The sequence below is a fragment of the Setaria viridis genome, chromosome 9, assembly GCF_005286985.2.
Source record: "Setaria viridis chromosome 9, Setaria_viridis_v4.0, whole genome shotgun sequence".
NCBI classification, from domain to species: Eukaryota; Viridiplantae; Streptophyta; class Magnoliopsida; order Poales; family Poaceae; genus Setaria; species Setaria viridis.
This window is the reverse complement of record NC_048271.2, coordinates 51579857-51640804: the sequence shown is the minus strand read 5'-3', so window position 1 is coordinate 51640804 and position 60948 is coordinate 51579857. Positions and strand designations below refer to the sequence as shown.

Below are 60948 nucleotides of genomic sequence, written 5' to 3'. Positions count from 1 at the left end.
TGATTTTTGTCATTAATTTTCAGTAAATCTTTTCTCAGTTTGTGGAAGCAGAAGTAGTATAATCTGGCCTCTGAACTTGGATGCTCTTATATACATCAAATAAGGGGCATAAGGGAATGATATGTGAGAGCATCATGTACGTAGCATTGCACTTTGCAGATAAACGGATATTTTCAAGAAAATGAAAAATCACTAACCACAACCAAAGTATTAATAAAGATAATAATTACTACCTCTGATCTTAGTTATATATATATATATATATAAATATTTTATTTTTTAAACTAGCTTGCTTGTCCTAAACGACACCTCTTAGATTATATATGTCCGTGCTGCACTGCTGCTGCGATTTAGGGTTTTGGGTTTTGACGGGTCATCCATGGATGCCGAGCTTCGAGGACCTTGGGAGGCAGGTTGGCCGATGAATGATGTGAGCGGCCGGCAAAGTGGCGAGGTTAAAGTCAGCAACTGAAGATTAGCATCTCCCTAATCACGTACAGCTGGTTAGTGATAGTCTGCACATGAAGCTCACTCGACATGCATTCGTGGTCAACCAACAAATAGTGGTTGGTCAGCTCACGCATTCATACACACATCAAGTACTCTCCATATGCATACACATTATTAATTAGAACTTGAATAATTGCAGTATTGTTTGATTAGCATCGGCAGATGTCACATATTGTTTTTCTATACAATATCACATACACAAATTTTAATTCATATACGTATCAAATCATTCAACTCCACCAAAAGAAAAATATCACATATACTCTAGCAGAAACGCACAGCCAGGTTTTGACGTTTCAGATGCAATGAACATACAAAAGAAAAGACAAGGGACTTGTGCATGTGTCACGGCAGTTGAAAGGAAAGAAAATGCAATGAACCTTTTACCTTGGTTAACAACAGCGTTGTTCCCTCGTTGGATTGAACGTCCAGTACTTTTAGAGTCACGGCAGAGTCACGGCAGTGATGTGATCCCGTCGTTACTTCGTTTTCACTGTGTGCACGTTTTCTGCTCCATGCAGAGCTTTTCTTGCTGGGAACTCTCCACAGGTCGTCCATCAATTTTGTCAGCATCAAATATGTCCTTGACCGTCTGTCTATGCGTGAGCATTTCGTTCGCTCCTCCAGCTTAATGAGAAGAAAATTCAGGACGACGCTGCTTAGTTTATAATCAAATTGTTAGATTTCAGGAACGCGTAAGAGAAATGGGTGCCATTGTGCTAACAGCATGTGGGAGTTAAGATATATACCGAAACGCGGCAAATGCGCAGGAGTCAACACTTGTTTTCTGAAGTTGGTTGTGCTAGGTAATGGTTGACTAATTTGCACCGGCGATCACTTTCATGCTTACATTTGTAATCACCATTTCCTAGAAATGAAATGTTCATTAGCACTGTTTTAAAAGAAGGATAAGATAGTCGTTACTGATAGATGTCATATACAATGCGTCCATTAATTTTCTTTAAAATACATGTTTTGTCCTTTTTTCTGTGGTAAACAAGAGCATTACATTTCTACTCCCTCCTTTCAAAATGTAAGGTAGTGTTTGTTTGACCTCTTAAGAGTAAAGTTCGACGGTCAATATCTCATGTATTTATATTGTTCAAGACCATGAAACCGATGTAATTTGAAGGTACATTCAAATACGAATCCAATATTACTAAATTTGCTTGTATGCAGTATAATCTATAGCTTTTTAGGCTAATTTTTAGAAAATAGAAAAAAAAATCCGACCACTGCAACCGCACACAGCTAAAATCTATACATTAGGCTTGAAAATGAGCAAATTCTTTTTTTTCCTTTCTGAAAACCAGATTCTCGAGGTGAAAGAAAGGAGGAAAGAACCAGACGAAGTGCAGTCTGATGTGGCCACATGGATCTAGATTTTCGATAGACACATGCCACCGCTGGCCTTTGGTACTAGTTGTACAAACTGATATTGCTACTTCGGTACTAAAGGCCAACTAAAGGGGAACCTTTAGTACCTGGTCAAATAATCGGTACTAAAAGGGTATTAAAAAATAAAAAAAAGAAATCCGTCGATCGGAGCCTCAGCCGCACCCCGCCACCGTCCACCCGAGCCCCGGAGCCCCGGCCGCACCCCGCCATCCTGAGCCTCGCACCAGAGAGGGGGGGAGGGATGCGGCATACTTACGTTGCTCAATCATCACCGTCGGTTGCCGCCGCCGCCGGATTTGAGGGAGAGGTGGCCGCTACTCCAAGATCCACGCTCTCCTTGCTTTGCCACGCCTACCGACGCTTCGCTGCCGCGCCATCCTGCCGGAGCTCCGCCACGCCTTGCCGACGCTCCGCCGCCTCGCCGCGCCCTCCCTTCTTGCCTCCTTCGCTTCTTGCCCCGCCGCCACTCCTCGCCACATGTAAGAAGTGAGGGGCGAGTGGAGGAGGGAGGAGAGGGGCGGTGAGGAGAAGAAGAGAGAGAGGGGCACGGGTGAGAGGCCGGATGAGGGGGACGAGCGGATAAGTACGTGTGGGGAGGGGAGTGAGCGTGGAGTGAGAGAGAAGGGACTGACGCGTGAGGGGAGGTACCCCTTTAGTACCGGGTGGAGACTTCACCCGGTACTAAAGGTCACCTATTAGTAACACGGGGGCTCCTCGAGGACTAGTCGTTAGACCCGGTACACATCAGTACCAGATCAAAATGCAACCGATACTAAGCCTCGGAATGAATGCTGACTTTTACAGTACATCTTGCTTGCTAGCTACGTATGCATGTTCTTGGAAATGTGTATGAATGTTCGGGCTCCGTACACACGAGCTTCCTGGCAATGAGCTGCAAGCCTGCAGCTGCACACGCGTGGCAAATGGCGGTGGAGCTGTGGTCCAAGACGAAGCATGATTCAGACTGTGCTGCGTAGCTAGCGCTGTCGAACGATCTATCCATGAGGTCAAATGACGATACGAATATAGGCGGCCGGCGATGCTGTGGTAAGGAAGGTGCAGGTGTGTTTTCTGATGGAATATAGTAGTAGTTTTTTCCTCCTTGCACGGGGACCTGCCGTTAGCGGCTTTTGCTGCTACCAGGCCGGCCAGCTCGCGATAGATAGATGTTCAGTAGTCGTGCTCAGCCGGAATCAAAGGAGATGCATTGCATGTGTTGTCAGAATTTTCCACGGGTAGTCCTCGTGAACAAGATAAGATGGTTACACAGGCCAGATAAGATGCCAGTGTTCGTGGGAGCAAGAGAGTGGCTGGCTCCTCGCTGAGGTTGTCAGCGATGGATTCAGTAACTGCCGCGCGCGTCCCACTGTGCACCAGGCCTCGTTGGCTATATGATTATGCCTGTTCCCTATATGATTGTGGGAGCTCATTGTGGGATCTGCAGCAGACTGCCAGCTCCGTATATGGTTATGTCTGTTTGCGCAATGCAATTATATGCAATTCGGGTAGTAGGCCGATCAGTTGAATCTCTTCTGTAATTGGACAAAAGTTAAACAAAACCGTTAGATTTCCCATTTTAGTAGTCTTTTACGATTTTTACCAATTACCATGACAGCAACCCGGGTAATTGTTACCAAGACTAAAGTTGGAAAAGGTAGACCAGGCAGCTAGCTAGGTACAGGGAACACATGCATCGTCCAAGATTCCTGAGATCTTCCAAAGTCTGTGCTACAGAGAACAGCGATAAGCTCTCGAGTGAAGACGATCGAGATGTGTATACGCAGCGACCGCTGCTGCGTACATGTGCAACAAGAAGTAAAAAAGAAGAAGAAGCGGATAACGAGAGATCCCTTTTTTTCCAGGTGCCCGTTCGGCGAGAGGGCTTCGCGGCTTCTGCTGCACGCGTCGATCCGCTGTTATTAGGGGGCGTTTTCTTCATGTGATTTATTTTTAGCACGTGTCACATCGAATGTTTAGATACTAATTAGGAGTATTAAACGTAGACTATTTACAAAACTCATTACATAAGTGGAGGCTAAACGGCGAGACGAATCTATTAAGCCTAATTAAGCCTAATTAATCCATCATTAGCAAATGTTTACTGTAACAACACATTGTCAAATCATGGACTAATTAGGCTTAATAGATTCGTCTCGCCGTTTAGTCTCGACTTATGTAATGGGTTTTGTTAATAGTCTACATTTAATACTCCTAATTAGTATCTAAACATTCGATGTGACGGGTGCTAAAAATAAGTCAGTGGAAGAAAACGGAACTTTATTCGGCTCCATCTGCTTGCCCGATCGTACCAGCGGACGGCGACGCCACTGCTAGCTGCTAGCTGGTGTCCGAGCTGGCTGGATATGCGGTGGGCTAACGTAGCGAGCCACCGTGAAAGTTTCCATGCGAGATACTAGATGCCTCCTCATCGTCGATCGTTACGTTGTTGCCGACGGTGTGGTATGTATGAAAGGGAGGTTTCCTCCCAATTTCCTGCAAGTCCTCATCCCTTTCCCGATCTCCTCTCCTCCCGTGCATTGCATGCGGCCGTGCCCACGCCCCCCGGATCGGACGTGCAGGTACGCATCGATCGGGACGAGCTCGATCGGCGGTGCCGCGTGCCCCGCTCCGGACCAGAGGAAGAAATAAAGCAGAGGGAACGGGCGAGGAGACCGGACACCGGAGCCCCGCCCGAGTCGCGCGCATGCCTCACCGCAATTGGAACGGGCGGCGGCGCCCGACCTGACCAGAAATGCGTCGACCACCACGTGCGAGAGGTGACGCGAAAGCCCCCACGCAAGCCAAGCTTCGGTGGTGCTCGCATTGACTCGCGGGTCGTGGCGGAGCAGTCCACAAGACTAGAAGCAGTAGGACGGGCGTGTCCCGGCCGTTTTCTTCACTGGGAAAATGGGACGGGACCAGCACGTACGAGTGCGCGGGGAGCGTTTGCACGTGCCGAAATCACCGTTTCAAGTTTCTCGCGTGGACGACGGACTTGAATTTTGAACGTGCTGTCGGATTGCTGGAATTTTACGGTCTTCAAGGTGTAACCCCTTTAGGGGAGTTTGCTGAATTTTGACCGGGTCCCCTTTTTTTTAAAACTTAATTTTGCCATGGGTTCAGAGGTTGGTTGGACCAGGCGGCACGTTACTGTGCGTTTAGCTCCCCGTCCAGTCAACTGTCATGTTCCCCAAGGCGATGACGGTATCAAAAAAAATCAAATTTATATGAGCAAGCATTTAGGTTCTGTCGTCGCATTGTCCGGTCGGCAGGCCCATCTACAGAAAATTGCCGAGCGAGAGGACGCCAGGGCCTGTGTAATCACTCCGTGGGCCGTCGATGGGCGTGAAGCCGCCCCCCGGCATGTGGGCCACAACCCATGCTAGGCAGTTCGCTCAAGCACCACAATTTGTTTGGCTACAGGCCTTCAGGCAGGCTAGCAGCAAACACAAGCTTTTATTGGCACCAAATTCCAATCATGCAAAATACAATCACAAGCAGCACTCGCATGCTGACCGGGTACCCCTACACACATCACACCACAGTTCACACAGTATTCTTTATTCTATGCAGACGCCACGCTTCTGCGTGCTCAAGAGCTCCTCTGACCGAAGCGTGTCGCACAACCCGTGGAACACTTCAAGAGCTGCATCAGCTTGCACGATAGCGAAATCCACTGCCGTGGGCACAGTAGATAGAAATACTGATTACCACACCCATATGTTTATTTTGCAAAGCGCCGCAGCAAATTCAGCATTCCAGGTCGCCGCCCTTCTTATTGGCCAGGCACGCTTCCACAGCTTCGCCAACCGTGAGGAAGATCCAGGCTTCTCCAGTTCCGTCGATGAGCTGTGCTAGTTTCATCTTGTGGATCACCTGCCATCCAGGGCTAGCTATAGCCATCTGCACATTGTTGTTCTCAGCAAGTGAAGGAGGATGGAGTGGTTGTATTGCATCATTTTTCTGCAAAAGTCAAAGTGTGAGAGTATCAGAGCGTGCACCTGTATGCCACGAGACACCAGCTCCTTGTGCAGTTCTTCCAGCGCTGCAAGACCTGCGGTGTCAATGTTCACCACATCTGCACGCCAGGGGTCACATAATATAAGCTTGTGATAGATTGTGGTACTAACAGATTAACAACCAACTTGTGGAAATTCATTTACTTGACATGTCAAGAACGACGGAGCGGATTTCCTCAAGCTTTTCGGTTACCCATCCTGTAATCCTGAATACAAGAAACACGTGTTAATATTTAGAAGTGCACTGCAACCTAACAATGCCCTGTGTTGATTCCACTTGCTTAATTACAAGTTAGAATTCATATCTATACCTTTCTCTGATGAAATTGGCGTTTATGAAGCAGAGGAATGAGGTGTCAATGCGTGTGGTCAGAACAGCTGGTGTTTGACAAACCATTGGATACTGCTTGATGTTGCAGAATATGTTTGTTCCCCGAAGCCTACCGAGGATCTGGACCTGAGGCCGAACTGAGTGTACAATAACCTTTGCAAAGGAGACACCAACCTGCAAAATGTACTCCATTGGTGGAATGAACTTTTGAGAATCAAAATCAAAACAGTAAAGGTGAGCTTGAACGAGTAACCATACTGCAACTGAAAGCCCAATCTCCACTGATCCAAATAGGACACCAAGAAATGAACCCATGCATGTGAGGAAGTCCATCTTGTCGACTTTCCACAGGATGCAGATTTCGTGCACATTGATCAGCCCTGGAAGTGCTGACAGAATGATCGATGCAAGTATGGACACTGGTGTATAGAACAGGAGCTTCATGAGCAGCTCCAAGGCAACCATCACAGTGGCAGCCATGACAACATTTGACACGGCTGTCTTACAGCCAGCTGTGAAGTTTACAGCTGTCCGGGAGAAAGACCCTGCAGATAATGGCCACCGTAATGTAGCTGTAAAACAAGTTAACAGCAGTACATGATAGTGCTTAACTTTTATACACCTGTTGCCACATAGCAAGATGATAAGGATCCTGCTACATTCATGAAGCCCATCGCTACCATTTCCTTATTGCCATCCAATTTATATCCGTTTATGACTGAAAAGGAGCGACCAACAGCAATTGCTTCCTATAACAAAGTAAGAAACAGCAGATAAGAATTAATATAAGAGTAGTTCACTCCTTTTAAAAGAAACCTGCATTGTATCTACTAGTTTTTTCAATTACAATTGGACTCATGTAAGAGTAGTTCATTTCTTTTACAAGAAACCTGCATAGTTTCAGAGCAAATGCAGAGTAATTGGCGAGCCAATTTTAATCTAAGTAGTGGATGTTGGGACTTGAGGATTTTGCAATTGTGTACTTATTTGTTCATATAAGAGCATTGAATCATTAATCAACTCCACTGCTATATTAGGAGACGTTTTTTACGTTGACCTATGGTGCAGTTTAATATATTCGTACAGTAAACTCATACCGTTAGAGCAATAACAGCACAAATAAGAGCTATCTTTGCACATTCTGTAACATAGGGTCCATTGAGATTTATCTGCTTGACTGAACTCGAATTGATGCCTGCATCCACTTTTTGTATGATTTTCACACCACGGTTATCAGCTCTAGTCATATAAACCATGAGAGTAGATAATGCAACTGAGAGCACAGGTGCAATCGCTGAGACCCAGAAGAGCTTCTTATTTTTCCGACCCTAAAATTATTGATGTCCCAACCTTTAAATCATGTATTGCAAGAAAAGAAGCAAGTGAACATATAAGCAAATGAGAGTGAGAACAGCTAGATAATCTTACTATGAATCTCATGCCAAGAATGAACAGGAAAAAGGAACATCCAATGAAGAAGTTCTCGGGGTGCCACTGCCACCACATGCCAGATGAACGTTGCATTAAAAAGGAGGTATCCAAAAATAACAAACATTATGACAAAAAATGCGAAAATTAACAAGGATTTATCAGAAAAACATTAAGAAATGAAAACGAACAAAAACTACACTAGTCACTCAAAGACACATTTCCTTACAGACTTGTGGTTGTCCAATCAAGAGTAATTGGTAAAGAGAGTTTACAGTTGCTATAGCAAGATTGACTATGCATATGATAAGCCAACATCCATGATCATCGATTCTTTCATTGGAACTTTTCTTTTCAAGATATCGTTCTGTGTCCATTGACAGTGAACAGAAGGGCAAAATGCTTACTGGTTCATGAACAGAAACCCAAACTGCTCTGGTGACAGATACAATATCTGTGTTACTTGTGAAATGACTAAGCCCAAGTAGCCCCTTCAACTGCTGCAGTCCAATAACAATGGCAGCTCCTCCCATGAATCCAGTGATTGCAGCATGTGAGAGAAAATCCACAAGGAAACCCAACCTAAGCATCGATGCAAAAGGCCAATTAGTGAAAGTAAGGAAAGTAAGCTCATTGTGATCACAAGACTGCTAAGGCTCTACCTCAACAGACCAAATGCAAATTGGAAGACACCAGTAAGGAATGTCACAGTGAAAATCATTTTCCGATAGGAAGCCAGATCGATGGCTGGGTCAGCTATCTTCTGAACCATTGATGAAAGCAAGAGTGACACAACTGCAACTGGTCCGATGGCTATCTCCCTAGAGGTCCCCATAACAGCATATACAAGAGGTGGCACGGCACTTGTATCTTCCCCACAAAAAAAAGAACCACTTAATCAGAAGAACATCAAAAGAGAAACAACAACAACAAATCCTTTTAGTCCCAGAAAGTTGGGGTAGGTCAACGAAACATCAAAAGAGAGAAAAGCGAAAAGCAATTTTACTTACAAAGACCATACTGAGGATCCAGTTTTGCCAGATTTGCATATCCAATGCTCTAGAAAATACCAATCCAATGAAGCAAGTCAAATACATGTAAAATATATGTATGAGTACTAACAATATTACTTATCATCCAAAAAATGTCACCTGTGGAATGCTAAGGCTTGCGAGAGTAAGACCAGCCATGACGTCGCTTCGAAAAGACTTCAAGCTGTAGCTTTTCGACCATTCAAGTATTGGAAACAGACTATGCAGAATTGACATTGCGCACACAGAGAGTGTGAAATGCTTATCTGCACTTCGGTAGCGAACTGCCTTTCTAAGCATGCCAATAAGTTCATACCACAGGCTTGGAGGCTCTGGCCCTTGCAGCACCAGGTCTGCAAAACCTTCCCTTTTGGGTACAGATGCCTCGCTTGCCATAGGCTCGATGGCTAGTTTTGAAGTGTTTGGGTGAACTCCCTGAGAGAACTGCCAAGATTCCATCACATCATATTGGTCCCTAAAAGATTTCAGGCAAGCAGCACAGATCCGCGTGAATCTTGGATGATTCAGGTGTATTTCACTGCTCTAAGTTGATCTTACAATGTGCTATATATAGTGCTCTTGGTTTATGCTGAGTACTATTCAAGAAAGGAATGGATGCACTATAAAGGGCCTGTGCCTATAGTTCTTGGTTAAAGCAAGATACCTTTTAGAGACAAGAGACAGTGCATTATACACGGTTGGGCCTCCTATTTTTGCAGACGCATCTTGGTATGCAAAGGAGGCACATTAATACACCAAATGAATTCAACTGTACCCCAGATTTCTAATCATGACTGTTCCACTAGGCTTTGTTTTGATGGAAATACAGGTTGTCTATCTGACTATTATCTGTGGCATTCCAATTGGTACTCTTTGGCTCTTTGCATGCCTAAGTAGCTGACTCTTCAGAATTGCAAGTTCACAACCAAGAAAACAGCAAAGGAAAACATGCAGCACGCAAGCAGATATTGTGGCGAGTGACTGCTGCCAGGAAACACCATGTCCAAGGTATATAGTAAGTATGGACATCAACAGTGACAATAGGGAGGTGAGGGGCAAGACCTCGAAACACTGCACAACTGGTGGTTTTAATGGTCGTAGAAGCATCAAGCAAAGAGAAAAACATGTTTGTTTGCTTGATGTTGACTTGTTGAGGAAGAAGAGGAGAAATATGACTGTATGGAATGCAATCATCAACGTGTACCGAGTAAAATGATGTGTTGCTAATTCATGCTGATGCTAAAATGTTTCATCTGGTGCAACAATCTACTAGTGAGAAACTTGTACAAGCAAGGGGGGGCCATGGCCCACACATAGCTCCGCCTAAATGTGAATGAGAACTACCATAGCAGGCTTCAGCAAAGGAGCAGCAAGCAGCACTAAAGAAAAGGTTCCAATTGTTGCAAAAAAGTTTTCTAGAACCAACAGATAGCAGTTACCGCTTCCTGTTCAGAGAATAAGAAGAAAATCACTTTTTATGTCCCCTCCAATCACTTGCTCTTTGCCAACGAAATTAAAGGGAATATATGGAGACACAGGGATAACTGCAAATAAAATTGCTGACCTGCAGTAATATTGTTGAAGGAAAAAGTGGTGAATGATAGAACTTAATGCGACTTTTCCATAAATAATTGCACAGCTGACCCTCATTTGACTTTGAAGTTCTTCAATCACCATAATCTTCAAGCAGAATAAAAATAGAAATGTTTTACTGAACCATAGGATGAATGATGACAGAAGTTGTGCTATAGTACTCAACCCAGGAGGCTTATATTTTTTCGAAAGACAAGGAGGCTTATCTTGGAGCAGGCCTCTATTTTGAGCTCTGCGTATCATGCATACGATAAGTGCTGAATTTGCGGTTGTCACACATTGATTACGCCAACGCAGATGTACCCAGCCACATACCCACATGGCTTTGCTTTAAGCAAGATTCGAATATCAATATTCTACGCAATCAAGTGTTCTGATAGAATCAAACTAATTAGTCTAACATGTGATTTGATATAAGTTGGCCTTACCAAACAAATGTGTGGCAGTAACAAATATGGCTAGCCAAGAATGGTGAGTGGTGAATGGTGGCCACATATTTTGGACCCATGGCAAGCAAGTATAGACTTTGATCATAATACACAAAATAGCTCATTGGATGTGTTGAGGGAAGTGGTTTGTCCACTTACTCATTGCCAATCAAGGTATGTTCCTTTCAAAATTTCGAATAATTGGCTAGAGTCAACTATAATACTGTGCAAAGAAAATCACGCACGGACGGGATGTTTAGGCCTAGACAGAACAAAGTTTTTTTTTCCTTTTTTTTAAGTGGATGCAGACGATCTGATTGCTTTCATTACTCCCTTTAGTAAAAAGTAACTACCGTCCTTTAACACGTGTAATCAAACTATATTGCTTTTCTTAGCATAGTTCTCAACAACAATCTAGTACTGCAGAGTCTACATCCAGTTTCTATGGAAGTGAAACCAAGATGTATAAGTGAAGGCTTCTTTCAAATGTAAAGAGAGAAGCAAAGGTGTTTCATGCTCTTTTTTTAGGGATTTTTATTTCGAGGGAACTAACGATGAGTGCCTGGTACTTTTTTAGAGGCGAGTACTTCTGACTTCCTGTAAAAAGCCGGCAAGAAAACAATGGCGTACATCGGGTGAAGTCCATTCATGGAAAATGAAAAAACAATAGCGTAAGGTCGCTGTTGTAAGAAATCGCATCTCCCAGGAATCGAGGGCAACCTGAAGACAAGGCCGAGGTGGGCTCTCTCGCCCGGTCGCGCCTTATCCTCCCCCATTCTTGGGCGTTTCGCCCCATTGCTGCCTGATTCACCATCCATCCATCTCCCTCTCCTCCTCCTCCCTCTCGTCCGTTGCATCAGTGCATCGCTCGCTCCCTACGGACCTACTAGCCGCCATCTCCGCACTCTTCGGCATCGCAGCAGTGCCCGCACGGGAGGGCGGCGCGTGCACACGCGGCAGCGAGACCGGCGGCTCGACGCCGGGAAGACGACGAAAGGGCACGCGGTACTCGTCGACCTGGGGCCGGGCAAGTGGGCCCGAGTGAGTGGAGCGGTTGAGCGGCCTGGCACAACTGATAAGCCCAGCAGGCCGGCCTAGTATATTCGTTGGGCCGTCGTGGCCCGCTAATAACCAAAAAGAAACAGCACGGACCGCGCACAGCCCAGAGCAAACGACCCGATGGGCTTGGCTCTCAATTTGCACGTCTGAGCGGCGGCGGGCGGGGGCACGACGCCGTCGTCATCGCAGAGACGAAGGGCTTCCCCTTCCTTCCCGAAGCTCCGAACCCTACGCCGAGTCCGACCTGACGGACGGACACAGCGGCGACACCGCCTTGCCTGTACGCTCTGCTCCTCCTCGCTCTTCTTCTCTCCCCCTTAGGTTTTTTTATACAGACTTATAGAGGCGCAGCTGTATGCTTGTGGTTGCTTCTTGTTCTTAATTTCCGGTAGCTCTTTTTAGGAGGTGCGGAACTATTTTTTAGGGATCAGAGACACACTTGGTTAAGTAGCATGAGTTCATGACTAGAACGCCCAACATGGCAACATGAACCTTTGTAGCACGGCAGGATTTTGTTCCCCACAGCCACTCCTCACTACAGCCAATCAGTTATAGGTAGTTGCCTGCTCATCATGCGCAAACATTGCAGTAACACCTTCATAGGATGCAAAGCTGCATCACTTATGGGATTATTTCTACTGATTACCACGCGCTCAACATTCGAGAGCCGTGCCCTTTTGTTCAGTTAGACAGGCCTCCACTGCTTCACCTACTGTCAGGAAGATCCAATCTTCTCCTATTCTGTCCACGACCCGCGACACTTTCATCTTCTGTACTGCATTCCATCCTGGACTGGATATAGCCATCTGCAGATAGTTTGTTTCAGAAATATCATGAGAACATTTTACCTGGCAAGTTGGCACTATAAGTCTTATTTTGCCCCCAAACTTAAAAGTATGCTAAGCAGTTAAGTACTTCACCTGTATGCCAAGAGAAACCAACTCCTTGTGTATTTCTTCTAGTGCTGTGAGTCCTGAAGTGTCGATGTTTACCACACCTGCAAAAAAAAAAACATGGTTATATCAGTTTGCCATAGTACAGTTGCGGAGTTTGCCTAAGAATTGATAGGAGGCCGATGCTTAGATAAGACAGCTACATTAGTTCACAGCTAGCAATTAACTAATAAAACAAAGCATTTCCTTCTATAAATATTGCACAAGGCTTTAAGCACTTACTTGACATATCAAGGACAACTGCTTGTATCCTCTCTCTTGCCTTCCCATCTGATGCCTCCACTTCTTCCCGTACCCACTCTATGATCCTGAATGAACAACATTTATTTCAAATCTATACTGAATTTTCATAAATCCAGATTATATTTTTTTTATGAAACAGAAGGGGGGGGGGGGGGGGGGGGGATCCCCTACTGAATATATCAGATTTATATTTTGAGATTGCTAGTACCTTTCTTTGATGAAAGTGGCATTGATGAAACACATGAAGGATGTGTCGATGCGTATCGTCAGTACAGTCGGAGTTCGGCAAGCTACAGGGTATTGCCTGATACTGCAGAAGATATTTGTCCCTTGTAGCCTGCCAAGAACCTCTACTTGAGGTCGGAGCGACTGTATGATGATCTTTGCGAAGGAAATAGCAATCTGCAGCAATATAATCAGTCCCCCGCAAGTCAGAAAAGCTGAAACATAATGCTAAAATGTGATTCAAATGGAGGTATCTCAAGCATCTTACTGCAACAGCAAGGCCAATCTCCACCGAGCCAAATAGAACACCAACGAATGCACCAAGGCATGTGACGAAATCCATCTTATCAACTTTCCATATGTTGCAAGCTTCTTTGATGTCAATCAGTCCGGGAAGAGCTGATAGAATGATGGAGGCGAGCACCGCCATGGGCGTGTAGTATAGGAACTTCATAAACAACTCTAAGGTAATAAACACGGTGATGGACATGATGATGTTTGACATTGTTGACCTGGCGCCTGCGCTGAAGTTCACAGCTGTTCGGGAGAATGAACCTGCAGAACATTTGTCAGACGTAATGACCAACATATTTTGCTTCTTTTAAAAAGATTGCAGCAGGCACCAAAAATAATGATCACCTGTTGCAACATAGCATGAGGACAGAGATCCAGCAACGTTTGAAAATCCCATGGCGAGCATTTCCTTGTTTCCATCAAGTTTGTACCCCCTTACCGAAGCGAATGACCGTCCAACAGCAATAGCTTCCTGAGAAAGGCAATGCATACTTCTGTTTTCAGGCATACTGCATACGTATTTCACCATTGAACACAAGATGAACTGCTTACTATATATGTCAATTACCGTAAGTGCGATGACTGCACAGATGATGGCAATCTTGGCACATTCAGAAGTATGTGGCCCATTCAGATGTATCTGCTTGGCTGAGCTTGGGTTGATGCCTGCATGCACCTTCTGAATGATCTTCACGCCATGCTTGTCAGCTCTTGTTGCATAGACCGCAGCAGTGGACAGAATGACTGAGATCAAAGGCGAGATCGCAGACAGCCAGAATAACTTCTTGTACTTCCTCCCCTGTGGTTCCATTGCACAATTCATGTTGTTGTGTTGGTTAGTAAGTTACCGTCCAATTTATCGGCCAGTCAAAAAGATCAATGGTTGAAGAGTCATCTTACGATGAACCGTGTGGTGAGGATGAATATAAGGAACGAGCATCCGATTAAGAAGTTGCCTGGGTGCCACTGCATTTGGATAACACAGACAAAAGGAGCCACATGAGAAGCGGACATTGAGTAAAGCCAAGCACCAGGTGGAGGCTTTGACTTGAAGGCCCGTGCTATCGTTGTCGGAGCAGTGGGCTCCAACACTAAACAGTGGAGCATGTGCAGGCAAGTGGAATATTATTCACAATGTTATGCTCTTTATCCAAAACAGTTTGTGAAGTGGAATATCATTCCAAGTAATGACCGTGACTAATCGGTGTGTCTGTTGTGGCCTTGTGGGGTGGGGAGAGGAAGAGCACATGCTCCTGCACAATAAAGCCAGTGCTTTCCTTGGCGACAGGGACAGGGAGAGAGACAACTCACGGGGTCATGTAGCGCCGAGCACACAGCCTTGATCACCGAGACGATGTCGGTGCTGTTGGTGAAATGGCTGAGTCCAAGCAGGCCCTTCAGCTGCTGCAGCCCAATCACGATGGCCGCACCCGCCATGAACCCGACGATGGCAGCGTGCGAGAGGAAATCGACGAGAAATCCCAGCCTGGGGACGTGAGGAGCCGACATGGGTAATTAAAGACCACATGTATAGGGCACTCCCCAACATGGGAGAAGGCAGCAGAGTATATTTGCACGTGAACTGCATAAAAGACGTTTTGGTAATATGAGCAGACCTGAACAGACCGAAGGAGACCTGGAAGACCCCGGCGAGGAAAGTCACGGTGAAGACGAGCGACCGGTAGGTCGCCGGGTCGGCGGCCGGGTCGACGACGTTCTGGATCATTGACGACAGCAGCAGCGAGACCACGGCGACGGGCCCGATGGCGATCTCCCTCGACGTCCCCATGACAGCGTAGATCAGAGGTGGCACAACGCTCGTGTCTTTCAGGAAAACACACACAAAAGGATGAGAGATAGAAACATGGCGTGTGCTTTTGCGCTAGCTAAATTGTTGTGCACAGTCATGGAGAGGGTTTCTGATACTTACAAAGGCCGTACTGAGGGTCCAGTTTGGCAAGATTGGCGTATCCAATGCTCTACAATATCATATCCGAACGAATCACATGTCAGATAAGGACGAGAAAACAACTCTACACATCTGAAAATTTCAAGGCAAAATCTATGATCTTTGGAGCATATGGTGGCTGCTGCCTTGTTTTTGATGAAAGCTGCTGCCATATGAAGTGTGTAACTACTAGTGTTTTATCTTCGTGATTGTGTGACATATGGTAGCTTGTGAATTGTTTTTCGAAAAAGAGTAGCTTGTGAATTGAGCAAGCGTGAATTGTACAAAAGCTATGATCCTTGGAGCATATATATGGTTGTTGCTGCCATGTAACTACTGATGTTTATCTCGTGATTCTGTCCGAGGTTTAGTGCAAGAAACACCAGCCAGTTGTCACCGCAAATAAAGATGTAGTGCATCCAAGCATACTCGTGTGCAGACAACAAAGAGCATTATGAAGAGGCAGCTGAAACTGAAGCCTGAACTGACGAGCAAGCGTGTGTAACATGAGCAGCCACCGGAACCTACCTGCGGGATGCCAAGGCTGGCGAGAGTGAGGCCGGCCATGACGTCACTCCTGAAGTCCTTGAGGGTGTAGCTCCTTCCCCACTGCAGCACCGGGAACACGCACTGCAGCGCCGTGAGGGCCCACGCGCACGGCGGCGCCCGGCCGCCAGCACCGCCGGAGGCCCGTGGCCGGAACGCCTTGCCGACCACGCCGACGAGCTCCTCGCGCAGGCTCGGCGGGCTTGGGCTGTTCAGCACGAGCTTGCCCGTGTCCGGACGCTTGGATACCTCGAATGCGGCCACGGCGGCCGACGATTCGACGGCTGCCGAGGTCTCCATGGCTGAAGAGGGCAGCTGTTGAAGTGTTTGGGGAAACTCGGGAGCCGAAGCTCCCTGGCTTAAAAAGGGGGTCTCGGTTCTGGTTCTGGCGCTTGGACGGAGAATAATATTGCGTTTAGGTGACAACGATCACGGGCGGATTAGAATTCCTCTCGTGTAAACATCACCGTGGGAGACGGATCATATAAGGACGGTGGACGGCGATATGATTCGCTGGGAGGGAGGGTATTAGAGGAAGAAGACACCCATCCGGTGCATGGGTGAGGGTGAGCCTGCCCCCAAGGGAGGAAATGCTCGGCTGGAGTTGGAGAGAATGGATGCCGGAGCCAAATTGACGAGTTGCTATATATGGGCTGGGTGCGGTAGACTGGTAGTGGAGTGGCAGCATGGATCAAGCACACAAAGAGGGCCACATGCACCATCGGTGACCGGTGACCGGCTGGCGGCGTTCAGAGAACTTTTTCGTTGCTTTGCGAATGTGCTGCTGCTGCCACCCGCGTGACCAATACTCTACTAGTAGAGTCCATGTATGAACCAGAGTTCAGTACAACACCATGTTCCGGTGGGGAAAATAGATGCTGCTGAACTAATTGAGATAAAAAAAATAGAGAAGATAAGACCAAATTAATAGAAAATACAAGAGTAACGTCCTCAAAAATTGGGAATAATTATGCTGTTCGTGAGGTATTTATTTTCCAAACCATCATTTCCTCTAAAACTAGGAAAGCAACCAATGCTAGGTCGATTCAAGTATTTGAAGCCTTTACTTCAATTATTTATACAGCAAACTCTTTCATAGTGTTGCACAGAATGATCTTAATAGAATCATCATGAAAAGTGCCCCTGCATCATTGTAGTTTTTACAAATTTATCAATACACTATTCCAAAAAAATTACTGAATAAATTAGGTATGAGAGACCACGATACAATGTCCTCAATGATAAGTAAGTTAACACTTCAGGTTGTATTATAGTAGCAAGACAAAAATTCTCAGAAATCCTATGGACTTTGTGCGAACTGTATCTTTAGAAATCCACTTGATTACCCAAAAGGCCACTATAAAAAAAGGCGGGTGTTACACTCAATTATAAGTTGCCTTTCAATATTTCAATTTCATTTGGTATTTATAATGTCTCTGGTAAAAAAATTTTACTCCAATCTGCTATATCCTCACAAGGAACGTAATGTATAATTTATGTTACATGCTTATGTTAATCCAGCATGCCGCTCCAAGTATCTTTAGCCATCATAGCATGTTATTAATTGCTCTTCTAGGAGATATTATTCCATTTTCTTGTTTCTCGAACCTACCAAAAGGCAGCCAGTTCAACATTATTATAACATTTTTATTTAAATTTTACGATATGAATGCATTCTCAAAACTTCACAAAAGACCATCTATTAACTGCATTCTAAAAACATATGAGGCCCATCCGCCCAGCTGATTTTATTTCACTACACAAAACGCAAGATCTAGCCATACTGTTAGTCTGCACCTAACCACCTGAACGGTTTATGTAATTGTGTCGATGGTATATATTTGTCTATTGAACCTGGTGCTGTAGAAATTTTCCCATACATTTAAATAAAAAAATGTCAAGAATTGGACATGGGTCATTTGCCGACTAGTAAAGTTAGGCAATTTGAATTCTCACATCAAACAATTTTTTGATTGTATGGAGCACAGAAGCTTGATGTGTTTTCAGAGAACCCTGTTTGCTTACTGCTTGAGTAATATTTTTCAGTAGTAAGTGACGTGCTCATTTGTACGGATCACTTTATCAATCCTAAAATTTCTCAACTCATAAGTGCCATTTCAGTGGTAGGTGTGCGTATGTACATTCATATAGGTATGTGTATATACAAGTGCCCGTATCCGTATTGTGTTTTAAAAAAAGAAAAAGAACGAAACTGCGCCCACTTGACAGTTTGGTCACTTAATTTCCCAATTTCGATTCATTCGACTGAGTGTTCCAATAATGTTGGACAACTCTTCTGCCACACACGTGGCCATGCATGTGCCCACATTCTGTTACCAGTAGGGAAGTATATTGAAATGCATTATTACGAAAAAAAGTACTAACATCAGTTATGGTAAAAAAAAATGAACATAGGACCCATGCACTGATGCATCTTCCGAATATTAATTAGCAAATGAAGAAGAGAATAAGTCGCAAACAGGAAGTTGCTGAAGAAATTTCGTTTGGTATCATCTGTCGCCTCAGGAATGTCAACTTGGCTCCTGTGCGAGCACTCAATGTTGCTACTTGCTACGGATACATGATGCCTCAGATAAACATTGGATCAAGCATGATAAGGCTATAGTGGCGCTCGTACAGCTTGACTCCGTGGTATCTATGATTATTCAGCAAACCTCTCATCCAGAGAATAATTATTTATCCGTATTATTAGTTAGTATAATTATGTGCGTGGTACGCCGGTGATGACCATGCATAATATTTTTTGTTCAACCTGGCACTGAATTTGTGTCACTGATGACGGCAGAATTTGCAGACGTCGAGACGTATGGCCATTGTTCTAACCACATAAAGAAAGCTACCAGCAAGCCGGCGACTCTGCAGGCAGTGTGGCGGTTAGCAGGTGCAAGGGCAACACGATTCTATGGACCAATGATTAGGCAAGTGAAACACCCGGACTTGAGCCTTGGAACGCGTGACTGCAATTGGCTGTGAGTGAAAGTGCCTTCGTATCCCACTGTGGTGGTCAGACGACCGTGGAAAGTGCCAGTAAAACTTTTCCTCGCTTCCGGGTCCGTGGAGATGCACCACATGCGGCAGGACAGTCACAGACAGGACGCAGATGCTTGTTGGTAATGCATGCTGCCGTGGTTGCATACGTCGTACGCGCTTCAGCTTTTCCATGAGAATCTCTGGATCTTTTAGTTTCCATATATGCATTACCGATCCTGTCCGGCACTTGGTGGTTTACTGGAACGTCATTCAAGTGGGCTCCTTGCCTTGCTCTGCAGTTGCGTCGTCGGGGACAAAAAAGAAAAAAAAAATCAAATCACCATTTTGGCTTCATGACAGGTCTTAACTCGATCGACCACCACATGAGGTATACTCACTCCGTTCTAAAAAGATGCAGCTATCATTTCCCAAGACATGTGATATATTTTCATACTAAATTTATTTGGAGACGTGAATATTAGTACTAAATCTATTTGGAGACGTGAATGTTAGTATTTTTTTTTTATAAATTTGATCAAATTTGAAACTGTTTGACTTCTCGACAAACAAGAGTTGCATTCTTCTTGGGACAAAAGGATTATGTGGTTACAAATCAAACCACACAGGCGCACAGGTTATGGTTATGCTAAGACCATACTCAGGTCACTGGTTCAAATCTTAACAACTCTGCGCGTACATTAAAACATATCCTGTCTTTTAATATTTGTTTCGAGTGGCATATCATATTTGGGTCGGTCACATATGTAGGTCCAGTTCTGATTCCACGTGGTTTTCTTTCATCGATTCTGCTTGTCCCTTGGAGAGAAGTTGGGCCTGCTAGCTAGCTCATTGATTATTAAGGCTCAATTTGATCCCCTTCTTCATTTGCTCTACTTCTGAGGATAATGGAGGAAGCAAGGCACTGCATTATCAGCGGATTGGCCGCCAGCAAAAGCTACCACTCCTCAGATGTTAGGCACGCATAGCCAAAAGCAGAGGTTACTGCTGGGACACCTCAACGGGGAATGTTCGAAACTTCAAAGCAGCCATTGTTTCTAAGTTTACTGAAAGGATGGTAGCTGATGGCCACAGCGAGTAACTATTAGCTAGAACCAAAACTTTATTGGTGTCGGTATTTAAACCCGGCAACCTACTGAGAGGATATTTGAGGTAGTATTTTGGTTAGTGGGGCTCGTCGAGATAAGGAACTCGAAGGTAAATGTAGACATACGATTTAGATAAGTTCGAGCCGCTAAATTGCATAATACCCTACGTTCTGGTTGGATTGAATTACTTTAGAGGGGTCCCTACCTCACCTTATATTACTGGGGGCAGGTTACAGGTCGTTTGGTTAAAAAAAACTAGCCGGATACGACTAGAGGAGTTCTACTCTTATTACTACTACTACGAGTACTGTTCTAATTCTCGACTAGTTCCTGTCTTTCCATGTAGACTACACCATCCTACGCTATAGTCTCCATGTCAGATGCGTCTCGGTATCCAGCCCCATATTTATGACTGTCCAAACTTTCTGGTGGATTCATAGATGTATGTACGACAAGCTCCCGAGTACTTTTTAGTCAAATGCAACAGTTCCGAGTACTTTTGCAGACTTCACCGACTAGTTTTGGTGCTCTTCGAATACTTCATCTGGTTGAATCTTCAAAGGTACCCAAAAAACTGCCATGCGGCTAGAATATACTTAAGCCTCCCGAGGGTTAGCCCCACGGTGGCCACGCCTCCCAAGGGTCCTGCCCGACTACCTTCAGCTCCAGCTTGGCTTGGCTGGTGTCTCCAAGTTGACTTGGTCTGGACGGAGGGCCTCTATGGCTGCTGCCATATTGACTTCATTGGGATTGGGAGCATTGGACTGACTGTATCAGATTCTGCTAATCGAGTTGTGCGTACGCATGTTCCGCCAGTTGAGCCAACTGCCTTATGTACTTGTTTTGAGGCATCACGCGGGTGATGAGATCAATAGACGCGATGGTAGCCAGGGGAGTACGATGATGACGCGTTTGAACTGCTGCAAAGGCGTTATCCAGGTTCTGCTTTTGTAGCATTTCTTGCTCGTCGACGAGTTCTTTGAGCTTCGGTCTCTTTCCTAACAACGTTGGCAGTGAGTTCATCCTACGAGACGTTATCCGGGTGATGCTCATTTTGTGGTTTTCTGTCTTGTTGCTCTTCTTCTTCGTTCACTTGTCCAGTAATGACGGTGAAGAGTTGTCGCTCCAGAGAGTGGCTTCCCGAGCTTGAGGTACCGACCTCCGTGGTGCCGCCTTCCTTGTAGATGGGCGACAGAAGAGCTCCCTCCTGGTATGGGAGAGTGTCGAGGTAGGCGATGAGGCGCGAATCGTCATCTTTGCCAAGAGCGAGTGGCTTCATGTTGGGCCAGTAGACGAATCTGTCCTGGGAAGTTGATGTGATTACCAAGCCCTGCTGCAGACCTGATAAAGGAGTCTCCTCATCCGGATCTGAGTAGTAGTCGAGGTCCTTCATCGTATCCATATCGGATTGTGATGCAGCTTGATAAATAGTAGTAGTCCGAACAGGGATCGACTTGGGTGGTAGTCCGACTCACACGATGGTGTGGCGGATCGCCTCAAATTAACCTAGCTAAAGTGTACTTAAGTCGCCTAACACGGGAACATACACTTTAATCAAGCTTACTCGGCAGTCCGTCGGGTTTCACCTAATAAACCACTTAACTCAGATCGATCACAAAGCAGGCTCACACGAAGGTGAGTGTTATCCCTAGAAATTTGAACAATCCATCTAGATTAACATAGTATGATAATTTATTACATAAGAGTTCGAAATTCAACCAAGTTTGCAAAGTTTTCAATAGCAGAAGATAAAAAAATGCAAGTGGAAGCTAAATGTCCAACATATCACGGTGAAGCCAACCACGATATCAATAACCCCTGTCCTCACCGTTCGAGGAGGGATTCCACTCGACCGACGAGCCCGGAGGGAGCTGAGTAGGCCAAGTAAGACTAGCAGCCACTTCATTGAAAACAGTAACACTTGAAAAGTGAGCCGCAAGCAAGGCTGAGCAACTAATACTCAACAAGGCTGACCCGATAGGTGATTACTACTTCACCAACTTCTAGACATGCAAGACTTTTTGGCTGAGGGGACTGTTTGGCCATAAGAAGCTAAAGTAGGTCCTTACTTTCAAGTTTTAGCAGCAAGTTCCAGTTGATTATCCATTCTAGGTAAGCACATGTTGTAAGCAAGCATGTTGAACAAACAAAATTAAACAAGCAAGCAGTATTAATCATCATCCTTTGTTTCACTTCTTACTCAGTGCAGCGCAGTGATCAAGTAGTCTCAAACTGTGATAGCTAGACGATTCGAATCGAGTTTTTAAACCTTGCAAGGTAAACCTAATCCCATGACATTGCGTACCACGACAGGTCCACACATGTCAGCCATTCCCATCAATTCCCAAGCACGTGGCCAGGGCCCACTTCCCTTGGATACAAGGCTCCATGGTCCCAGAACGTTGCCATACCGTGACTGCACTTGTACCCACATGGTGCACCAGAGGAAACTCCATTCCAGAGAGAGCGGGGAGTATGTCCACATCCCGGTTCAATCAGGTACTAGGCTTCCCTATCCCATATTAGGTATGAGATTAGTACTTTCAAACACTTGACCGCGAACGGCGATACATTTCGACCTTAGCAGTTTTCTTTTAGACAGACGGGGCAATCCACCAAACAGAACATATAGCCTAGCTCCGCCCGTCAATCCTTATGATTTCAACATAAGTAAATAGACAACTCCCATAGCTCGCGAGTGATAAGAAATCACTCGACTTTTACAGAGTCCCTATTTAGCATTGCAACTACTCGTCTTAACATACTAGTATTCAGCACATAGGTACCTAGGATTATGCAACTAGGTTTCAAGCAACTCCTATGAACTTAAATGCACAAATATAAGCAACATAAGAAGTGCATAAATTTAGAAAATTTGGTTATGCTTTGGGGCTTGCCTTCTAGCTCAGTGGGGTCAATGGGTCTTCTGGTGCTGGTTCCTGAACTAGGTCAGCCTCCACGTGGTGCAGATCAACCTGGGGTTCCTCCTCTTGAGTAGGATGCAGCTCGTACGTACTGTTGGCAAGGTTGACCTTTACACTTGATGCATATGCGGTGTTCAAGTTTCATGAGTTTGCGAGCAAGATGCATTTCAAGTTAAACAGACGCATTAAGTGCAACGGCCACTACACTTAGATAAACATTAACTTTATATACTAGACGAGTAAACTCGTGTTTTAAAACCTCGGGTGCATTTAATGGTGATTGTCTTCATACATATGTGACAAGCTTATTAGACTCTAGATTGGAAAATTTTCTTATTTCTGAATTTTTTTGTACCTCTTCCAAAAATTACCATTTTACCTTATCAATTCTTAATTTGTCTTATCTATTTATTCTTTGCTTTAACTTCCATAATTCATTTCAGTGGCATATGATTAGCTATGGGTGTGAAACTTTTACAAAGATTTCTCACTACCCTTCCTAAGTTACTATAGAAATTTGGAGTCCATTAGATTATTACAAAAATCAACAAAATTATTTCATTACACTATTTTTATCTTGCCTAACATAGAGAGTTTGTTGTTTAAAATTTTAACAGTGAGTTACATAGGTGCAATAGAGTCTTTGGTGAATTTTTCAGGATTTTTGGTGATGGACATCTATCTTCCATATTTATCTATTATTTACTCTTGCATAAAAAGAAAGGCACGTTCCAACATGTTTCTTATAGTGACCATTATTTTTTTCCTAGCAAGTATGTTGCATAAGTGATCTAACCCAGGTGGTTTCATATTTTTCTCTAACAGATTCCATTACTTATGCAAAAAGAAAGATTTTTCACTAGATTTCGAGGATAAAACTAAAATAGTGTACAAAATATCTAAACTAGGGTCACAACTATTTTTCTTCGCACAGGCTCAAGGTTACAAGGCTAACAGAGGTAGTTTTGCTATTTTACCATTTTTCTGTGATTTACTATGCATTTAAAGGCTTTACACAAGAAATAAAGTCTAGAGAAATATTTGTAATAGTAACATGGCCAACACCATTTTTCTGTGAAACTACTCATCTCAAGAATTTTAACAAAGTTGGTTTGGCACTTTTACCAAGTTTCTACAATTACTTATGCATTTTCAAAGTTCAGCTCATTTTACTGCATTTAAACCAGATATAACCGTGGCAGTTTTGCAGACAAACCCTTAGAGGTTTCAAACATTCATAGAAAAGCCCTCAGTTTCTTACATCTTGGTCCCTGTGAAAAATAAAAGACCACAAAAAGGCCCCTATGGAGGCCGACGGCGAGGTGGGTGGTGTTCCAGCGATCTAGGGCTTAAACGAGGGGACAAGGGGTGGGGGACGTGCGGGTGCTCACCGTGAGGGAGTCCGGTGAAGGTTGGGGCACGGCGGTGGTTTGTCGGTGGTGAACGGGTGTGGGGACGAAACTGCGGTGTGGTGGCGGAGCTTCACGTGTTCCGGTGCCGGCGGTGTAGCTGGCGAGCAAAGGGCGGCAAGGAAAGCTGCGCGTAGGCGCTGGGCTGCTACTGCGAGCGGCAGCGCTGCGCGGAGTGGGGCTCTCCACGGGGAGCTAGCGCGCGGCGGGCGAAGCAGAGGAGCGGGCAGGGGGCGAGCGAGCGGGGGATGTAGCTCTGGTGGGCATTCACTCCTTTTATAGGGTCGGGGAGATGCGGGGGAGCGAGGCGGAGCCTGCGGGCGTGCAGGACATGGTCGGAGGGAAGCGGGGGAGAGAAAACGGGTGGCGCCATTGGCCGATGGCCATGGTTGGTTGGTCGGAGGTGTGCGGATCCGCGGGGATTTCCCAGCCATTGGCCAGGGAAGATTGCGAGCGTGCAAGAGCGGTTTTGCCGGGTGCGGGCGTTGGTCAGCTACAGCACGAGTGTTCTCATCGATCTAGAGATTGGGCGGAGGCGCGGAGCCGATCGGTGGCGAAGTCGTGGCGCGGTCCGGTAGGCAGAGGCGTCCGCGGGATAGGGCGGAGGGGATTGCGTGTTAGGGGCAGAGATTAGCGCGGCGCGGGACTGGGCAAGAGAGGCGCCGTTGGGTCTTGTCGTGGCCACGGTTGGTCAATAGCGAACTCGCTGGTGGAGCGAGGCCACGCGGCGGCGGCGCTCTGGTGCACGCGGCGCGCATGCTCTTGGCGAAGGGGTGGAATGTGCGAGCGTGCAAGGAGCCAACGGTTTAGCGAGTTTTTCTTGAAAAATTTCAAATGAAATTGAAATTTTCTCAAACTATGAAATGTAGTCCTAGTGTCATACTTCAAAAGTTAGAAAAGGAGTTGGTTGAAAATAGTTATAGATTTAGAGATACAAGGCCTCAAAGTTTGGTGGAACGTGGTTTCGTCAGACTTAGCTGATTTTCGAGTTTAGGCTGATTTCAGTGTTTTAGCTGACTTTGGGTTGAAATTTAAAATGGTTCTGTTTAGTTTTGGGCCTAGGTCAAATAAGTGGAGTTGTAGTACACACCTAGGAATCCAACTTTTATAAAGGGTTTAGCTCGAGTTTAGTTTAAATTTTGTGAGTAATGTTCACGCCAAGTTGATGTCTTTCACTGGTTCAGACTTAGAGCTGTCTTTGCTGTTTTTGAAATTAAGGCTGAGTTTAGCCTAGAATTTGAGCAGTTTCTAGGGTGATTTAGTCCCGGTTCCTATAGCCAAACTTGTTGTTCAAAGTTTACTCTAAAACCTTTGTAAAATCTCCAACTCAAGTCCAGGTCTAGAATTTGAAATAACAACAACTAAAGTACCCTACTCAGCATTGTTTTCAACACTTAGCATTTTTGAAATGGGGTTGATTTGCCATGGAGTTTGAAGCTAGTTTTTGAATCACTTCCTCTCTTAAACATTCAAAGTGCCAATAAGAAAAGTTGTTGGGTTTGTAAAGTTCTACAACTCTTATATTGATAAAAATTGAAGTTGTTATATGAAATTTCAATTTTAAGAACTGCCCCCGAAATTTAAGCTTTTAAGGGTCATTTTGGTCCCTTTGAGTGCTAGTGTAACTTCTAAACACTCTACTTAAACTTTGAAAAAATTCATTAATACTAGGTTTGTTAAAGATGGCTTATGTTCGAGCTCGTGAAAGTCAATACGACTAGCAGGAAAAGTCGAGTTGAACTCGGACTCGTCCCGGTAGCCTCTGGCTAGGTCAGAAATAAAAAATTTGCCGAAATTCTCAATGAGATCCTCCAAAGCTTGGCATTGGAGCTTCATGGTTTGCTGCTTCTTCTCCGATGTCGATGCAATGGGGTGGTGGAAATTTCCAGCACCGTCTGTGATGCAAACCCAAGAGCCGAAGACAAACGTCAGGCCTGCTTCGAACGTGATGATCGGCTTGATGATGACTTGTGCCATCGAGTTCGCTAGTGGATTCTCGATGAGTCCCCCTACCTGGCGCGCTAGCTATCGGTGTTTAAACCTGGCAACCTACTGAGGGGGGTGCTTGAGGTAATGTTTTGGTTAGTGGGGCTCGTCTAGATCAGGAACTCAAAGGTAAACGCAGAGACACTTTTTATTTAGGTTCGGGCCGCTAGATTGAGTAATACCTTACGTCATGTGTGTTGGTTGGATTGAATTGCTTTGGAGGGGGTCCCTACCTCACCTTATATTGCCAAGGGCAGGGTTACAGGTCGGTTGGTTACAAGAATACTAGTCGGATACGACTAGAGGAGTTCTACTCTTATTGCTATGAGTACTTTTCTAATCATCGACTAGTTCCTGTCTTTTCTTGTGGACTACGCCGTCCTGCGCCATAGTCTCCATATCAGATGTGTCTCAGTGTCTAGCCCCATATTTAGAACTATCCAAACCTTCTAGTAGACCCATAGATGTGCCTTATGGTTCAAAAGCAACTACTATACCCTAATCATTGCCTATTGGCAACATCAGCTGATGGGCGATCACCATCGTCTTGGTATGGCTGTCTAGTTGTCTAATTGTGTTTCTTGTGATTGATTGGATGCAAGAACGTAGAGTATGTCAGAAGTACAGATGACTAAGGAACATGTAATCCAAAATTACATTATGTCTTCGGTGTTGATGACATCTAGAAAATTAACAACTAGTCGTTGAACGGAGTAGAAGATAAGTGCTGTGACTAGCTTATCTGGGTTCTCAAGAAAGCCACCCTGTTTATCTAGGTATTTTTCATTCAGGTTGAATTTAAAGTAATGCATTTCGTGACTCACTGAAGCATCCCCACATAAACAGAGACTGATAACATATTTATTCATCAGATGGATCACAAATCGTACAGCTCCCGAAGGAGTGAGCGGGCAAGCCACACCTAAAGGAGAAGTAAACAAATAACAATACTGATCCAAGTTGCAGTCCAGTTGGACTCTGGGCTGTAATCGGAACTAAGCGACAGTGGAAGCATTCTGCAAAGGCCAACACCACAGGCAGTGTTGGGTGCCGAAGCAACCTCCTACTCGAAATCCTCGATGACGAAGTCTGGGTCTTCCTCTGAAGCAACAAAATAAGGGTGAGTACAAAATTACTCAATAAGTCCAACCCTATCCATGGAGGGGGATACAAGCAAGAGTATGCAGAAGATATAACAAGGATAAGGCTAAGGTTTATTTGCAATAAAGCTAGATTTTTAACACATGCACGGGTTCATTTTCAAAAGAATTTTTGCAAAGCATTTGTTTTAGTAACCAAATCAATAAGTGGGGTTGATCCTACACAAAGGATCCAAGTTTTAATGGTACCGGACTCCTCGTCCGTAGTAGCTCACGGCACAACTGCCGGACTCTTCCAAAATCTAACACACACCATGAAAATCATCCATCTCTCAAACACTAGTCATGCGTCCAAGCCGTAACTCGTCCAATGCCGTGGACACGGCTACCCGAATAGGTTTTAACTCTGCAGAGGTGTACACTTTACCCACAAGTAGGGTATCGCAGCACGATCACCTTAGTGTCGGTGCAGATCCTATCAAAGCCATTACCCACCTTAGCTAAGCCTGACTAGCCAACACGGAAGCAACCAAGGGGTTAATGGCCTTCCAACGAGGTCTCAACCGGGATCTAAGTCACACAGTTCTTACTCCTTCTCCATGGTCTCCCGTTGCTCACCAGCTCTCCTGATGGCTAACAAACCAGCTAGTAGGATTTATGCTAAGCTGTTGCCGCATACAACGGTCGACTGGTTGCACGATAAATTAGGTTAGGCAAGATGGCACATCAACTCGGTCCTTAATCGTGACAAGATGGATATTTCCCAACCCGCTCAACCACAAAGGTACGAGCCCAACTTGGCATTTCACATAAGAAACACCCATTCATCTCATCTAAGCATTTTCTTTTCTTTATTTCCCAAAAACCCATTTTTCTCCTTTAAAACACTCACACCTTTATTTTTTTGATAAAACACATTGAAGTCATAATTGAATTTTAATCAAATGAGTAACAAGGTCCTAAGTATTCTAGCAGTAATTATCATCCAAATAGAGCATATTATATTTAAAGATAATTATACGACATCAAGGAATAATCATAACAACCACGGGGTGGCTATCCAACCGTGTTTCAGCAATAAAACAATATGCAATTTTTGTAAAACAGGCCAATAGGTTGTGTTTGAAAAACTAGGATAAATATGCATCAAAGGATAAGATTGGACTTGCCATCCTCAAAGTCGACCGGGAGTTCTTGCTTGCGGTACTGGTCTTCAGGCTCCGGCTCGCGGTACCGGGCTTCAAGCTCGTCTTCGGGCTCCTCCGCGGTCACTGCGCGATCTACGGCACACACAAGTAAGCACACAATAAATAAAAGAAAATAAAGTTTTACCCGTTGAGCTTGAAGGGAGGGAGTGAACTAAAAATAGGAAATGAGGAGTATTTTCAGGGATTTTGTAGATGACTCGGCAAAAATATATTTGAGAATGATATGGTCGAATTTGGGGTTCATTGGAGAGGATTTGACGCACAAAATGACGAGGTAAAGGTGGTTTTTAGGGCTAAACAGAGGATCAGGGGCTTATTTGTAAGGAGTTAGGGACTTGTTTGTAATTATTTTTGGAAGTGGAAGGGTCTCTGATAAAAATGGCAAAGAGAAAGGTGGGAGGGTATGGATGCGAAAAGGAATAAGCGAATGGGTAAAAAGGCAAAACAACCCTTTCTTCTTCCTCGAGACAGAAACGTCACGGGAAGAACAGAAGGAGATGGCCGGTTGGCGCCAGGGCACGGAGACAACCGAGAAGAGGGGGAAAATGGAGAGGAGACCGAGGGGGTTCGATTCCTCTCTTTACCTCGGGCTGAGGCGGCTCATGGAGGCAGCTCCGCGGCGGAGGGCGAGAGATGGTGGGAGCGCACTAAAAGCTCGAGAGAGGGGGGGGGAGTTGGCCGGGAAGCTCGATGGTGTAGTGGAGAGCGGAATTGAGGCCCTTTTATAGGCTAGAGGCGAGGGGGAGGCGCACAGGAACGGGCGGAGTTAATAGCAGCCATGATGCTCGGGCACAGGATGCGCATAGGACGGTGGTGTGGCGACGTGGAGCTCCACGTGCGCGGCGCGGCAGGGCTAGGCTCGCGCGGCGAGGCGAACAGGGACGCGGTGGCATGCTCGAGCAGCGGTGCGCATGGACGGCGTGGCCCGACGCTGTCGGCGAGGCATTGGCGCGATGTGGCGGCGCGGGCGTGCGGTGACCATGGCCAAACGGTGCGGCATCGTGGTGGTGCTGTGGCAGGGCGTGGGCATAGCCGTGGTGGGGCTTGGCGCGCTGGAGACGCAAGCGCGGCGCAACAGTGTCGTGGTGTGCCAGCACGCTGGGGTGTGCCGTGCGTGAGCACAGCAGCAAGCGGTGGGCGAGGCGTGGTGCGCGGCGTGTGGGAGACGGCGTGCGCACATGCGGGACCGGGCAGGGACACGCGCTGGCACGGCCTGGGTGCAGCGGCGTCGCGCGTACGCGGGCCAGGGGCGCCGAGCGCGGGCGCGTGGGAGCCAGGCGCGGGGCCACGTGGTGGTGCGCGTGCAGGGGCCAGCACGGGGGATGCTGTGCGGCGCGGGCCAGGGAATGGCGTGCAGCAGTGGTGTGGTGGCGCTGGAGGCGAGGCTTAGGGTGCTGGCGCTAAGGGCGGTGGGGCTAGGGGGAAGCGGCACCTGGGAGCCAGGCGCCGGTCGCTGGAGCGTGTGGCAGGGAAAAAGGCAGGGAGAAAAAGAAGGGAAAAAGGAAGAGAAGAAAAAGGGAGAAAAAGGAAAGGGAAAAAAGAAAAGGAGTTAAAGTAAAAAGGATGGGAGTGAAAAGATTGGATTAAATTGGCTTAGAAGTTAAAGAGATAGAGAGGGAGACGGGGGAGATTGTGGAAACGGTCACGAGCACGAGCAGCGGTCTTTTGTCCGGCACGCGACGTGACTCGCGGAGAGGAAAAAGGGAAAAAGATGGACGGTCGGCGGAGATTTGCGGAAGCGGTCGGGCCGGCAACGTGGCACGACACGCGGGTGAAAAAGAAAGGAAAAATGAACGGTGGTCGGTTTTGGTGCAGGGATGGCGGAATCCCCGTCATAATTCCGCTTTCTTTTAGTTCCTTCCTAAGTCCATCAAATGTACCTAGAAAATCATAAATATTTTGAAGTTAAAAATTTAAGTACTCCTTACGTCCTGAAACACAAAGCATTCTGAGTTTTTTCAAGGTCAAATTGTAAGTTTGACCAAGTTTATAGAGGATAATATTAACATTTATCACATCAAATAATAAAATATCAAAATATATTTCATAATGAATCTAATGGTACTTTTTAATCTTGCAATTATTGTTTATATTTTCTATAATTTGGTCAAATTTTACCTAGTTCAAGATGTCTTGTATTTTAGGATAGAGGGAGTAGTACAATAGAAAGCCTATATGAGTATTTTGTTTTTTATGGGTCAATTGTTAGCGATAAGCCTCTTAGAAAACTGAAAGACATCAAGATCAATCCAGGCAAATACCAAATCATATATGTAATAGGACTATAGTTATAGGGAGGGATTCAATGAAAACTATACGGACAGTTTGATTGGAGGATCAACTGAGCAAGAGCAACGACGACCTATCATGCATTCTGTCACCAACCTCGACTGCTCAACGCATCTCTATCTGACACCAACGCTGAAAGCTTATCCGGTGTTGCTTGTTATTAAGGCACTAGCCCAATCAGTACATATAATTAAGGCCAATAATTTCAACAGAATATACTGGCAAATGGCAATTGAATTATGTGTTCGGTGTTCCACGTCATCAGATGTAAGATATCTAGTTGACTAACATTTCTTGTTCCCAACTAGAGTTGTAGTCCATCGATAGCCTCCTCCTCGAGTCAATTAAACGTGGCGAAGTCCAAGCAGTTATCAACCGGAGATAAGAGTATCTCTACGTCCGCTTCCATGTAGTTTTTCTTTTACCAACCGCACAAGATAGTGCGAGTTTCTATTGATATAGTAATAAAAACGAAAATGCTATCATTAGGGCGTCCGGACGCCCATCCACCTTTTCGGACGCGTCATCCACTGTTTGCTACATTCGACGGCTCCGCTTCCTTCTTACCGGCAACCGGCAACCGCCTCATTTCCCCCTTTCTTTCTTTGCTCATTTATTTTCCCTTTTCCAACCGGCAACCGCCGCATTTCCTCCTTCCCTGTTCCATTCCTTTACCGTTGTTGCTCCGGCGATGCGGTCGCCGCGTCCGGTGGGAGGGACACCCAAGTCCTCTTCCGTCTCGCCGGCGCTCCCTTCTTCGCCTCCGGTGGGAAGGATCACCAGGTCTTCATCCGCCTCGCCGAGAATACGGTCACCGCGCCCTGTTCGAAGTCCGTCTAGGCCCTCCGCGCCGGCAATGTGGTCGCCGCGCCCGCTTCAAAGTCCGCCCCTAGAGGTAAATTGCGGCGAGCCAAGCATCGATGTTGGCGTTTCCTCACGCACGCGCTCACGCCGGCAGCTCTCATCTTCCCTTGGTTTGGACCCCACTGCTGCTCCGCCAGATCTGCATGAAGCAAATCCTTCCCCCAATGCTCTTAAGGACAACGATAACAACCGCGCGAGTGAGTGTTTTAATTCTGTTCCGGTGTTTTTGTGTGGATTTTGGTTCGGATTTGATTTCGTTTAGTGGTTAGGGTTCATCCGTTTAGTGTTTTAGAATTTTTGAACTAGCATATCCTGTGTTAGGGTTACATGTCAACGCTATTTTTTCAGTTGAGATGTTGCAAAAGTTTTAGATGATAACATTCATGTTACCATTTTATTTCGAGATGTTTTATCAATTACTTATCAATGTTGCTACAGATTTTTTGATATGTTGCAATAGTTTGGATGATGTTTAGAGGTTAACATTCAGTTCATCTTTTTAATTTTCAGTTGTTTCATTAATTATTTATCGATGTTGCACCTGCTTTACTTTGATGTTGCAATAGTTTACAGGATGTTTAGGATATAACATTCAGTTCACCTTTTTAATTCTAATGTGTTATATTAATTAGTTATCAATGTTGCACCTGCATTTTTGAGATGTTGCAAAAGTTTAGAGTATAACATTGAGTTCACCTTTTTTAATTCTAAGATGTTTCATTAATTATTTATCAATGTTGCACCTGCTTTTTTGAAATGTTGCATATCTGTACAGGTTATATGTTGTATCAATCAGTTAACATATTCATTTGAATTGTTTCATTAATTTAATATCAATGTGGCACTTGCTGAATAGGGATGTTTCAAAGAATTTTTAGATTCTGAAACATTAAATTTTCATGTACCATTCAATTATACATTTTATCATTTACTTGCTATCTTTTTTCATCTTATTTTTCATTCTACGGCTGATACTTTGTTTTATTTATTGTTAGCAGTTAAGGTGCAGTTAAGAAAAGAGGAGGAACACTTCAAGACTAGATTCTCAGTTCATAGAATTCGCGACCTACTTTCTAATCTTGAGGATCATCAAAAGCAGTGGATCAATGAAGCTGGCTTTGGTGCTCTGTTGATGTTGGCTGAGTTTTCATTGCCAGTGAAGCTTGTTAAATGGATGCTTAAACATGTGGACCCTTTGCTCTGGGAGTTTAGATACAGGAACAAGGTCATTGTATTCAACCGTCACCTTGCTTGCAAAATTCTTGGTCTTCAAAATAGCATCATTCCTTTGAGGTTATCCGGTGACTCGGAAGATGTCAAGAAACTTCGGGAAGTCTACAAGGATGGTGATAGAGCTAAAATTGCAAAGTGTAAAGAGATTGTGCAATCTAGCAAGGACAGGGATTCCTTTGTGAGGGCTTTTTCTTTGTTGGCTCTAGGGACTATCTACACTCCAGGAACAGGCAACTATGTCAGCCTCAAATATCTTCATAGTCTAGTTGATATTTCTGAAATCAGCACCTTTGATTGGGCGGGGCATGTGTTGGATGAGCTGATGAATCAAGTGAAGAAGTACCATAAATTTACTCCTGATAGGCTTGACAAAGACCACCAGATGGGATCTTGTCTAATTATTCTAGCGGTATGGTTATTTAATGCCTTTCTTTCAGCATTTTAAGTTCTTTTTTCCTGCCCATTCAATAATTCTATGATCATATTCTTATATTCTCTCTTATAAGGACCATCTTATCAAATTTCAGATTGCTTACATGGACCATTTTGATTTGCCAACTGATCGAGGAGGCCATCAATTTAATTACAACATGCCTCGTATCTGCAATGTTTGAAACATAGACTTTGATTTTGTCTTGACAGTTGATAAAAACAGGCTGGCATTGGGCAATACATTTGGAAAACTCCCTGTATGTTCTTTTCATAATCTTTTCTTCATTCCTTTTGCCTTCTTTTTCATTGCTTTTTGCCTTCTTAAAAATTTTCATGCTTCTTTTCATGATCAGTTTCGCGACTTCTCCCGTACTCCTTATGGTGCTGCCCCAATTGTACAAGAACACCCTGCCCCTACTGTTGAAATTCCTGCTCCTGCTGCCACTGAGGAAGTCCCTGACCCAGCTGCCACTGAGGAAATCCCTGCTATCAGCTCTTTAGATGAATGGCTGCATGAACTACCATCCAGTAACAATCTTCTTCATCAGGTGAAAAAACATGTTACTTTTTCAGTTTCTGATTGTGTCATCTTATTATACTCTATGTTGCAATTCATTCTATGCTCAAACACTTTTAATGTTGTTGTAGTATATCTTTAATGTTGCAACAATACAATATAAGTGTTGCAATAAACTTATGTCTTCAATATGATTAACATGAATTCTGGACCCATAGTTTGGTTTCATTTAAATTTATGTTGTTGTAGTAGTTTTTTAATGTTTCAGAATCAACAAATAGGTGTTACAGAAAAATACATCTGTTTCACAAAATATAATATGATTCAGCTTGTTTTCACCAATGTTTCAGTACACATTCTTATGGTGTTGCATGTTAACTTTTTGTGTTTTTCATATTTTTAGTTTCGTCCCATCATGTTGCAGTGTCCCAATACACTTCTTGCTAATACTCTTTTATTTATTTTATAATTCTATATAATAGATCCCTCTCGAGTATCAGAATATTGTTTCTCATTACTCTAAACTTGTGGAGCAAGATGCTCTCCAACTTGCCGATGATATCTCTACAACCATCAGTGCACAAATTAAAGATAAGGTCATGGCTATTTGGAGGAGGCGTCACATTGAAATGTTGGGCAAGATGGCAGATCTAGCTAACATGGCGAGGAATGATGGTGTTGAAGCAGGGTTTTCCACCTCTAATGTTGATGCAGCAGCTCCTTCCATGTGTGGTGGTTCAGATGGGCAAACTTCCAATGCTGCTGCCACAACAAATGCATCAACTAGCACTTTAGGAGCCCCCACCAGTGCTGCTGGTTCACCTGTTGACAAGAGAAGCAGCGATTCAAGTTATCTTGATGGCATCCCTTCATTTGATCTCTTGTCCAACCAAGGAATTGAAACAGATTGTTTGACCCCAGCGGCAGCAGCATCTAATTTGGGTGACTTTTTTTTTACCTTTTTTTGTCTCCATTTTCAATCCTCTTTTCTTACATGTATTTGAGTATTTTGTTATTCTTGTGTTTGCAGCTGATCTCACTATTGATGAGACTATTGTTAACAAGCCTGGATCAAGTACATTTGACAAGAAAAATAGGAGGAAGAGGGCTGCCATCCATCTGAACTAAGGAAAGAAATTGAAGAGAATTAAGTTAGATGATGAAATTGTTACTGCATATAACAAGTATCTCAGCAAGAGGATAATGAAGAAAGTGACAATCAATCCAAATGCGAATAATGATGAACAAGAACAACCGTGAGCAACTCTTTATGTCTTTCTCAATGTTCCTTATGTATGTTTCACATGTTTCAGTAGGTCGAGTTAGATGTTTCAAGTATGTAGTACTCATATTACAGCAGTTCAATTTTTTCCCAATGTTCCTTATGTATGTTTCACATGTTTCAGTAGGTCCAGTTAGATGTTTCAAGTATGTAGTACTCATGTTACAACAGTTCAATTTTTTTTCCAATGTTCCTTATGTATGTTTCACATATTTCAGTAGGTCTAGTTAGATGTTTCAAATCTTAATTTAGTTTTTTTTTATCCCAGCCCACCATTTGTTCAAATTGATGGCTTCCATGTTACTTATGATGAATTCTATGGATCCTTCAAGCAAAGGGGGGAAATTAATAACCATGTGATGGCTTTATGGTCCTATGAATTTAACATTGAAGAAGCTAAATGCGTGAGAAGGACAATAACATCGTTAAGAAATTTGCTTTATCTACTGTTCTCACTGTAAGATTTGAATTCTGTTTTGCAATTTTTTATTACCATCATATGTGCCCCTGCATTCATTTTTATAGTTTCTAACTTTTTTTCAAGGACAAGCTAAAAATTGAACCTGATAATTTCATACAAGACAACTGCAACACGGCTTTGACAAAGTTGAACAAGTCTTGGGATCTCTCAAAAATGGATCTGGTACTGTGTTGCACAATTAAGTTGCCTTTCATTAACCGTTCTTTTTTTTCTTACCTACTTTTTTTTAGTTGTTTTTCCCTATTGTTGAAGAAGGGCATTGGGTACTTGTCAGTGTCAACATGTTTCTAAAGGAAATTTGCTGGTTCAATTCTCTTGGGGGATCTCGTGATATGAAATGTTTTGTTTCTGCCAAGAATGTGGTCAGTACTCTCAAACTTGCATCTCTTTTTTTTTGTTATTAATAGCCTCTGTTACTTGATGCTTTTTCATCTTATGGTGTGTCAATAATTGAAAATCAATGTTGCACCTGATGATTTGCGATGTTGCAGAACTATAGAGGTTGTAGATTGTAACAGATAATTAACCTTTTAATTTTACGATGTTTCAATAGTTAATTATCATTGTGGCAGCTGATTTGAAATGTTTCAATAGTATATAACGTACCATTTGGTTCTATTGTTAGGTCACCAATTTTTCAAAAGCATGTATACAAGCTGGGGTGCTAAACAAAGACATCTCTCTGTTTGATTGGAAATATCCCACAGACTACCCGCATCAAAAATCTTTGTAAGTTTTTCATCATTCATGTGCTTACATAAAGAATTATTCATGCAGTTTTTTCATCTTTTCTCACCATATTTCATTTGATAACCCAATTCTTTTTATTTTTAGGCATGATTGTGGGTTATACACAATGCTATATATGGAGTCTTGGAATGGGAAGAAGATGGACACCACATTTGAGCCAGTATGTCTTATTGCAATGTGGCTACCTAATTCTTTTACCCAAATACATGATGTTACTTCTGAAATTTTTTTGTACCTAATTCTGTTTTCTTTTTCCCTTTTTTAGCACATGATTGCAAACTATAGGAAATTGGCTGCAGGCATTCTCCTACTTCTCCAAGAAATGATATCCTGGCAAGCGAGTTTGTTGAAAAGTATTGCAACCAGAAGTAGTGACATCATGTTTCGTTGTGCAATATATGAGTTTAGGTCTCTGTATATAGCTAGCGGTTTTATATGATTGACACTGTAACAATCATCTTAGAAATGTGGATGTATGGAGTATTCAGGATTGTGGGATACAACGTTGAGATATTTGTATGTCCTTTGTCTCAAACAGTGTATTCAAGTGTTGCAATCCTTTGGCTTCATATATCAGTTTATTAAATCTATTTCTTTGTGCAAATCTGGTCAACAATTATTTTACCATAGCTTAGTTTTTTTATATGTTGCCGTAGTGCACTTTATATGTTGCGAATTCTACTTTATTATGTTGCAGAAATGTTAGCTTTTATTTTCTTGTTTGCAACATGCATGGATAACTGATGAAACATCATTAACTTACTTTTGCAACATATACTATAAATCTTTTTTTTTTCATGCCTTCTTCCTTGTTTTATATCTTCAATTTGTGTAGTACAATATTTTTTTATCAATGTTGCTGTACTATAATTTTAATGTTGCAAACTCTACTGAACCATGTTGCAATAATGTTGTCGCGCCATTTCTATTTTGAGACATAATGTTGAGACATAATGTTGCAGTTCATAAATGAAATGTTGCAGTACTTTCTAATAGATGTTTCAGGTCATTCTAATAAAAGAATAATTAAAAATTCAGAGCTTCAGCTCTGTTTCTTTGAGATCCTTTGCAAGTGCCTCCGCCTTGGTCATGTACGCGCAAGTTTGTACACTATGACCATCTTCAAAGCAATATGAGCATGGTGGGATTTTTTGGGCCGTCTTCTTTCCTTTTGCCTTCTTTTTCATTGCTTTTTCCTTAGCTTGTGCCACTAATGACTTGAACCTTTTCACCTTCTCCTTTGGTCTCCCTTTACTTTTTGTTCTTGTTGGATTCTTTACCATGACAGCAGGAGTTTTGGACTGTTGACCTGTTGCAACATCGGACGCTTCATCTTGTTGCATTTCTTGTGACACCCTTGCTGTCCTGACTGCTTGTACCAATGTATCTATCCCAGTTGAAGCTACAATGTACTTTTCAGGACCCAAACAAGCTTCAGCTGCTAGTGACGTCATTTTTCTACACAATGCATTATACCTTAGCTTGTTTGTGGTTGGGACACCAAATGCTGGTTCTGTACCCGAGAGGCGTTCTGGTATCATTATAGTTTTCCTTTGACCATCTTCTAAGTAGATACTTCTCTGGAATTTTTTCGACATCCCTGTTTGTGAATACTTTTAGTATGTGAGGACACAAGAGGCCATCACGGTCAAACATGTTGCAAGAGCATGTATATGACGTTGCATCTTTATCAATGGTGACCATGCAGACTCTAGTTGAATTTGGGTGCACAATTTGAATGGACCAACCCTGGTCATCACTTTCAACAGCCCCTACCTTGTATCTTGTAGAATCACGCAACAACTCTTGAAATTTACCAAAGACTTCACCGGTGTAGAATGCAGTAGCTTGCTTCTCAAAAGCATACCTTCCCCATAGTGGTGGATCTGAAATCTCTCCCTTGCAACGCTCCTTATTTTCTCTTTCTGCCCTGGTGTCCATGATGTAATCATATTGTGTTATAAATTGCAACATTGAGTCCTGAGGGTGAACAACTTTCTTGAACAATGAATTCATGCTTTCCAATCTTCCTGTTGTGCCTGTGAAGGGGAAGAAGTACTTTCTGAAGTACGCAGGTGCCCACATCCTCCTTGTACCAGACATACTTTGAAAGAATTCATTTTCCTGCAAGTGGTATTTGTCCTCTATGCTTGCCCACAACATCTCGAATTCTTCTGGTGTTTCAGTCCTGTTCACACAGTAGTCAAACTCCTTTGCAAAGTCTTCTTCCTCACTAATAAGCCAAGCAAGCTTATCATTAGCCTTCCTCAGGACATGCCACTTGCAACATCTGTGTGTTGCGTCAGGGAACACTATTGCTATTGCTGCTTTCATTACTTTATCCTGGTCTGTCATTATGTTGTTTGGTTCACGCCCACCCATCTCTCCCTTCAACCTTTCTAGCACCCAAACAAATGTTTCCGTTGTTTCATCTGGCAACATTGCACATCCAAGCAGTATGTTATGCAAATGGTTATTTAATGGCATGTCGTATCTGTTGGTGCAATATGTTGTGTCAAAGAAAATGCAGTCTCCAAAACTCTTGTACAGCTCTCTAGTCCTCCCATCTACCCAAAACAATCCTCTAACAACATTATTATCATCTATCATTGTTGCATAATAGAAGGAAGGACTTTCAGCTTGTAGCTTTTGAAAATACTCTAATGTTGCATCCATATCCCTGTAGGTGAGACCTCCTCTCAAGTGTGTCCTCATGTTTGAAACATCCTTACTGCTGAAAGTAAGGTTGCCAAGCCCCCCATGGAAATCAGCAAGCACCCCCATAATCTGTGTTGTGCTAATATTTCTATGGTGCAGTGTTTTCAGCAGCTCATAATCAGCCCAAGAGATGCTTCGGTGGGACCTCAAGTGTTTCCTAACCCCAATCGCCTTCACCATGGGATGAGTATGGTCAGGTTGCATTACAATCACTCTCCACCTCGAATTTCTCAAGCCAACCGCCATATGAGCTTTGCAGTTGTTGACGCCAGATTTCGTCACTAGTAAAATCGGCGCCAAGAAGAGAGGGAATCGAAGAAGCACAGTTGGGAATCGGTCGAATGGTGCTACAGTGCGAGATCGGCCGGTGACTTCTGTCTCGCTTCGGATCGAACGTGTCGGGGTCCCAATCGGTTGCCTTTTGCCGATAAGGATTCGGCCGATTAGGAGGTTGGTTTAATTGGGCATGTATGGGCTTGGAAAGGAATAAAAAGATAAGGGGGAGATCAGCCCATGAAGCGTAGAGTAACCAACCTAGCACGAATCGTGCTTGTAAATATTTGTTTTCTGTTTGAATTAGGGATAGAATTCTAGTCGGTTAAAAAGTCATCTGTACGGGGCTATAAATAGCTACCTTTGTAAATCTGTAATCATCAACAAATCAATACAACATACTACTTTTTCCTCGTACTTACTTTCAAGCCGGCGACTTCGCCAACACTTTTCTCTTTTTCACGAGTTCGTGCGGGTTGGCAGGGCTGCATCAGCTTGATCTCCGGCCGATTCTGTAAGTTCCGCTTATCGAGTAATATCTAAGCTTTAACTTCGGGCGTATCGCTGTTGTTTCGTTTAGATTTATTCACTAGTTATCGATATTTGCTAGATTTATAGGTTTTACCTGTCTTTCTAGTTTTATCACCAGTTATCCAGCTAGGAATCGGTAGTTTCGGCTTTCTTCACGTTCTGCTATTAAATGCATCTATCTTATATTGCCGATTAGATCTGTTCCTAGTGCTGTTATCATAGCGTTGTATCGATTACTCTAGTAGTTTTCTGTCTACAAGGCCACAGTTATCGGCTGCATTATAGCCGATTTCTTTATTACGGCAAATCGGCTGATTCGCTGATAAGCTATCTCGAGATCGGAAACTTAGCCGATCGTGATTCCTGGACCTGACACGTATTCTTCCTTGCCAATCAACAGGTCAGATTGGCTGGCACGCCGCGCGAACCGCACCAGGGCAATCACCCGAACAGGAGTTAAGCAGATTCTCCCGGGTCGTGTGTCGGACGTTGGGATTCGGTTGACCGATTTCTAGCGCCAACAGCAGTCCAACTTTTTGATAGTGTTGCGCTTCCTTATTGCCGTGATAAGCACAGCTGTTGCTGCTCTCTTTTTCGATCCAACTAGTGTTGCAGTGTCATTGTTGATGTGCTCGCTGATGTGTTTTCCTCTCCATCATCTTCTCCATCAAGAGCTGGCTTCCTAGCATGAGAACACTCCCACTCCTTTTTGATCAGCTCCTTTGTGACGTTGCTATTTCTTGAAGAAGCCACTCTTATGCTGAAACCCAACTTCATGGCATACTCATTGTAAACCCGCCTTGCTTCCTGTATCGTGTCAAATTCCATCCCAACTTTCGGCACAATAGGCTGTGAGCATACGATGTCTTCATCCTCATGGTAGACCTCTTCATTTGCACCAACTTGTACTGAAACATATTCACTTGAGTGTGTTGATATGCTCGCAGCAGGAACCAATGCTCCATCCCCCTGCAAATAAATGTTGCAGTTAGTGTTACTAGCGAAATCAATGTTCGGATGTTGCAAAAACTGTACATGGAAGTAAGATGCAACATTCAGTTAGCACATACAATTTTTGATGTTTCAATAACTGATTTTCAATGTGGCACATGCTATCATTAGATGTTGCAACACTTATATGTAACATTCAGTTAACCCATGAGCATTTTGAGATGTTTCAATAACTGATTTTCAATGTGGCACATGCTATCATTAGATGTTGCAACACTTATATGTAACATTCAGTTAACCCATGAGCATTTTGAGATGTTACAATAACTATTTTTCAATGTGCCACATGTTATCATTAGATGTTGCAAAACTGTATAAGATTCTGTCACATCTAGTGTTTCAAATGAAATCATACCTATCGTTTTTGGAGACTCGATTGGGATGCCAATCCCCCATGGACGCTGCTCGAAAGACTTGGGGGCGGGTGTTGAAGTGAATTATCACGCTTGCTCGAAGAATTCAATGCAACATTTAGGGATTCCGAGCAACAATAGGGGGCGGCATACCTGGTAGCGTGTTGAGGTCAATCATCTGTAGATCTGAGGGGTTCCGAGCAACAATGGGGGGCGGGTGGCCGCCATGTGGTTGATCTGGAGGGGGGAGTTCGATTTTTTGAAGGATATGCGCCATCTTCACTCGTCGCCGGCGGATCTGGGCGGCGGCACGAAGCTGGGAGTTTCGCTCCTGTCCCGATCCGCGTGAAGGAGTTGACGCCAGGGTGCGCTTTTTCTGTGTTTGGTGCGGACTTGTCCCGATCTCCTTGTGTTTCATCTGACGGCTGACACGTATTGAATCCGACGGTGGAGAGTGCATCCGATTTTTGCACCCGGAACGGACGTTCGGGCGCTAGTAGTTCCGTAATAAAAAATACAAAACTACAATCCTGAAAGGCAATAGGCAGGAAAAAGAAAAGAAAAGGAAAAAACATACTCATCCGGTTGGATTGGGACATCAACGCTAATAACCACTCAACTCAAAACCGCCAAATCCGACCGGTTGGATTGGGACATCAACACGGTCGCACCACTCCACTCAAACAGCGGCAGTAGAGCACACAACATCACTCGCCACCTCCACCGTTGGACTCCACCTCGCTCTCGAGCCTCACCACATCCGTCACGGTGCTCCATGTCACATTTCTGTTTCTTTGGTCACCGTCAGTATGCTGAGCAATGTTGCCCCGCTTCCCAAGGTCTCCATCAAATAGCCAAACTGCCGCCGCAGGTCGATCTTCGCTTCGTTGCTCAGCCCACGCACATAGCCTCCGCCGCCGTGCCTACAAGCCAAAGAAGTCGCTTGCACCGTCTTTCGACGATGTACTGCACCGGAGTAGCCCAGCAAAGCTGAGCAACCCGCCGCAGTCCGTTGCAAGCCTAGTCATCCCACGATGTCGTTGCTACAAGCGCCATCCATCGATGTAGCCCCACGCTGCACTAACAGTTGCCAAGCAACGCCAGCAGCCGCGATCCACTACAAGCAGCCAACCCGACCAACATGCGGCAACCCCCTGGCCGCCGCCACAACAATGATCGCCTCCACATGAGCTCAGCAACCCTCGTCAAGCTTGCCATCCTGCACCATGCCAGCTTGCCACACCGCAAGCCCGACACGGCAGGACCGCCGCCACCGGCCACAGCCTCCCATGACCATCGGCGTCACCAGTATTGCTAGAAGTTGAGTTGGGTCCTAAAAACGATGCCTCCAAGAAGGGCATGACGCTAATGTTGTCATCATCGCTCATCCAGAAACTGGACAGGGTTTTCACCAAGAGAACCCCGTGCAGTAGGAATAGAGCTCCAATATAACGCCCCCAACGGGGAGAACGATGCCCAAAGGCGCCGCCACCATCGCCACCAGCAAGATTACTGGTAAGGGATTTCGCGTGAAGCATCACATCCCTAGCCGTTGCACGCCCTCCGCCCAGCAATACCAAGACCACAGCCATGGAAAACCCACCCGAGGCAGCGTTGCCGCCGTGCCTCCTCATCCGCTGCCACTGCACACTCGCACCCTATGCTTGCCACCCAGACATGCCGCCGACCTCAGATCCACCTCGCCGTGCGGCCTGCATGCCGCAATCACCGCTGAGACCTCGTGCCGCTCATGGCCAAGCTTCCCCCAGCCGCATTGCTCGCCCCGACGCGCACCAACTCCACACGCTCGTCGAGGAGCCACCTCCTCACCCTCATAGTTGCTGCTCGAGCAGGGCCGCCCCGGCCAGTGTCGCAGCCGCTGCTTGCCCCAGACTTGTTGCTGCAGCGCTCGCCCTAGAGCTGCCTCCAATCTGGCTGTCGCTGGCCACCATGGTCACCCCCACCGCACACGCCATCCACCCCACTGCGGTGCTACAGCAGCCAGCCGCCGCCACCCGAGCGCAATTGCACAGCGGGCTGGCAGCCGCAGGCGCGCATAGGCCGTCGCCGCCTCAGCCCTTAGCCTAGAGGCCCCTAACTGATGTAGCACTGGCCCAATCTTCCAAAAGGTAGTGATAAATTCGATTGGTGGAGACTCGACATTGACAATCCGGGCTTCTAATCGGACACGATTTGAATCCCTGCAACCGCTACACCGCTGCTCCGTTGGTTATCAACCAAGCCCAACTTGATTGATCCCGCCGAGAAGGCTTTCCCTGCAAGCGAATCAAAGGACAAAAGAAAGAAAGTATAAACACGCAATCTGATATTGCAAATATGAATGAAGTAAGATGGGTTCAAGCTCTCAATTCGAAAGGACTAATCGACACAATGGAGAAGAATAAGAACAGGAGCCCTAGATCACTGTAAAAGGACTTGTGGCCACAGTTATAATGAATCAATCTAAGTTTCTCGAAGGAAAACTAGAACTAAACAAAACCCAAGTTTCTAAGGTGGCGGCTACTGAGTTTATATCAAAAGAGGCAAACTAGGGTTGGGGGCGACCAGAAAGGGGGCACCCACAACTTGGGCTTAAGGCCCGACACGATACAAGGCCAAGTTGGTCTAAAACTGGTGACACAGCACCTTATCATGGTCACACAGAATGATCCACAAACCTTCTGAGGCTAGGACTAGAACCAAAAGAACGGCGGCGGCGGCCCCGTTCCAACGCATCAAAGAATGCCTCATTTCAATGTCGTATGAGGGAGATATGGCCGAAACCGTGTAGGAGTGTCAGCTGAATCCGAAATGAACGCGACGACCGAGTTGGTGACGAATTGTAACTTGTGGAAGACCATGACTCGTACGTGTCCAGCATGGTGATGTCCTCATCACCACCAGCATCACCGTCGAAGAGCCGCCCCAGGGCCCCCGCGCTGAGGCAGCCGCCACACGGGCTAGGAGCACACGCCGCCACACCCTCGCGAGCAGGTGCCGCAGCTTAGCCACCCATCCCCAACCTCGCCCTCCACGCCCAAGCCACCGGGCCGCCCACCAAGACGGATCGGCGTAGATCAGTCGAGGGAGACGTCGGATCCGCCAGCAATGGCAGCAGATCCGGAGTTCGTCGACCCCCACGGCTAGGAACACACCTCCGCCATGGCCTATCTCCCGACGTCCACACACGTGGGGTGAAGAAGTGCCCTACCGCCACCGTCCTCGCGGCCGCCCCGTTGTCAGCGGGGCGGCCGCGAGAACGGCGGCGGCAGGACGGGAGAGATGCGGGAGGGGGCCGGCAGCGTGCAGTTGCGAGCGCCGCCCGAGTCGTCCATACAGACAACGCGGGGGCGGAGACGCCTAGCGGGCTTTTGTTGTATGTGGCTGGGGCATTACTCCTCCACGCAGGACATACTGCTCGTCGGCGACGGGGACTTCTCCTTCTCGCTGGCTCTTGTCACCGCGTTCGGCTCCGGCGCCAACCTCGTCTCCACGTCCCTCAACACCTACGATTCGTCTACCCCGCTCCATGTAGTTGTCTCCCTCTTCATGTATACCCCCAAATCCCAGTGCAAATATATAAGTGGCGTACGCATGATAATTAAACATGTTCGGGACACGCATTGCACCAGGCTAAAATGACATAAGCATATGAAACGTACGTCCAGGCGTCCAGCCATCTTGTTAGATTCAAATTCGTAGGATAAACATAATGCCCGTGAGTATGCATGCGCAAGTAGTCATTTCATGATCCAAACCAACAAAGCCCATTGCAAAAAAAAAATTGCAATAAAATCGTTAATTCTTAACTAGTCATCAACTCATGCTATGCACGGACTAGTAAGTTTAAGAGCCTTAATTGTTAGAAATTGTGAATGCTTATTTCACGCTCTCAAAGTCTCTCTATATATCTCTCCCTCTCTCGTTTGTTCATATTTCTAACACAACACTATAGATATTTTCTTATCTTTATCTAATTGGTTATGATATGCTTCAGTTATCAATTACTCTATATGCTTTTCTATCTCTATTAACAATTTTTCCTCTTGCATATCGCACGTCAATGTGAGTTTAACAGGAGTAAGAAGATAAGGGCTGGGACCTGTTTATCTGAAGTCTCAAGAAAGCCACCCCTCGTTTATCTAGTTTTTTTTTCATTCAGGTTGTATTTAAAGCAATGCGTAGATGAGTCACACAAACACAATAAGTCTGCTTCTTTTTCTCTTTTTTAAGTTCCTTCCGAAGTGGACTGAAACATTTTGATGTTTAAAAAATAGCTAGTACTCCAACCGCTACTGGAAAACTGAGCATTGGTCCTAGCCCCTAGTACCGGTTGGTTTTTGACCCGGTACTAATGTGAGCATTAGTACCGGGTCTAACGGATAGGTCCACAGGAGCTCCTCGTGACCCCCTTTAGTACCGGTTGGGAACTCCAACCGGTACTAAAGGTCACCCATTGGTATCGGGTGGAGCCTTCATCCGGTACTAAAGGCTCTTAAGCACATTAGTACCGGGATATTAGTACCGGATGAAGTTTCCACCCGATATTAATGGGTGACCTTAGTACCGGTTGGAGCTCCCAACCGGTACTAAAGAACCTCCCAACCTTATCCATCTCCCCTTACCCGCTCCCATCCCCCTTATCTCTTCTCTCCCAAGTCCCAACCTTATCTTCTTCTCATTCACACTTCTCACCCCCGCCACCACCCCCTCCCCTTCCCTCTCCCGCCACCGCCGCCCCCTCCCCCTTCCTCTCCCGCCCTCTCCCCCTCTGCTCCCCTTCCCCCTCTACTCGCCCCTCACTGGCAGTGAGGAGCGGCAGCGGGGCAAGGTGCAGGGCAGCACTTGGGCGCGTGGGGGCAGCCAACCAGAGGCACCGAGGCGTAGGGGTGCGGCGGCGGGGCACAAGTATTCTTGTTTTTTTTTTGCAAAGGTGGGGCGGCGACGGTGGGGCAGCGGGATGCTAGCGGCGGCCGGGCGGGAGGGCGGGGCAGCCGAGCGCAGCTGGCGGGGTGGCGACGGGGTAGATGTCGGCAGCCGGCGGGGCGGCGGCGGGGGGGGGGGGGGGGGGGGTGGGGCAGCCAAGCGTGGCCGGCGGGATGCGGGGCCGGGCGCTAGCCGGATTTCATTTTTTTTATTTTTTAATACTCCTTTAGTATCGATTATTAGACCCGGTACTAAAAGGCCTCTCTTAGTACCGAAGTAGTAATGCCGATTGCACAACCGGTAGTAAAGGGGCTTAGGAACCAATACGTTTTCCCTAGCAGTGAACTAAGTCTCAGATATTTTTTTGTCGGCCAATTATTAGCCAAATGCCTCTTAGCTAGAAAACTGAAAGACATCAGTATCAATCCAGGCAGGATCCCAAGGAAACTACGTACAGTTTGATTGGAGGATCAACTGAACTGAGCAACGACGAGCTATCATGCATGCATCCTGTCATCACCAACCTCGACTGCTCGACGCATCTCTATCTGTTACCAGCGCTGAAAGCTTATCCGGTGTAACTTGTTCAGGCACCAGCCCAACCAATACATATAATTTAGGCCAATAATTTCAGCAGAATATACATTCTACTCTCAAAAAATAGAGTTATGCATTCCGCTTCATCAGATCATCGATTGCCTATTTGCCTCTACAGGTCAAATATGGGAAAGTCCAAGAAGTTTTCAATCGGAGATAAGAGTATCCTCTACGTCCACTACTACCTATATTTTTCTCCCTCGCCATGTATGCTACCAATGCAAATAAGTGGCGCATGCATGATGACTAACACATGTTCGATCGGGACACACATTGGACCAGGCTAAAATGACACAAACATATGAAATGTTTGTACAACCAAGAACCATCTTGTTTGATTGAAATTCAAATTCATAGGGTAAAAATATATAAAAATGTGAAATACAAGAATCAAACACATGATTTTTTTCTTAATTTATTTTAAAAATTATCGACATTATTATATCATGGTAGGTGACTCACTTGTGATGACTTTGATATGTTGGGTTAATCTCTTGAAGGTGCTTCACGGATAGGTCATACACGCATGACTTCATAGAGAATGGATGTGGGTCCGTGCACGTGAGATTTGCTTTTTTTATACAATAGGAGGGGAGACCCTACTGATTTTATATATATATATATATATATATATATATATATATATATATATATTATAAAAAGAGTATCACTAGTAAAGGGGTTTTAAGAGACAAAGAAAGAAAACCAAATACTGCTAGGGAAAGCGCCTTCAGTACCGGTTCCTAACCCCTTTTAGTACTGGTTGAAGGGGGCAATAATCAGTACTAAAGGGGTATTAAAAAAAAGAAATACCATCGGTATTGAAGGGGTATTAAAAAAAAGAAATCCCACCGGCCTGAGCCACACCCCGCCGGCCTGACTGCCCGAGCCTGAGCCCGAGCCACACCCTGCCTGAGCCGCACCCCGCCGGCCTGATCGCCTGAGCCGCACCCCGCCGCCGTCGCTCCATCCACCTGGCCCCGCATCCCGTCGGCCGCCGGTGAGCTCGGGTCCCGCCGCCACTGCTCCATCCGTCGGATCCCGCCGTCCCGTCATCGCCGCTCCATCCTATTGCACTGAGCCCGCTAGCCACCGCCGCTCCGTCGCCACCGCCGCCCCCGGATCTCATTGCCGCCCCCAAATCTCATCGCCGCCGCCACCCCCGGATCTCGTCGCCGCCGCCGCCGGATCCCGCCGCCGCCGCTCCGTGCCCCGATGGCTGCCGCCGCACCTCGCCCCGCCACCGCTCCTCGCCTCAGGTCCGAGGTGAGGGGTGAATGCAGGGGGGAGGAGAGGGGAGGTCGGGGAGGGATGGATGGGGCCGGTGGAGGGGGAGGGAGGGGCTGGGTCGGCACCTCCTGGAGGGAGGGATGGAGGGGGCCGGTGCGGAGGGAGGGGGAGGGAGGGAGGGGACCGGTGCGGTGCAGAGGGAGGGGGAGGGAGGGAGGGGGCCGGTGCGGATAAGGCTTGCGTGCCACCGGTACTAAAAGTCACCCATTAGTACTGGGTGAAGCCATCACTCAGTACTAAAGGCCCTCAGGCACATTAGTACCGGTTGGAGGCTTCAACCGGTACTAATGGGTGACCTTTAGTACCGGGTGAAACCTCCACCTGGTACTAAAGAGGATCACGGGGGACTCCTCGGGGACTAGCCGTTAGGCCCGATACTAATGCTCATATTAGTACCGGATCGAAATGCAACTGGTACTGAGCGTCGGGATGAATGCTGAGTTTTCCAGTAGCGAAAATATCAAAGACACTAAGAAAGGTTTTTTCCGCTGCTAATGAAGGCGGTGTGTACACCAAACATCTCCTTTATTTAGATTAAGGATATCAAACATCTCTTGCAGCTAGCGACTTCGTTTCTTTGGTACGAAAAGGTGAAGAAAAACAACTCCCAAACCCAAAGTCGCTACCACTAGTAGTCCTCAAGCCAGCGACTTGGCTCTCCATCAGCGGCACGTTGCAATATTAGTGGCGAGTGGCAACAGGTCAAGAGGACACTAGAACCTGCATCGGAGTGGAGCTCGTTGGACGGCAGATAAGCTCCGCTGAGATTGGAATCCATGCGGCAGCATCCTGCAGATTGCATTCCGAAAAGGACACTTTAAAACCTTCCAACCCAAACAAATCCAGCGGCACAGCACATTCACTGTTCACTATAGAAACACCCATGACATGAGAGCTCGAACTCGGTCTCGTTCGTGCGTCCCTTGCTTGCTGCCTTTGCGTTCCCCTCCCTACGCCTAGAAGATGCTCTTTTTCGCCGTGCCAAGTGACTGGTCAGTACTCGTGGGACGGCACGCCCACTGCTGGGCCTCGCTGTCGCTCACCCGCCGTGACCGCTGCGTGCCTTGGGTGGCCTCGCCGAGCAAAATGCGCGTGGGATCTCTGTGCTGTCCCGACGACGGCGACCGGACGGGCGGAGGACTCCTCCGGGGCAGGCTGCACCTGCTGGCCTGCGGCAACTCGGTGGCCGCGCGGCAACACGGAGACATAAAGGACAGCAAGTGTCAGCAATCACAAGATGGACGCACATTCTTTGAAGTTGGGACGCTGACTTCTCTTATCTCTATCTCTAAATAACTTCATCTAGCGGATCTTACCGACACGGACGTATCATTATTATCACTTACTATTAAAGAATAATTGCATGTAAATACAAATATCCTACTAAATCGTAGACTCAGACGTGAGTGTTTGTCACTTAATTCCGTTACCTTTTTCCCCTACTAAATCCTTGAATTTGGTGGCTTCACAATGCTACGATAGTAGATTGGACCCATCAAACTACAGAGAACTTTAGTAGATGGCACCCCAATGCTATGGCCAAAGATCCAATAATGAACCGAACAAACTACATAACGATTGCATCGACAAAATCTAGTTGACAATGTTGTCTATTTTTTCGAAAGACAACAATGTTGTCTATCATTTACACTTTTTCAGTGCTCACATATACACACACAACATTACCACTATGAGTATCTTTCAAAGATTGAGCTATAGATCTCGAGATTGGTGAAGTCACCAATAACGTCTCCTTGTCGACAGCATGTCATCTATCACTAAAAGAATAATTCCGGAGCATCGTGCCAAATCGAGGATTCAAACTCAACTGAGCGGGTTCCATGACAAGCTCAGTTTACAGATTGTTTATCATTTTTTTTTCTCCTCACGATACAATTGTCTATTCCCTCCCTCCAAAAAAGAAAGAAAGATATTTTAAGATTCAAAATTTATCTGGAATAAGATACTGTTACCCATTTAGTATGTGCATGTGCATGCAGTAATCAATTAATAAAAATATGACTAATAGATAGGAATAATCAAGGTTATTTTTATTTTTTATTTATTAATCTGTTCTAGAATCTCTAAAATAACTTTATTAGGAAGGAAGTATGAAATAATGCAATTAAATAAAGCCAGTCCCTCTAATCCAGCGTAAGCTCCCGTTCGGAACGCAGCAAAGTCAAACCTAGCCAGCAGATACTTCGGTCTTGATCCTTTTGTTAACCCCGTTCGCTCCAGACCCTGATTCATTGAACCTGGACACGATTTGACTTTCTCTCTCCTCCGTCTTTGCACTCGTCAAAACCAGCGGAGCTTTCACCGCCTGACCCACAATCGCGTCTACATTCCAAACAACCCTCCGCCATCCAATCTGCAAATTAATAGTAGTACTCCATTGGTAGGGCCCGCGAACTTCTAAAGAAAAAAAAACAAAGAGGAAAAGGTCTCGAGGTTCGACCAAAGTACTTGGAGAGGAACATCATCACAGTAAGCAAAAGAAAATCTCTGCTCTTTTACATTTGTTCGCTTTTCCTTTGTTTCCTACTGCATAAAATTTGTTACCGGGAGGAGAAATATTTCGAAACCGCAGTCATAAAACGTTTATTTCCTGCCTCCGTCTTGTTTCCTTTCGCTGTTCTTTGGGTTCAGTGAACCTGCTTTATGATTTCGAATCAGAACTAATTTTGGGTTTATTCAATACGATTACTTCGTAACCATTTTAGCCAGTAGTTTGGCTGCATCAGATCGATTGTACTAGATGCAATCACCCAAAGAGATTAACTGATCGCTCCTTAGACAAACTGGCAATATGAGAAGCCAGTGCGGCAGATTTCAGAGGCTCATTCCCTCTGCTGCAATTTTCAGCTGCATGTCTCCTTGCACTCTGAGAGACTCATTGTAGTATCCATAAAACTATGATTCATTGGTGTATTTTCAGGAAAAAAAATGCTGAGTGAAATCTGATCCTGACCTAGTAGTTGACTGAACATTCGAGGTCCTCTTCATGCTCTCAGCTGTACTGAATAGTACACTACAATGCGAGCCATTGCCTCACAGGCATAGTGGCATCGAAAGATGGAGAGAGATGAAAGATGGAGAGAGATGGACCAATATGAGAAAGCTAGGACTAGGATGCTTTTCTAAGCAAGTAATGAGAGCCATCGAGAGTGCCTGGAATCTGTTAGCCAGAGAATGCGGTGCTGGTTGCTGTGCGCTTTAGAACCTTCCACCTTGTCACCTCATCACATTTTCATGTGTGGATCTGACTGAAGAACTAGTAATGAATTCGCCCTACCTCTGTGGCGCATGAGTTGAGTTCTTGGACCAAGTTGATGCAATTGACAGCCCATGATACGTGGCCAGTAATGGCAAAGCCAATAATTTACAAATACATCGGTTTTTTTGCGGTGACTATCTGTCGAGCTTGGACTGGTATTTATGCTACATCTTCAGATAGTGATTTGGAATCAGAATTAACAACCCCATTATTGAGGCTTGCTCGTTTGTACTGTGATGTGTGTCTTGTCATAGTTGATAGGAGTTCAGCTTTGCAAAATCTATCGATTGATCAACATGTAAAGTTCCCTAGTACTCCCTCCGTCCCAGAATATAGCTACATTAAGGGTTCAAAATTTGTCCCAAATATAACAATGTGTAGACCACATTTTACATATGAATGGACCAAAATACCCTCATCCTCTTATCTCTCCACGCGTCAACCAAATTGCTGGCTCTCCGAACGGTTCGTCGCACTCTCCCATTATTCCGTGGTAATTGACGTTAATTTGGTGAGGTAAAAGATTTGGCGCACAACTAATTTGGCAGCAAGATTTTGCATGGTGAAAAAAAATTTGCATATTGCAGTTGTTTGCATGGCTTTCAAAATTCAGAGACGTTGAATCTGGTGCCAAATGAATCAGATTTGGCAAGCCCTGCTTTTTAGGCTATACAAATCTGACACCATAGCAACAAAAAGGAAACTCAGCTGGATAACCTGCATCGGATGTGGAGCCAGGCAACGGTTACGCACCCACAAAATTAGCGCGTCTTTATTGTGTAACACACAGCTGTGATGCTAACCGAGGACAATTGAGTCTTTTCATCAACCTTCTTAATCTGTCTGAAAAAAGCTTAACGTAGCTATATTGTGGAATGGAGGGAGTAGTTGTTAATACGAAATGGACTTGAGTTGACAATATGACTGTCTTTCATTTCTTGATTATTTTGATACATGCATATGTACCTGTCCTCTTCTTATTCAGCTGTCGATGTTGAACCTGAACTTGCTACACAAAAGTCCAATCTGTATGCTTCTTACACCAAATATACAGACTAGACAAGTTAGATTTAATTCTTGTCCCTTAGTTTCAGCACATTCTCTTTCAACTGCTGCTGTGTCTGCAAAATCATTTACAACTTGGACGTGGCGTTCAGCAAGCGCCGAGCTGTGCAATAACCTATTCATTATGGAGTTGTTCCCTGCCACCTGCCGCTATGTTGAACATAGTACATGTTTCGTTGCAGATTCATAGCTTGCATTGCTTCTCATCTTGGCACCTATTAAAATAGAGTTTTGACCTTGAGCTGTAGCAAGAGCGACATCTGCATCTGTGTATATATAACGACAGGCAGTCCCTGGATTCTTCACAATGCAATAAAGCAGACCTTCAAACTGTGGGTTAAGTGCTTCTGCTGCTATCAGCACCGTTGCGTATGTTTTCTTTCCTAGTTCATCCTCCATGCTTATACATGATGCTGTGATCAGAAGTTTATTGGCTTCATCGGAAACAACTCATTGGTTCTGTTGACTGTTTAGTGCTTGTTAGTAATACATTCATGCATGTGTTTGTTCAATTCCCTTGGTTCTTCAAAACAAACAAATATTATGATCTCGCTTCGTTTTGATCTTTACTGTTCGTAGCTGCTACAACCTTAGTTGCACCATGCATACATGCTGCTGGTTGTGTGCTATGTGATGTGAGTTTTGATTCACAAAAATTCTGTTTTTTTTTCATCTTTAACTGGTAGAACCAATGGATATACAATCTGTATCTCCTGTGCTACCCAGTTGATCAACGATATTTTCTTGCACTACCATGCTGCCGATGTGACTCCTTCTTGCTTCTCTACTTTGCTCCACAGGTAGGCGTATACTCCTGAAACACCAGTAATGCCACGAGCGGTGTCTGATGGAGGGGAAGGCTTCGAAGACATCGCCAGCCGGACGTCATCACACCGCCGCATGGACAGCATCCAACATGGGCACGGCTACAAGGTCGGCTTCCCGCCGAAGAAGGGACTCTTCGCCGAGTTCTCCGACGCAGTGAAGGAGACATTCTTCGCTGACGATCCGCTGCGGGAGTACAAGGACCTGCCCAAGTCCAAGAAGATATGGCTCGGCCTGCAGCAAGTCTTCCCCGTGCTCGACTGGAGCAGGGACTACTCCCTCGGCAAGTTCAAGGGCGATCTCATCGCCGGGCTCACCATTGCCAGCCTCTGCATACCCCAGGTCAGTGAACTTACACCTCTCTTGCTGATCAGCAAAAGCACAGTCCATGAACTGAGGCAATCTGATATGTATAACACGTACCTTCAACTACAGGACATAGGTTATTCGAAGCTTGCTAACCTGCCACCTCATGTCGGACTATGTAAGTGCACCCATACACATTCATCTCTTCGTTCTAGTTGAGATCACTACCAGCAACTGAGTTGATCAGAGAAGTGTGGTCACCAATTTTACAGACAGCAGCTTTGTCCCGCCTCTGATATATGCGGCGATGGGCAGCTCCAGGGATATAGCCATCGGCCCTGTGGCTGTGGTGTCGCTGTTGCTCGGTACTCTCCTCCAGAATGAGATTGACCCGAACACGCACCCACTGGAGTACAGCCGGCTGGCGTTCACCGCGACGTTCTTCGCAGGGGTTACTCAGGCTGCGCTTGGATTCTTCAGGTCAGTGCCTTCTGATGATTCTCATTTTGTTAATTCTTGTGGCCTCTTGGAATGGACAGTTTATGTAGTCTGTAACTGAACACTCTGACAGGCTAGGGTTTCTCATAGAGTTCTTGTCTCATGCTGCCATCGTCGGATTCATGGCCGGTGCTGCCATTACAATTGCTCTTCAGCAACTGAAAGGTTTCCTTGGAATTGCACATTTCACCAAGAAAAGTGATATTATCTCAGTCATGGAATCGGTCTGGGGCAATGTTCACCATGGGGTAAGATATTGTACCGTGTGGATCTTTTTCTCTTGTCTGATGAAAACCCCAATATTTGAGACTTGACACAATTTATTCTTGCACTCTTGCTGCAGTGGAATTGGCAGACAATACTGATCGGCGCATCCTTCCTGGCATTCCTTCTGGTTGCCAAGTACATTGTAAGACAGCATTACAAGCTCCAGAATCACATCTTCGTAAAACTGTTTGCGGTAATCACTGTTTCTTTCAATAATTCAGGGGAAGAAGAATAAGAGGTTCTTTTGGGTCTCCGCAATCGCACCGCTCATTTCAGTGATCATATCCACCTTTTTTGTGTACATCACTCGTGCAGACAAGCATGGTGTTTCAATTGTAAGTCATACTTGATTACTTTCAGAAAGGCAACTGTATCTTATCAGTTGAAGTTAACAACAATGATCATCACTGAATAACTGCAGGTCAAGGACATAAAGAAAGGCATCAACCCACCTTCTGCTAGTCTCATATACTTCACTGGCCCATACTTGGCGACAGGATTCAGAATTGGGGCAGTAGCTGGAATGATAGGCCTAACGGTGAGTCTAACCCTTTCTCTTTTTAAGGAAAAACAGACTTCTTAACCTAAAATGTTCAAATTTATGATAACATGGGGGGAAAAACTCTATGTTAGAAATGTGCTAATTAATCAAGGGATGCAAATTTATCAGGAAGCAATTGCAATTGGAAGAACATTTGCTGCACTGAAGGACTACCAGATTGATGGGAACAAAGAAATGGTGGCTCTAGGAACCATGAACATTGTTGGTTCAATGACTTCTTGCTACGTAGCCACGGGTAACAATTAATTCAGCCTAAAACAATTCGTAGCCCATACAGATGTGCCATTTTTCTGACAGAAGTTGTTCCCCATAGGTTCTTTCTCACGGTCAGCAGTTAATTACATGGCTGGCTGCAAAACAGCAGTATCAAATGTTGTTATGGCAATTGTTGTAATGCTTACACTGCTGTTGATCACCCCATTGTTCAAGTACACTCCCAATGCCATCCTTTCCTCTATCATCATATCAGCGGTGCTTGGCCTAATTGACTATGAGTCAGCCTACCTTGTCTGGAAAGTTGATAAATTGGACTTTCTAGCATGTCTGGGAGCATTCCTCGGTGTCATATTTTCATCAGTGGAATATGGCTTGCTCATTGCGGTGTGAATCACAACCATTTCTTATATGCTACCAACAATTGAATTCTGGTATAGTAGACGAATAGATTTTGACTGTTGAATTTTTTTTGTGAATAGGTTGCGATATCACTTGCTAAAATTCTTCTCCAAGTAACACGGCCAAGAACAGCTTTACTCGGAAACCTTCCACGAACAACTTTATACAGGAATGTTGAACAATATCCAGATGCCACCAAGGTTCCAGGGGTGCTAATTGTTAGAGTGGACTCAGCTATCTACTTCACAAACTCCAACTATGTTAAAGAGAGGTAAAAATGCTTGTAATCAAAAGTTGCTTCTGTTACTGCAAAGACTACTATTATAAGGTTTCAGAGTGGCGTATTTTTATACTTGTCACCGATACAGCTTCTTTTGATAAAATGAGGTGAACCTGAGGCATTTATAAATAACTTAAATATCAAAAATAAAGGATAGGATGCTGATGCTTGCAATAAATATCAATAAACCCTTTTCCATCCAGGTCAACATGTGACAGATAAGGATTTGGCATGCCAAGCACTAAGTTATATTTTAGATCCGTCCATTGAATTACACTTTGAAAATTTTGAAATAAAACTAGATGATGTGATTACCAGCATTATTGTTTTTTTCCATTCGAACTGATAATTTCTTAATTTGGAAGGTAACATCAATGCTAAAGCTGTTATATGATCTTCAGAAGCAGAAAGACAACTTGCAGTTCCTTTCAAAGAAAGTGCATGATTACATTAGAAGCTTTTCTAGAATTGGCTTCATGTGTAAACACATTATAAGATGAATATTTTCACAGCATAAGATTAAATTAGGTGCGATTCGAGAAATATTAAATTAGGTGCATTATACTATAACGGAAGTGTGTTATGATTTTGAAAGTAGTTAGAGAGAGAAAAAAAAATGCATCATTACAATATATTTTTCAGGATCCTGAGATGGCTCAGAGATGAGGAGGAACAACAACAGGACCAGAAGTTAGCCAAAATTGAGTTTCTGATTGTTGAACTATCTCGTAAGAACATCATTTTGTCTCAAACAAGGCAGTATTCTTTTTATAATATAAACTACAGGTAGTGATTCAGAAAATTGCTTTAACTCTGAACAGCTGTAATTGACATCGACACGAGCGGAATCCACGCCTTGGAGGAGTTATTAAAAGCACTTGAAAAGCGCAAGATTCAGGTAAATAGCCGAATCAAACTTTACAGCTATTAGTGGTCTAGCTGCGGTATTGCTAGTCTGCTACCACAAAAATGTTCATGGAAGAAACCCTTCACTAAAATCAAAACGTCTTTCTATCACTTACAGCTGGTTCTTGCCAATCCCGGACCAGACGTGATCCAGAAGCTCCGCGCAGCGAAATTCACAGAACTGATTGGTGAAGACAAGATATTCCTGACAGTCAGCGACGCCGTGAAGAAATTTGCTCCCAAGGTGGTGGATAATGTCTGAAGGGGTTTCAGAGTCATGTACAGGAGGGGCAACGGGAAGTCTAGCTATTCTTTTCCAGTGACCGGTGTGAATTTATAGAGCTAGAAGCAGAACGGAACGGGAGTAAATGACAAGGTCTGCCAAATGGTGAATAAAGAAGATGCGCTAGAGTTGGAGCGCATCACGTTTTGCGAGATGTGGTTGGATAAAAAGCAGATGTTGGTGGCCTAGTTGGGTGTCTATGTCAGTCCGTGGTTGTGGGGTATGTTCTCTGTTGGCAGGCACTTCCGAGATTGAAGGTTTGATGGATCAGAAGATACCGATTCCTGACGATTAACACATCACCATTCATCGTTGAAAGAAGAGTCACCTGTTTGGGATTTCAGTCTCCACGTCTATATCTTATAGTAATTATCCCCTTGTTTCTCGTAATTCCAGGCTTTATATGAGGTTTTCGTTTTACATTTGCCTATGTATATTCTGTTACGCTGATGCATTCCTAAGGGTTCCCTGAAATAAAAGGATTGATTGTGTAGCGTGAGGAATTTATTGAAGAGGAAAATCCTGACTTTGTTTCCTCCAATCCTACCGGACATGCATGTGCAAGAACCAAGATGCATCGAATGCCGCACTTGCCTCCCTAGTCCCTAGCTAGCGATTCGACAGTGAAGCAGAGTGTCACAAGGCTCACCTGGCCGACCGGAATCGGCTAGCCTAGCCGAGATGGTCCGTGACGGCGGACAGCCGATCAACAGTCGCTGCCGTGCCACCCACACGTGCTGCAGTCCTAAGTCGCCCAGGGAAAGCTGACGGGCTACGGTGCCGGCGCGCCGGTAGAGGGCAGGAGGAAGCAGCGCGGGTGCTCGCCCGCCGTCCGCCACCCGACCTGCACGCCCGCACCCTATGGTCTGATTGGTTCCCTGCACCACCCACCCCGGATACGAGCTCCCCGCATGCAACCTCGAGCTGATTGGTTATCTGGACTAGGTGCTGAGCTTGGCTTGCTGCGTGCAAAAAGCGTCATGGAGCCTGGCTCCCGGGGTGCGGCTGAAACCTTCGTTTCCCCGGAACCAGGCTCGCGCGGTGCATGGATGAGCACATGGGCAGCATGTCAGTGAGAGGAAGCAGTTGGCGGTGCATGCAACCAATCAATTTCTCTTGTTGGTCTGGCTGCGTTGAAACGCAAACCAATCAGCCCGCTAGCGCACCTCAGGAGCCTGGCCAACGGGGGCCTGCATGACCTGTGCGAGCCAGGCTGCGACCGGAAGGAAACCAATCAGACCCTAGTCGCCACACTCGGTCTCGCGATGTCGCCCGCACCCTAGTCTCCACACTCGGTCTCGCGGTGTCGCCCGCCGCCATTGATTTGGGCGTGCGCTGGACCGGACCGCGAGTGCGCTGGCGGCCCGCCCGCCCGCGCCCCCTTGGCTGCTGGCCTGGCACAGCCCAGAGGCGATTGTTAGGTTAGCCGCGGGCCGTGGCCTTCTGGGCGGAAGATGGGCCACACGGCCTCGGACGCAGTCCAGCTGTGCAAATCTACGCGAGATTTGGGCGCAAGATGAGCCCGTCACTCGTTCGTCTTCCTCGTGCTACTCCCTCCTCCCTTCCGATGGGGCAGCCCCCCACATCGTCGCCCCGTGTCCCCGCCCTCCTCCCTTCTCCCATGACGGCGCGACGCCCCCCTCGCGGCTTCATCCTCCCTCCACACGTGGAGACCCCTCCCATTGCTTCCGTACCCTCGCGCTCCCTCAACACGCCATCGCCGCGCGCCTCGCACCAGATCCCTCCCCCTCTCCCCCGCCTTCGTCTCGTTCTCTCGCGATAGCCACAGCCACAGCGGTTTCTCGCTCTCTGGTATCCAGGAAAGAGTTGCAGCCGCAGCCGAAGGCAGGCAGGCAGGCACCAGCATCAGCTCCGATCGCCTCCCGGGTTAAGGGAGTACGCCGGAAACTGACGTGGCAGGTGTGGCACCGCGGCACCTTGCTCGCTGCCTCTCCCCCGCGCAGGACGGCTCCTTGAAGCGTCACAACCCGCATACGGATCGCGCCCCCGAGCTCCCTCTCTTCCTCTCGTGGAGACATTCCCACGAACACCTGCCGCGCACGTTCGCCACGCGCCTTCCCCGGCAATCAACAGGTACGGCCGCCGTGGGACGCGCCTGAAACCCACTCGATCAAGTCCTGTCGCAGCGAGGCCGAGACGAATTGGGCTCGGGATTGGTGTTTCTGCGTGCATTCGCGCTGTTGATCCATCTGACCGAGGCTTCAAGTGGCGACCACTGTGATGGACATGTACTATCAGATGCTGAATGAGGATGTCCTGCCAAACTTTGAGTTATCTACAATGCCGGGATCCTGTGAATCATACAAGGATGCCGCTGTTGGGGATGCTGAGACAATCACGAGAAAAGGTGTTCAATCGGGGATGAGTCCAGTCCAGGCCTCCAGGGCATTCAGTACACCTAAATGCTTCTGCTAGGAATCGCGACTTGAATTCAGCATGTGAGCTATTGAATTGGACGATGGGTTTCACGGTACACCTAAATGCTTCTGCTATTGTTGCTAGGAAAAGCAACTTGGATTCAGTATGAGATCAATTGGATGGTGGGTTTGGAACTATCCCCATGGCTGCATTATGGGATTCCTGAGAGCTATCAGTTGATAGTGGATACTGAGCACGAGGGAACACAACCAAATGTCTGCGTTTCAGGGATGCTCTAGTTTATTTTTGGGAAGTATTCTACAGGCGGATGGCAAGACATATAGCCTGCTCTCTAATACATGTACATGTAAATATGTAAATTCTAACTTGTCGAAAGTGGGATAGTTGAATCTGCACTTGTTTATGACATCGTGGAGATATTCATGTGGTTTACAGAACAGCAGGATACATGATGAGATGATCATGGAGTTGCATTGGTGATGCCTGGAAGGAGAACATTTCATCCAAACGCATGACATACAACACCCTCATCAAATTTTGTTGTGGCGTAGCAGAAATTACTAGAGTACTAGCACAGTAGTGCTCTGGATTCTAGAGTCTAGATAAGTGGCTCACTGAAGTACTGAACTGATTTGTGAACTGCAGTTATTGACAGATAGGAAAGCTAGATTTATTTGTAATCTTATTCTTTTGGCTTCTGGAATGTTTATTGAAATGCTGAATCATGTGTTATACCCAAATCAAGGTACCTATACCTCTTACCTTTTTTACTTATTTTCAGATACTATCCCAGCTTTTCAATAGACATTGATTGTTCCTAAAGTTGCTTCTTAGTTATGAGCTAGCAGAACTTATTGATTATATGGAATTATCATCAATTGTGAGTTTGTGACTCAGCAAATACTACTGGATATTAGTGCTTCAAGATCCTATGAAGTCAATGAAAGGATTATGGTTACCTCATGACTGATCTTACACAGAACTGATTCTTGGTTTTTGCAGGATCAGCGAAATGGAAATTTGACCTCTAGAATGGTCAATGAAATGTTGGATCATGGCATATGCCCAAATGAAGGTACCCAACTCTATTCATTTTTAATGGTCTCTGATCACCCCTCTCATTGCCGTTTTAGTTATATATTTCAAAAATAATAAAGTAAGTAATAAATTGAAGTATTGTGCTTCAAAAAAATGAAGTTCATGCATTCTAGGAAGGGGGGAGCAAGCGGATAATTCTGACACGAATTATTTTTTTAACCATGCGATGGAACTCTTGGTTATCTTTGATTACTTTTCCAACAATCGTGGATCATTCTGAAAATAATGGGGAAAGGATTGTTAAGCTAGGGGGGGAAACAGGGTTTCCGAGTTGCTCTAAGTCAGT

General features: G+C 45.3%; 4 protein-coding genes and 1 long non-coding RNA gene across 6 annotated transcripts; 1 reads left to right on the top strand and 4 right to left on the bottom strand.

Moving 5' to 3' along the window:
- Positions 1–5345: 5345 nt before the first annotated feature.
- Positions 5346–9306, bottom strand: LOC117836284 (low affinity sulfate transporter 3). 2 transcript variants are annotated; one of them, XM_034715676.2, is made up of 12 exons: positions 8838–9305; positions 8697–8745; positions 8349–8556; positions 8094–8268; positions 7687–7752; positions 7356–7586; positions 6881–7007; positions 6517–6803; positions 6239–6432; positions 6072–6133; positions 5910–5986; positions 5346–5811 (listed from the first exon to the last, which is right to left on the bottom strand). In XM_034715676.2, exons 1-12 carry the CDS (start codon positions 9174–9176, stop codon positions 5659–5661), a joined length of 1968 nt encoding a protein of 655 aa, XP_034571567.1. In that variant the 5' UTR covers positions 9177–9305; the 3' UTR covers positions 5346–5658. The 2 variants fall into 2 exon arrangements, with proteins under 2 accessions (XP_034571567.1, XP_034571568.1); XM_034715677.2 differs by lacking the exon at positions 7356–7586 and having other exon boundaries at positions 8838–9306.
- A 2934-nt stretch (positions 9307–12240) lies between these two features.
- LOC117840106 (low affinity sulfate transporter 3) lies at positions 12241–16628 on the bottom strand. The gene is made up of 12 exons (XM_034720562.2): positions 15989–16628; positions 15443–15491; positions 15129–15336; positions 14824–14998; positions 14413–14478; positions 14081–14311; positions 13858–13984; positions 13487–13773; positions 13202–13395; positions 12973–13058; positions 12718–12794; positions 12241–12603 (listed from the first exon to the last, which is right to left on the bottom strand). Exons 1-12 carry the CDS (start codon positions 16304–16306, stop codon positions 12451–12453), a joined length of 1971 nt encoding a protein of 656 aa, XP_034576453.1. The 5' UTR covers positions 16307–16628; the 3' UTR covers positions 12241–12450.
- Positions 16629–27261: 10633 nt separating this feature from the next.
- Positions 27262–29649, bottom strand: LOC117840156 (uncharacterized). The gene is made up of 3 exons (XR_011897112.1): positions 29315–29649; positions 28692–28802; positions 27262–27523 (listed from the first exon to the last, which is right to left on the bottom strand). It is a non-coding gene; the product is annotated as an uncharacterized lncRNA (long non-coding RNA).
- A 7963-nt stretch (positions 29650–37612) lies between these two features.
- On the bottom strand, positions 37613–39362 carry LOC117835799 (protein FAR1-RELATED SEQUENCE 5-like). Its single transcript, XM_034715119.1, has 2 exons — positions 38327–39362; positions 37613–38178 (listed from the first exon to the last, which is right to left on the bottom strand). Exons 1-2 carry the CDS (start codon positions 39360–39362, stop codon positions 37613–37615), a joined length of 1602 nt encoding a protein of 533 aa, XP_034571010.1.
- Positions 39363–53450: 14088 nt separating this feature from the next.
- LOC117839334 (sulfate transporter 1.2) lies at positions 53451–57657 on the top strand. Its single transcript, XM_034719639.2, has 13 exons — positions 53451–53789; positions 53883–53931; positions 54026–54233; positions 54325–54499; positions 54595–54660; positions 54740–54853; positions 54940–55056; positions 55189–55315; positions 55394–55680; positions 55776–55966; positions 56618–56703; positions 56797–56873; positions 57000–57657. The coding sequence occupies exons 1-13, from the start codon at positions 53451–53453 to the stop codon at positions 57141–57143; spliced, it is 1980 nt and encodes a 659-aa protein (XP_034575530.1). The 3' UTR covers positions 57144–57657.
- The last annotated feature ends 3291 nt before the right edge of the window (positions 57658–60948 follow it).

What these genes read in the sequence shown, in the direction of transcription:
- LOC117836284 (XM_034715676.2), bottom strand. Translation starts at nt 9,176, where the DNA reads ATGGAATCTTGGCAGTTCTCTCAGGGAGTTCACCCAAACACTTCAAAA. An exon ending in TTTGCATTTGGTCTGTTGAG is followed by an intron (nt 8,269 to 8,348) that starts GTAGAGCCTTAG and finishes ATCGATGCTTAG; the next exon opens with GTTGGGTTTCCTTGTGGATT. An exon ending in ATCTTGCTATGTGGCAACAG is followed by an intron (nt 6,804 to 6,880) that starts GTGTATAAAAGT and finishes CATTATCTGCAG; the next exon opens with GGTCTTTCTCCCGGACAGCT.
- LOC117840106 (XM_034720562.2), bottom strand. Translation starts at nt 16,306, where the DNA reads ATGGAGACCTCGGCAGCCGTCGAATCGTCGGCCGCCGTGGCCGCATTC. An exon ending in TCCTCACCACACGGTTCATC is followed by an intron (nt 14,312 to 14,412) that starts GTAAGATGACTC and finishes ATGGAACCACAG; the next exon opens with GGGAGGAAGTACAAGAAGTT. An exon ending in CTCATGCTATGTTGCAACAG is followed by an intron (nt 13,774 to 13,857) that starts GTGATCATTATT and finishes AATGTTCTGCAG; the next exon opens with GTTCATTCTCCCGAACAGCT.
- LOC117835799 (XM_034715119.1), bottom strand. Translation starts at nt 39,362, where the DNA reads ATGGGGGTGCTTGCTGATTTCCATGGGGGGCTTGGCAACCTTACTTTC. An exon ending in TGTTGAAAGTGATGACCAGG is followed by an intron (nt 38,179 to 38,326) that starts GTTGGTCCATTC and finishes ATTCACAAACAG; the next exon opens with GGATGTCGAAAAAATTCCAG.
- LOC117839334 (XM_034719639.2), top strand. Translation starts at nt 53,451, where the DNA reads ATGCCACGAGCGGTGTCTGATGGAGGGGAAGGCTTCGAAGACATCGCC. An exon ending in CTGGAATGATAGGCCTAACG is followed by an intron (nt 55,057 to 55,188) that starts GTGAGTCTAACC and finishes CAAATTTATCAG; the next exon opens with GAAGCAATTGCAATTGGAAG. An exon ending in TCTGATTGTTGAACTATCTC is followed by an intron (nt 56,704 to 56,796) that starts GTAAGAACATCA and finishes AACTCTGAACAG; the next exon opens with CTGTAATTGACATCGACACG.